Genomic DNA, 72,089 nt, shown 5'->3' on the forward strand with positions numbered 1-72,089 from the left:
TGCGGCATTAATGGAGAGAGCAAAATAACCAAATTATCCTTATTATTTTGAAGCGTATTTTTCGTATAAATTATAAGAAATAGGCTGAACAGTGTTGGATCTCTGACGGAGGGGAGTTAATAAATGCAATAACTTAAAATATTGACATGGTAAAATATAAGTTTTTGAATATTAAATAAAAAAAGTGAAAAAGCAGATATATATAAAAGAAAATTTTTTGTAATTTAGCCTTAAAATAAATAATAAAAGAAATATGAAAATATTGATCCTTGTATGATAAAATGAACGATTTACACCTACTTTTGGATGTATATACACACAGCATTAATTAATGCTTACAAATATAAAGTTGAGGGGTGTGTTTCAGAAGTTCCTCTTGTCGAGGGGTTTCCAAGCATTTTTACGAAAATGGCACTGTTACGCGTGATTACAATGCTTTGCACCCTTGGGAGTTGTGATACACATTTCCGGGCCAACTCGTACCCACGCGAGCGACCTACTGCCATAAAGATATGCATGTGAATTTGACATTCTTTGTCCTCGTTAGAAAAGTTCTGCCCTATGGGCTGTGAAAATTTTTTATATAAAATAGTATAAAAAGATACGAGGAATTGTTCATAATTCTTACATCTAATGTACTTTTTTAATTTTTTAATAAATTTTCATGTATTACTTGCTTATAATGTATTGTAAGCTACATATAATAGAAATACCAAGAAAGACCCCCTATCAGACTTGCATATTATAGATAATTAGTCTATAAAAGAGTATTATTAATAATAATAATTGTCGCTACAATCAGATATATTTTAGAAGATGTTTTATTCTAGCGTCTTCAATATTTGGCATGTGCCGATATTATGATTAAATATCGTCAATAAACATTTTTTTTATCAAATACTGATAAAAATTTTTCGACGCTATATTAAGACGTCGATATATTTATCCCGACATATATATTTTTACAAGTTTTGAGGTTATTCTTGCTGACGCTTTAAAGCGTCACTAGTTATTATTTAAAGTTGTGCAAGATTTATTGTAGTGAATATCAAACAGGATCTACAATTTTTGACATACAATTTTTTTTATTTGTTTATATATATGAATATTTTATTTAGTCTATCTTCTGAATGACTCCAATAATCTATAAATTTGATTGATAAGAAATGTGATCAAATATTTAAAACAAAATATCATATTCGGACTTCAACTCACTTTTTCAAAAGAAGGTAAATCACTTCATAGGTCTCATGGATAGCACAAATTTCGAAGATACAAAAAATCAAACTTCTTAATATCGTATTGGAAAATCTTAATAGAAAATAAGTTATTCTTAAATAACTTATTTCGACGCCCAAACATATTCTGAATGTCTTAGAACGAATTCAACAAATTAAATTTTATTTTAAAATCTCTTTCATAGTATTTTAAAAGTAAGTGCACGACAAGAATTTAAGTGTCGTGACAAGAGATCGTGCCGAAAACTTATCAGGATGGTACAAGCCATGCAGATCACAAAATACATGTGTACCGACCCATGTAAATTTAAATGTCATGTTTATTAAATCTTTTGAATTTTTTTTGAGAAAATTACTTACTAGTTTAAAAAAGAAAAAAATTTAAATACCACCCCTATGGTTTCACGCTGTCTCATTTTAGTACTCTGTGCTTTAAAAGTATTACTTTCGTACCCTGTGTAAATTCGTTAAACCAAAATGTACTAAAATAAATATTCGATAAACGATATGTAGAGCATCTGAAATTTTTTGTATATAATTTAACAGAGGCGTTGATAAAAAGAAAAAAAATAAAATCTTATGGTACTAAAATAATACACTTTAAATTATAGGATATTAAAATAAAAAAGTGCAAAACTACAGGAATGATATTTAAAGTTTATTCTATAAAAAATAGAAGGTTTTAAGATAAGCCATCGATACAGAACTGTCTCGTATCGATATCTTATTGACACGATACGAAATGATAATATGGTCCGCACCGAATTGCTAGTGCCGAATTCGGGCCAGAAATTGACCGATGGGCACTTAAATCCTTGGTACACAAGATATACTTATAAACCCGGTGCAGGGACGGGGCAATAATACATTGCGAATTATTGCCCGAACACGAACAGTATCTCTCTAAAATGGAATTAAAGAGCAGGCGATCTACTGGGAATGCGACTGACAATGAGATGATAGAGAGAGAGAATGGGCGCGAAGGCGAGGTGTTGAATGGGTCGGATTCAGAGCGGATTTTTTTAAATTCAAAGTCAAATCAAAAATTTGAACCTGACGAATTTTGAAAATTCGTATCCAAACCTAACCAAGACAGAACATCCGAAATTCGAATCCGAAATAATTATTTCTTTTCACTATATTCGAAACATATTATATTAGAATCTAAATTTATAAAATATGAGTTCAAATGTAATATAAAATATTTATTTTTATTATAAAATGTAAAATTAATTTGGATTTGGCTTTGAATCGGATAAAGAACAAAATCCATACCCTACTCCAAATCCGTATGGTTTTCGTTTTATACCCAAAATCGTATTAATTTAAGCATCAGATAAACCTGACCCACTCGGATCTGGGTTCAAGTAAAATTTCGGGTATTCGCACCAACTGACATCCCTAGTGCCAACAAGTACACAATCAACTGTATCTAGCGCAGTTGACTAAGCACTTGATAATTGATATTCGAGTTTTCAAGTTCGAAACCTGATTGCTTTATATTTAAAAATAAATTATGAACGAAATAGATGGTTTCCTACTTCTCTCAAAGAAAAAAAAAGAAAAAGAAAAAGAAAAAAAAGCCCTGAACTAGGGTTAGCATTACTCAGCTAAAATAGAAATACTAAATTGAATCGATAGAAATTTGTTGGTTCGATTCAATTTTATTTGGTACCATCCGGTCTTAAAAATTAGAAATTGAAAAAAAAAACTGAATTAATCGAAGTTTTAATAATTTTATGCATATCACTCTTAAATTAGTAAATATATATGTCTTGTATAATAATCAAATACTTAGATACATTAATTATTATTATTATTTTTAATTAATAATTTTTAATATAAAAATAATTATGATTATATTTATATTTTGTAGTTGAAAAAGATTTAAAATTTTAAACGAAACAAACATATTTTATTGAAACCAAATAATCTGAACCAAAATGACCGAATTATTCTAGTTCGATCCGATTCACTTCAATTTAAAAAATTTGCGCAAAATCGAACTGAATTGACCAATTCTCACCATGCTCCAAGTTCTTATATATCCAACAGCAACTCTACAGCAGAAAAGTGGATTTAAATTTTACACCCCTCCGTCAAAAGGCTAATATGTCGCACCAATCTTGTCAATGTTTTTCTAATATTACAGATTCAAAAAAAATGGTTTAAATCCTTGGTTTGAGAGATATTAAATTTACACCTAATTTTGGTTGTACAAATAGCATTTCTCTATATTCAAAGTACGAGTAGTATAAAACAACATTTATATTAGAATTATTTAACATTTTGGCGCTTTGTTAATAGTCGTATGAACTTTATAAGTATTACGTCATTCAAATAGTTAAAATTTTACAACTAGTCATCTAAATTTATATTTTATTAGTTTAAAATTATTAGTATTGACCGCCAAATGAATAAAATTTTTCGATTCCTCGACTAGTGTTAGTTATTTTAATTTGATGGAATATAAACTTAAAGGGATTAATCGCAACGAGCAATACTATCTGCACATTCCTAAACTAGATGTAAGATTAACACTCTGTCCATCCTAACTTCTAAGTCCCATATATATTCTTTTCATTGTCTAGATCGTAGGCGCTGGCTAACTATCTCAAAAGCACATTCTGATAAGAAGAGTACATCCATCGCATGCCAGGCTCAACCACAGCGCTCACTTGTTTCGATCTGACTCAATCATCTAAACGTTAGGATTATTGTCAGGTCTTTTGCCGTTAGGTTTATTGTAAACCGCAGCCCCATTCAACTTATTAAACAATCCAACTTATTAGTCTCATGAATCTATTATCACGGGACAAGAAGTTGCAATTATTCTAACCAGGCCACTAACAAATAGCCAGCATTTTGTCTTATTGACTTTTTTAAAAAAATTAAAACTTAAAAGAAAATTTTAGAATTTCATGATCGAGAGGGTATAAAATTTACACCTTTATAGGGTTGCATATAAAATGTGTGGAGATCCTATCAACTCTAGGCCATTGTTAAATTTGATCATATTATCAATATCACATAAAAAACTTTCAATTTTTAAATAAAAATTATTTAGTTTCAAAAGGTTGGGAGTTAAGAGAGAATCTTAATGAGAGGTTCAAAGTTAAGGGGCAATTTCAAACTGTTCTATAGATGGGGGTTCTCCATACATTTTACCGTCGACAATTTCCTAACACTGATGCTGCCCTTGCTTCTCGTTGATGTGCAAGTAGAGTGATGTTGGCTTGTTGATAGTGCTATGTAAAATCTTATATGTTATTGATATATTGATAATTTGTACTACATTTTAAAATATATGTATAAACTAATTAAAATTTTTCGTACAGTAGATGTTAATATACTAATAAATAATAATATATAAAAATAATATAGGAAATGTTGGTGGAGATATCGCGGGGTGACACATGGAGTGATTCGGTTTGTTCGTCATGAGACGTCCCTCGATGTGTAGGCTGAATATGACTTTGCCGCAGAGCAAATCAGAGTGGAAACGATATGATCGGGTCCAAACCTCGAGAGTTGATCTCGAGGTATCAGCTTCTCAAGTTTTGAGAATAGTTATTCGCGAATTATCAAAAATCCGAATAAAACGGTCCGTATACGATTAATTCTTAAAAAATCGGAATAATACGCGAATTTTTTGGTTATATTTATTTTTCGTGAATAATTCGCGTATGCCAAACTATTCGGCTAAAAAAACGCGCAAATTTTTTTGGATAAAATTCTTTTTTGGATTATTGTCAAAGTATTTCCGAATTATTCGCCAATTATTGAAAAACTTCATAAACTTTCGAAATATGTGGATCATGAAAAAGATGAAGATGAAAACAACAATAAAATTCGCTATTGTTTTTTTTACTTAATCTATTTTATTTTGTAGCTCTCTTTTTTATATGTTTTTAAGAATTTATAACTATACATGCTAGTAGTATAAATCTAGAGAAAAAAATTATAGTTTAATAGTCGAATTTTTGATCCCGAATTATTAATTGGTGAACGTATAATATCCGTATAAATCGCGTATCTGAATAATTGACGAATCCGTTTTTTAAACCGTATTTTTCAACGAATTTAAAAATTAAGGTACGAATTTTATTCGAATCATATCCGTACCGAATTTTTATCGAATACGAATGAACTAACTATGATTTTGATCGCTGATCCCGGCGAAAGTTGAGTCAAACGGGACCGCTCTACAATAGCAGCACTTAAAGCACCGTTCTGCACACGGCGTAGGCATGCAGTATGAAAGGGAATTCATTCGGTGCAGAACGCGGTGGTCCGGCGATGATTAGAGCGGTCTGGACGGACACTGTAATGCTGGGCATTATGTGAGCGTACGAGAAAAGATACATAATGATTTTGATATAACATGCGATCTTTTATTTAGGGGGCAATTATTTATATATTTCTGAAAAAAATTTTCAAACTGTTTGATTTATACCTCTTTGTACGTTAATGTTGAAAATATTTTTCTTACGTTCTAATCTATTTCAAATATAGCTGAAACGACCCAGCCCACTAGCAATAATAACTCGTTGGGCCCAACCACAACCCAAAATGCTTAAGCCCAGTTATTATTACTGGTGTCTAAGTCTCATATAAGGCTCTGATACCAAATGTAACGACCCAGCCCACTAGCAATAATAACTCGTTGGGCCCAACCACAACCCAAAATGCTTAAGCCCAATTATTATTACCAGTGTCTAAGTCTCATATAAACCCAATGACAACCCCATTCCCATCCGATGTGGGACTATTGGGGTGTCACAATAGCCCTAGAGTTAAATTCTAGCAATAACTGTTATCTGTATAAAATTATTATTTTGCCCTTTTAAGTATATTCTTTCGCAATCACCTACTTTTTTTATTTGTCCTTAAGTTAGGAGCACAAAAAGTACTTTTTTTATTTATCCTTTCACAATCGCCAATATTTTTTATTTGCCTTCATGTTAAGGGCAAAAGTGATATTTTGATTTTTTTTTTTTTAACTCAAGTAGATATTTAACTCACGTTTAATCTAAATTAACTTAACGGGTGATAACTGTAGGGATATTTTAAAATAACGGAGAAACATATGAGAGTAATATTGAAAAAAAATGAAATTAATAAGATATTTTTGAAATTTTGAAAGATATACAGGTAAATATCTACTTGAGTTTCGAATAGGTCCATTCCTACATTTCTCCGTTTTTACCAAAGTAGGGGCACCGAAGCTTCCCGTAATCTCTCAAGTTTATGTCCAAGATCAAACTAGATATCAACGCCGCAAAATCCAAATTATTTTTCATATAGATCAATGCTATCTGTACACTCACAGAATATATATAAATATTACATCCCACCCATCTAAACCCCTATATTCAATCACCAGTCTTGTTAATTTATTTAATACTAAAAGTTTTTTTTAAAAAAATGTGAACTAAACCAAAAAATGTACACCTATATATAAATTAAAAAAATGCTTAATTTACGACCAAAAAGATTGTAATCTTCCAAACCCTAATCCAATAGCTATTACAATTTAAGCAACACTTTTTGGTATTTAGAAAAAAATGAAAAGAAAAAGGGAATGATAAGACTATCGGACTAAATTTGGCTAAAATTACTCACGAGTCACAAAAAAAATACTTCTTGTACATCTTAAAAAAGAAAAAAGAAAAAAGAAGAATAGATCTTATAATTTTTATTTTAGAATTAATAAAAAAATTTAAATAATTTTTAATTAAAAAAATAATTAATATGATAAGTAAAATATTAATGATCTTGAGATAAAGCAGGTTTAAAATATATAATTTATTTTGGTCTGTATCTGTAACATTACTCATATAAATAACGTTTTCCTCTCGTACAAATTGCTGACACGTCACTGTTTCGGGAGTTATATCATACTGTGGGGGTGCTGTACGATGAGAAATGTTTTGGGTACCGTACCATTGGCTTAGCCCATTATTTTATTAATATATTAGTACATATATTGGTAGCTTAGAATTTTGGATTTAGGATATAACTAGCAATGTACCCGTGCTTTGTCGGATGCGATTTTTAAGTTCACAAAGTCATTTAAAAGAGTCAAATGAAAATATTAATTTATACATATATATCTTATTCGGAAAGAGAGAAGAGAATATTAAATAAAAACTAAAGTCAGAGAGAGAGAGAGAGAGAGCACTTTCAAACTTTTAAATACGGTATATTTTACTCATAATATAGCAAATTAAAAATTTTAAAAATATATAATTATTAAATTCAAATTTAAAATTATTTTAAATATTCATATTTTTTTGTTTGAAGAAAGAAAAAAAAAGAGCATTAAATTAAAAATTAAACTAAGGGAGAGAGAAAAGCAGCATGCATATTTGTTAGTGAGAGGAAAAGGAAAAAAAAAATGTATGGATATTAAATTAAATAAAAATTAAGTAAGAGAGAAAGTACAATAGGGATTTAAAGTTTAAATTTTTGAAGTTGAAAATTTGGGAATAAATATTTTAAATTTTAAAATTATAAAATTTGAAATTTAGAACTTAAAATTTTGATATCCAAAATTTAAAATTTTATAATATAAAATTTTCAAACTCTCTCTCTTTCTCTATAGGGAGAGAGAGGAGAGAAGGGTGGTTTATGATGCACCAGATACACCGAAAATTGTCAGGGACACGAGGCAGCAAAGTAACATTAGTCCACGAACTTTAGTATATAGTAATTAGTCAACGGACTTTTGTATATAGTAATAGTGATAGTAATAGATGACGAAGATTAGGATTTAACAATGGTGAGTTGATGGCGATTTGATCGTTTGCTCGCTATTTATATAGTAACTCCAAGAGTTTCAGGCACAGTATTTCGGACGCCTGAAAGTTTCCGGACTAAGCTACGTGAATCCGATCTTCTCACCGAACGCTAGCAGGAGTGATTTGGCAGAGTCACGACGGATTCGGATGCTAAAAGTGGTTTCAGGTACACAAAATGTAGCATTTTGGCTAAGTGCGAGGGTGGCCAGCTAGTGGTGTTGTTTGTGATTGAGTAAAATAGTATATATATAGAACTAGGCTAATATACTATTAATAGCACCAAGTTATTGGTGCTACCAACGTTTTGGCCATTGGATTAAGAGATGTGCAGTTAGGATAATGTGGGCCCTCTAGGGTTGAGTGGGTGGTTGGTTGAATAGTATGATCTAACGGGTGAAAATGATCAAAAGGGTATATCTAACGGTGGAAAGCTTGATAGCACCAAGTGCTTCGTGCTATTAATAGCATAGTAGTTGCACTCATATATATATATATATATATATATAGTTGAGCTAGGATACTTTTACATGTATCACCCCCATGGTGCTATTAGGTTTTTAGCCATTGGATCTACTTCTTGATTACTAATAGTCCTTGGATCAAATACTATTCCACCTACCATCACCTACCACCACCTACTAATAGTCCTTGGATCAATAGTCCTTGGATCAAATACTATTCCACCTACCATCACCTACCACCACCTACCATCATCATCTCAACCTCACATCTCTCTATCCAAGGGCTAAAAACACTATAGCACCATGGGGTGATACTGTAAAAGTATTCTTAGCTCGCACTGATATATTAATATATTGTATTAGTATAGTATAGTATAGTATAATATACTATATATATATAAGTGAGCTTAGAAATACTAATCCGATAGCAAAACGGGCTCCGTTTGTCATCCATTCTTGTTTTTCGATGATGGACGCCTTACGAATCGACGATCGCACCGTTGAATATGATCTATACCACTTGAAGTGTTTAGAAATCAAATTTTATACATTTTCGATATTATTCTCTTATCCATCGAGTGGACACAAAAATAAACGGCTGAAAATAAATATTCTTTAAAAAATAAAAATAGGAGTCTTGTAATCAAGATCAAGAGTATAGATCTCGTTTAAATAGTTTAAAGAATTTTCTAACAAAAATTAAATTAATTTGGATATCTTTACGCCGTTAAACGAGAAAATGTCTCATATCGACCTTTAAAATTACAAATTTTAAAACCCTTTGATCATTAGGCAAATGATTTCGAAAAGATTTGAAATTTGATTTCTAAACACTTCAAGTGGTATAGATCATGTTTAACGGTGCCGATCGTCGATTTGGAGGCTATATCATAAAAAACAAATGGGTGGCAATGGAGCCCGTTTGCTATCAATAGTATTCTAGCTCAACTATATATATATATATATATATATATATATATAAGAGTTATATATGAGTTGAGCTAGAATACTATCGGTGACAAACGGGCTCCATTGCCACCCATTTATTTTCGATGATGGAGCCTTCGAATCGACGATCGGCACCGTTGAATATGATCTATACCAATTGAAGTGTTTAGAAATCAAATTTCATACATTTTCGATATTATTCTCTTATCCATCGAGTGGACACAAAAATAAACGGCTGAAAATAAATATTTTTTAAAAAATGATGATAGGAGTTTTGTAGTCAAGATTAAGAGTATAGATCTTGTTTTAAATAGTTTAAAAAATTTTCTAACAAAAATTCAATTGATTTGGATATCTTTACGGCGTTAAACGATAAAACACCTCATATCGACCATTAAAATTACAAATTTTGAAACCTTTTGATCATTAGGCAAATGATGTCGAAAAGATTTGAAATTTGATTTCTAAACGCTTCAAATGGTATAAATCATCTTCAACGGTGCCGATCGTCGATTTGGAGGCTCTATCATCGAAAACAAATGGATGGCAACAGAGCCCGTTTCCTATCGATAGTATTCTACCTCAACTCTATATATATATAGTACGTATTATATATAGTTATATATATATATATAATTTAACATTATATATAATATAATATTTATTGATATATATAAAGGTGGCAATCAACTTGCTCGTGCGCGAGCCAGCTCGTGTTGGCTCGAAATGAGCTCAAATCAACTTGCCCGTTTAGTAAACGGACCGAACACAAGCTGGTAGTCAGATCACTCTGTGTCGGCTCGATAAAAGCAAACATCATATCTTTTATATTTATATATTTATTTAATTTATATTTATATATATAAATAGATAATTATATATAAATGTATATATTTTTATTATTTGATTTTTAGCAAAAAAAAAAAAATCAAACGACGCTTATTATGAAAAAAACTCATTATATATAAAAATTCAACCATTAGATCAAAGTTAATAATATAAGATTTTATAAATTTATTTTTATATATATTCAATCTAATCTACTTAACTTATATTCATGGGCAGCTCCTGAGTCAGCTTGTATTCAGCTCGTTTAATAACGAGGCGAATACGAACTGAATTTTTACTTAGATATTTAATAAGGCTTAGTTCGGTATTGAGATCTATCTAAAGTTAAATTAGATAAAATAGAGTGAGAAAAAAATATTATAGGATATGCCTTCATGGGACCGTAGAAAATATATTGTAACCGACTATCACGATATGCGTAACTAATAAATTACATACGAAAATAAACATTATTTTTTAGCGTCGTTTTCACACGTACGTAACGCAAATTTTTTGCAATCCCAAACGAAGCCTAAGACATATTAAACGAGCCAACAACGCGAACAATCCTAGTGTACATCATATATAATATATATATATATGAGTTGGACTGGCTACTTATTAATAGCAAAATCTCATTGTTGCTACCAGTTTTTTAGCCTTTGGGATCAACTCTTTTCATTATTTCTAAAACCATTGGATTAAATACTATAACCCAGTTGGGACCACTCAACCCAGTAGGCGGACCACTCAACTCTAACCGGACTAATATCCATCCGACCTATAATTTTTCATCCAAAGATTAAAAATTTAATAGCAAAAGAGCATTTTACTATTAATAGTATTCCAGCCTATAATTATATATATATATATATATACACTTGTTTACCAATTAAGATGTCGTTTTGTATATACATGGGTTAGTGACGCAATGTGCCGACCAATCGGAGCAGCGCACGTGTCTTCTTTATGACCTTGAGATTTTTGATACATAGAATGGTTGATGGGATCAAACTGATGCGTGAGTGGGATGGGATACGCGTTGTACGAATCATCAACCGTACGTATGGAGGAGAATGGAGGTGTGGGCCCCCCAATTTGTACGGCTGAGATTGGGCCGTGATGTTATCCTGTGTAAGATAAGATGCCAACAGTGGAGTGTTCGCAATCAGTAGTACATCAACTTCACCCTTTTCCTTTTTTCTTTTCTTTTTTTTTTTAAGAAACAATTTTAAATATCATCTCTGTGATTTCACAATTTCTAACTTTAATGCCCTGTGGTTTAAAGTGTATCACTTTTATATAAATTAATTTTAGAAAGTTGGTGTAAAAAAAGATTTTTTTTTCAGAAAATGAGTGAAAAATAAAAACTTATCTCAACAAGATGGTAATATATAAGCTCCGTGAATAAAAAGTTTACGTTGGTGAGAATTAAATCAAATAGCTCTGGACCGCTCTATTTACTTTTATCAAACTCTCTCTCCATATATACGATATAAAATATATTATATATTACGTTATTTATATATAAATGTAAAAAAATATTATATTATTTTAAAGAAACATATATAAAAAAGATGATTATATATGTTATATAATAGAAGAAAATGGATCAGAAAATTGTTTCTTTATCTCCTAAAAACCAGACAGCATGACATGTCAAAAGTAGTTCTCCAATGAGAACCTTTTTCGAATGAAAATCTTTATTAGTTAATTCGTGAATTATTTACGAATTATTAAAAATTCAAGTTAAACGACCGTTTATGAATTTTTTCTAAAGAAAATAAATTATTCGCGAATTTTTGGATCAGCCGAATAATTCGCGAATTATTCACAAATTATTAAAAATCTGAATAAAAAATTTATAATTTTTATATTTAAATATAGATTATCTTATATTTTATATTTTATATCGAATTATTTTTTAAGTCAAAATTTTCAATAAATTTAAAAATTAGAAAACGAATTTTATTCATATTATACCCGCACTAAATTTTTGCCGAATCCGAATTAACTAACTATGATGAAAACTAATTTCATTTCTTTATGTGGAACCAAATATACTCTTAATTTAAGTGGATATATATTTTTTTAATGAAAAATGCTTTGGGTCCTTCACTATGTATTTTTCTCAAGATTTTATTTTATGTTGACACTATAATAATGAAGAATTGTGATTAAATTATGCACACAGATCGAAATGCCATATAAGTTTTGAGGATCAAAATGGCAACCTAAGAGGGAGGGTGAATTAGCTTTCTAAAATAAAAAGCTAAATAATCAAGCAATTTAAAAATCCGAAACAAATAATAGAGGAGGAGTTTAGAGAAATGCAAATTCAAAGAGAAACACAATCGATTTGTTTCGAGATTTGGCACTTCGCCTACGTCGCCGCCAACTCCTCAACACAAGAGAACGTTGGATCTCCACTAGATGATACTTTTGCGGGCAAGCACCAAGCCTTCACACCAACACCTTCTTTTTTTCAAGCTCCAAAACTTTACTTCTCTGTTTTTACAAGATTTAATCTCACTACAAATTACACTCAAGTTTAGAGAGAGAATGAAGAGCTAAGAATATTAGAAATACTGAAATTTTAAAGCTCAAATCAACTTTCTAAAAATGAGGCTAAGAAAGGTCTCAAAACCATCTATTTATAACCTTTGTCAACTTTAGACCGTTGCACTTTCGGGCGCCTTAAACCTGATTTCGGGCGCCCAGAAGTTGTGCACGCGCACTGCCCTTCCAGCTGCCTGTCAGACATCGTGCATCGCTTTTTTGGATTTGTACAATCGGGCCTTCAGAAATTGTGGGCGCCCAGAACATGTGCGCTGACTTTTCTGACAGACAGACCACGTGCGCCGCTTTTCTTTGAGCGAAATCATTTTGGGCTTCCAGAAGATGTGGGCTCCCAGATTTCCAGCACGCGCGCCACCTGCGCCGTGCCGCGTCAGAACTTTTCGAGCTGGTTTGTCGTACTATCCGGAACACGCAACTTGTCAAGTCAAACAATCCGGTTGCCCTAAACAGACTTCGGGCGCCCAGATCAGGTAAAAAAATTTCTAGACCACCCGAACAGCAAACAGCAGGATCCAAAAAAAAGACACATAAGTTTCGGATCCACTTTAGGGCGCCCAGATCAGAGTTCAGAAACAGTAACTTGACAGAAAACTGATTTTGATCAGATTTTGAATATTTTAAAATTCTATGCACCTTATCACAAAATAGAGATAGATCAAGTGAACTATAAAGTGATAAGAAGAATAGATTAAACTTAACTCAAAAATTCTCACTCTAATGATGTTAATCAAATTAAGAGTAGAGAGAGTGAGTTTGTCTATTTGACAAAGAAAGCAAGCATAACTTCAAGTGGTGAAGCTTGGTGCTAGACGATTGCCCATCTTGAGCCCTTTTGAAGATAGAGAGATCTAAAACACAAACCTTAAGATAAAAGATTAGTCCAATAATCGTAATTATTTGTTATCATCAAAATCTAATAAAAGATTAGGGCCACTAGGCAAACAAGTTTGTCAATACATCAACAACAAATAAGACAACATTTCAAAGTGTCTATAGCAAAACTGTTTTTATAATCAAGAAGTCGTAGACTAAATCATTAGAAAGCGAAAATTAGTTTTAAAGATAAAACTGATCTTTCACTTTTATATTATTTTTGATGATGCGATATCCGACAATCGATAGCGATTGATACTATGGAACATAATCTATGAGCTTTGAACTTTCAAATTTCAAATGTTGTTATTATTTTTGCATCCTTTAATATAGTATTCAAATAGCTTTAAGAATGACAATTTTTAAATATAAATATAAGGTGTACTAAGTAAATGATGACCTAAATTGTGAAATTTGATCACTTCTAAAAAATTCAAATACTATAGATCATGCTAAGAATGTTAATCGTTGATTCTGAATATCCTGTCACTAAAAATAGCATAGAAGTAAAATAAAAAAATAAAAAATAAAAAAAAATTCCAGAGGTATTCTAGCTCTACTCGTATTGACAAATATAGTATGAAAATATAAATACAATTTTGATAAGGAAAAGTTAAATTTAATGAATTTTATCAAATTTGCAGTGAGCAAATTTAGACCACGTTTCAACGCAGAACAAATTATTCACGTGACAAGATTTTTTATTTGTGATTTTAAGTTACTAGTTTGAGTACCTTATAAAATTTTAATATTCATGATTTGGAGTTGAGTTAAAATACTATTAATAGTATTTGCTCTCTTTTGCTATCAAGCTTTTAGTTTATGGATCTTTTTTTTTTATCATTTCTAACTATTGGATTAAATATTATAACCCAGTGAGGACCACTCAACCCTAAGGGATTCAGATCATTCTAATTCTATAATTTCTCATCTAAAAGTTAAAAATTTGATAGCAAAAAAATCCAAATAATATCAATGGTATTTCAGCCCAACTCTTATGATTTGATGGTTTAATGTATTGTCACAATCTACTTCCCGATGGTCACCCCCATTTCCGAGCACACAGCTCGGTTAATTAGGTATTCTAGATTCAATGCCTTGTTGAGCCTAATCTACTGTCTCGAAATGCTATAGTCCAATTATTAAGTAGCGTATCCAACCTTACATATATATCTTTGCACATCCAATGTGGGAGTAAATCTGGGGTGTTAATGTAACGCCCCCAATAGTCCCACATCGGGTGGGATACTGATTCCGATCAGTTTATATGAGGCCTACACGCTAGTAATAATAACTGGGCTTAAGCATTTTGGGCCGGTGGTTTGGACCCAACGAGTTATTGTTGCTGGCGGGTCGGGTCGTTGCAATTGGTATCAGAGCCGAATACCAGCCAAAAGTGTGAGAACTAAGTGCTATGCAGGACAAAGTACCACACCAACGGATTTGGTGGGAGCCACCTCTTGAACTCGTAGGAGCCACCTCTAGAATCTCACATCGCCTAGTAATGGTCCTGGTGGTTTGGTGGGAGCCACCTCTTGAACTCGTAGGAGCCACCTCTAGAATCTCACATCGCCTAGTAATGGTCCTGGTCTGTCTATATGTGATCTGGTTTGAACCCGACGAGGACGTTAGGGTCTAAACAGGGGGACCCAATAGTCCCACATCGGGTGGGATACTGATTCCGATCAGTTTATATGAGGCCTACACGCTAGTAATAATAATTGGGCTTAAGCATTTTGGGCCGGTGGTTTGGACCCAACGAGTTATTGTTGCTGGCGGGTCGGGTCGTTGCAATTGATATCAGAGCCGAATACCAGCCAAAAGTGTGAGAACTAAGTGCTATGCGGGACAAAGTGCCATACCAACGGGTTTGGTGGGAGCCACCTCTTGAACCCGTAGGAGCCACCTCTAGAATCTCACATCGCCTAGTAATGGTCCTGGTCTGTCTGTATGTGATCTGGTTTGAACCCGACGAGGACGTCAGGGTCTAAACAGGGGGACCCCAATAGTCCCACATCGGGTGGGATACTGATTCCGATCAGTTTATATGAGGCCTACACGCTAGTAATAATTACTGGGCTTAAGCATTTTGGGCCGGTGGTTTGGGCTCAACGAGTTATTGTTGTTGGCCGGTCGGGTCGTTGCAGTTAAGACCCCAAGATCCCATGCGATGTGAAACCTTGTCTCAAACTTTCTCCTCTTCTCGAACCTCCGACTAGCCAACCTGCTCTGACACTAAATTGTCACATCCCGCTTTTTAGTAGGCCCCTATTCGTGAGCCCACGACTTGTTTAACTGAATATATTAGACCTGATAACCTGTTGAGCCAAATCCATTGGATCAAGATGCTTAAACCCAATTATCAGTATTAAATCCCATGATCCTTATATCTCTAATCGTGTTCCTTTTTCTAGCCAAAGTTGGACTATTGGGACATTACAAACTCATTCTATTGAAACTTTGACATCTTCGCCAGGTTCATACCCAATCACACATATAAATTAGAATTATCAGGTGATGTGAAATTCTAAAACTAACTCTTGAGGGTTTAAAAGATGGCTTCCACTAAACCCGTAGTATAGTATTTTGTCCCACGAAGTACTAAGTTCTCAAACTTTTGGCTGGATAACCGGCCCCGCTAACCTTACATATCCATGCACATCCGATGTGACACTAAATTTAGAGTGTCAAGAGCGCAAGATTGCCAGACAATATGAGATAAACTTGTTTGATTAATTGGGTATTCTAAACCTAGCAACCTATAAAACCATATCCACCGGTGCAAAATGCTTAAATCCGATTATCAATATTAGAGTCCTGAATTCTTAAATTTTTAATTATATTTTTTTTTCCATCCAATATGGGACTATTGGGACGCTACAATATTTTCACCTAATGTTGATTTAGGATATTTTGGAAAAAATGGCTTGGAGCCTCATCAGACATTCGGGTAGGAGTAAGCAACGTTCAGTTTGGTTTGAATTTAGTGTTTTTTTTAAAAAAAATTTATTTTTTCTGTTTTGGCAAAACCCAACCGAATCAAACAAAACAAATGGATTTAGGAACTAAAGCCAAGAAGAACCAAACTGAAATTAATTTGATTAGTTCGGTTTGATTTATTCTGTATGAATATACTCTTTTAAATTAAAATATATTAGACTACCGAAAAATTCTAATCCGAAGATAGAAATGGTTGAGGTTTCTAATTATTTGGTTACAAAAAATGTATCAAATTAGTAAAATTGGTTAACTCTTTTAAATTTTTTTAGATTTGGGATTTTTTTATCAGAACCAAGCTAAGAATATATAAAAAACCGAACCAAACGGGCCAAAATGTGCCGGCTCAATTTGATAATTTAGTTTATATGCAGAAAACGACTAATTTTATCATACTCCGCATCTACCAAAGATTAGAGCTTTTAAATTTTATATATATATATATATATATATATATATATATATATATATATATATATATATATATATATATATATAGTTCGGCTGGGATATTATCGATAACACCAAGTATTTGGTGCTATCAAGTTTTCCGCCGTTGTCACCCATTTGTTTTCGATGATGGAGCCTCTAAATCGACGATCGGCACCGTTGAATATAATCTATACTACTTGAAGCATCTAAAAACCAAATTTCATGCCTTTCCGATATTTGTTCTCTTGTCCATCAAGTGGACACAAAATAAATGGCTAAATCTTGGTGCTATCAAGTTTTCCGCCATTGCCATCCATTTGTTTTCGATGATGGAGCCTCTAAATTGACAATCGGCACCGTTGAACATAATCTATACTACTTGAAACATCTAGAAATCAAATTTCATGCCTTTTGGATATTGTTCTCTTGTCCATCAAGCGGACACAAAATGAATGGCTAAATATGAATATTCTTTAAAAAGTGATGATAGGAATATTCTAATCAAGATCAAGAGTATAGATCTTGTTCTAAATAAATTTTATGATTTTTCAATATCATTTGCCTAGTGATCGAAGGGGCTCAAAATCAAATAATTTTAATGGCCGTAGTGAGCCGTTTGCAAATTTAACGGTGTAGAAATATCCAAATCACGTGAAATTTTGATAGAAAATTCTTTATACTATATAAAATAAGATCAATATCTTTGATCTAAAATTTTAATGTCATATTATCATATTTTGTAAGATTTTTATTTTTAGCCGTTGATTTTGAGCCCCTTCGTTCATTAGGCAAATGATATCGAAAAATTACAAAATTTATTTTCTAGGTACTTCAAATACTCTAGATCAAGTTTAANACTGCTGTTGCCGCCTGGAGTGTTCGCAGAAATGGCGGCCGCAGGGGCAGCGGGTGTGGAAGGCATGTCGACGGCTGCTGGGAAAGAGGCGGAGTCCACGTCGCGGCTGGGCTCGTCGTTCCGGCGGATGGTCGGTCGGGATTGGTCGTGTAGGCAGTCCGCGCAGCCGGAGGCGGCAGGAGTAGAAGATGCTGAGAGGCAGTAATTATTGCCAGAAATTCCACATGTAAAACTAGTTCTACAGTACATGAATTATTCAAAACATAATCAAGATTTTTGATTGGATAGAAACGAGAATTGCGGCTCTACTATTTTAAAGTATATATGTAGTGTTTGTTGTGTTTTGTAGTGGATATGTAACAAGCAAAATTTACGGTAGTACTACCTCAAAGTGTCTATATATATATATATATATATATATATATACTAGTAAAATATACGTGCAAATGCACGTAACAATTATTATAATTTATTTTAAATCAATATAAATTTGTATATTATATATATCCAAAATTTTACAATAAAAATTATATATATAAATTAATATTTTATAGTTTCTTAGAAAAAATTTACAATATCCTACAGTGTTTTTTTTTTTATATACATCGAACATTTTTATATACTTTTTAATTTTTGATGAAGCAAATTTAAATATATATTTTAAACTAAAAGCATCAAAATTTAATTCACATTTACTTTAAAATTTAAAATTTAATTTTGATCCATTGTAATAAAAAAAATTAATTGTTAATTAATTCAAATTTGATATTAAAAATTAAATTTAATTCATAATTTAAACTCAAATTTTAATTTTAATGTAAAATAGGTGAATAAGAATACTATTTTTTAACAAATTGATCATAACCGTTTGTTTTTATTTGAGATATTTTTTAACAAATTGATTTGTAATCGTTCGTATGATTGAATTTATAGATTGATATGAATGCTATTTTTTAATAGATTGTTCATAACTGTTTTTATTTGAGATATTTTTTTAACAAATTGATCAAAACCATTTGTACGGAATAGATTTTTATATATAGAAGAGATTTAATAGATTAATCATAACCGTTCGTTTTTATTTGAAATATTTTTAACAAATTAATCATAACTATTTGTAGGGAATATTATTTTATTTCTTTTTGGATATAGTAGAGACTTAATAGATTGATCATAACCGTTCATTGTTATTTGAGATATTTTTAACAAATTAATCATGACCATTCGTAGGAAATATTATTTTATTCTTTTCGGATTCTGTCTGTCATTGTCGGAATTCTTATATGCTTTTATATATAGTATAGATATAGATATATATAGAGCTAGGTTGGTATATTATCGGTAGCACGGATACCTTCGTGCTACCAAGTTGTTTTCAATTATGCGGATTCCAAATTGACGATCGGCTCCATTTAACTTGATCTACAGTATTAAAAGTATTTGGAAACTAAATGTCATAATTTTTCGATATCATTTGGCTAGTGATCAAAAGGTATCAAAATTGACAATTTTAATGGTAAATGTGATGCGTTTGTGAATTTAACAGTGTAAAATAATCAAATCTGATGCAAATTTTATAGAAAATTCTTTTCACTATTTAGAGTAAGATCAGTATTTCTGATTTTAAATTTAAGTCTTTTATCATCATTTTTTATGAGATTTTTATTTTCAGCCGTTTATTTTTAGACTACTTGTTTGATAGGTAAATGATACCGAAAAATTATGAAATTTAGTTTTCAAATCAATAGTGTAGATCAAGTCTAACGGAGTCGATCGTCGACTTGAAAATCGTATCATTAAAAACAAATTGGTAGTACGGAGATCTCCGTGCTACCGATAGTATACCAGCCAACTCTATATATATATATACTGAATAAAATATTTATACATACCGGCATGACAAAATTTATTAATACTATTATTCATACTTATTAGAGGAAAATACTATTTTTCCCTTAACAGTTTTTTTTGGTTTGTTCAATTTAATTTAAATTATTTTATTTAATAATTTAAATTTTTATTAACTTGTGAACGTGATTGTATCTCTTCTTTCTTAAACTGGTACGCAACGGTCCTTCCCGCGTCCAGCGATTCAAATTACCCGCCCTTTTCCCATCCACCCATCAAGCCATCCATTTCCATCAAGATTCCATCTCAGCCGTCCATCACTCCCCCTCCTCTTCCTCCCCTTATCAACCCCTACCTCACACCCCCCACATCATCACCTCTACTTCACCAATGAGCTCATCAATGCCCGAAACTCATTCGACCAAATGCCCCAGAGAACAATTTCATCTTTCAACACCCTCGTCGCCTCCCACGGTCGCAGCGGCCGCGTACGCTCGGCGGTGGAGCTCCTCTCCCGGGCGATGTCTCGCGGGCTTCGGCCCAATTCGTTCACCTTCGCGCCCGTCGTATCATCTCTGCTTCTCGATCCCCACTGCGGAAACCAACTCCATTGTTTGATCCTAAAGTCCGGTTTGATCCACTCCGATGCGTACGCGGCCACGGCTTTGTTGGGTTTCTTCGGACGGAGCCGGAGACTCGACGATGCAGTCAAGCTGTTTGATGAAATGCCTGCTAAGACGGTGGTTACTTGGAATGTCGTGATCTCGATGTTTTCCCAAATGGGTTTTGTCACTGATTCGATGCGCTTCTTTAGGGAGCTAATGATGAGTGCGATCGGGTTGTCCGAGTGTTCGGTTCTGAGCATCTTGTCCGCTTTTCGCTCTTTAGATCGCGCACGGTCTGTAGACCAAGTTCGCGGGCTCACGATCAAAACCGCCTTGGATTCGTTCGTAGTCGTCACGAATTCTTTGCTAAATGCATATTGCAACTGCTGCGGAGTCCATTCGGCCGTGAAGTTGTTCGACGAATTGGCGGTGAGAGACGCGGTTTCTTGGAACACCATGATAACGGCTTTTGCTAAGAGCAGTACGCCAGAGAAAGCTGTAGAGCTGTTCTTCGTGATGTCGTCGGAAGGGCTTTCTCTTACGGAAACGACGTTTACTTCTGTGCTAAATGCTTGTAGCGGTTTATGCGTACCCGAGTTTGGTAAGATCATCCATGCAAAAGCCGTCAAGCGCAATCTCCACACAAGCACTTTTGGGGGAAGTTCACTGATAGATTTCTACAGCAAGTGCTCTCTCCGAAACGATGCCCGCAAAGCGTTCGACGAAATTTCCGAGAAGAACATTGTCTCTTGGAATTCTCTACTTAATGTGTATTCCGATGAGGATTCATGTGCCTCCTTGGGTGTTTTAAAGGAGACGTTATGTTTTGGGTTCAAACCGAACGAGATCTCATTTTCTTCAGTGCTTAGGACCGCGTCATGTTTGGTCCTACGGCAGCTGCATTCGTTGGTAATAAGAATGGGTTATGATAACAATGACTATGTTTCGAGCGCAATCATAGCTTCATATGCTTCTAACGGAAACGACTCCGATGCATTGGCTTGTGGATCGGCGTTAGATTCGCAACTCTCTGTTGTCGCTACAAATGCTATAGCCGGTATCTATAATAGAAGCAGCAGGTTTCAAGAGTCAAAGGAGCTTCTCCTCCGTCTGGAAACTCCGGATGTGGTATCGTGGAATGTTCTACTAACTGCTTGCGCTCGTAACGGAGATTATGCTCAGGCATTCGACTTGTTCAACCACATGCGAACTTTAGGGCACTCCGTCGATAAGTACACGGCCACCAGCCTATTGAGTATTTGTTCAAAGATTAACAACCTTAGTATGGGAAAGTCGCTCCACGGGCTATTGGTTAAGACCAATGCGGGATCTTCTGACACATTGGTCCACAATATATTGCTAGATATGTACGTGAAATGTGGTAGCTTGGAGTGCTGTGTGAAGGTGTTTGATGAAATGGACGAAAGGAACCTCATCTCTTGGACGGCCGTGATCTCGGGGTTGGGACTCCACGGGCGACCGCATGAGGCATTGATATGGTTTAAGAGGATGGAGGAAGAAGGATTTGTGCCGGATAATGTTGCTCTCTTAGCGGTGCTGTCGGCCTGTAGACATGGCGGGCTGGTGGAGGAAGGCCTGCGGTTGTTCGAATGCATGAAGGCTAAGTACCGGGTCGAGCCTGAGATGGATCACTATGTTTGTGTGGTGGACTTGCTGTGTAAATATGGGCGGCTTAGGGAAGCCGAACTTGTGATCGACGAAATGCCGTTCCAGCCGAATGCAGTTATATGGCGCATGTTCCTTCAAGGATGTAAGAGATATGGCGTCGAAGCAATTGGAGGATGACCGGCATCTCGAGGAAAACTCGGTTGGATCACTTAAAGCTTATCAGCAGTTTGAATTGTTCGGGCCGAATACTTGAGACCCAAGTTCGGTCTTGAGTTTGAGAGGATCGTCAATGGCGACTTTGGCCTGGCATGAGCTTCTGCAGAAATGCTGTCTTGGATAGAGCTTTTCAAGAAGCACCAGCAGCTTTTGCATTGAAATCGCATTTTCGACAGCGGCTTTAGTAAATGCTTTGGGGACAGGTAAATCTCACACAAATTTTATGATCATAAGATGAATCTAGAAATAATATGATTGAGCTCGCAGAAGATTTTGTAATGAAAAATTCGAAAATAATTGTCCTTTGCACTGGTTGCTCTATTCATCCATCCAAATCAACATTTAGTTCATTCACTTCTACAACATCTCTTTGACATAACTACTGATATTTCAGAATGTTTCACTTGTATCTGCAGGAAAATAGACTCTTCATTCAATTCATGAACAACAACAACAACAACAACAACAACAATAGTGGAATATAGTTGACAATAAAACTAGGAATTACTCTCCCGCGATGTGCAAAATTTCTTGTGCTATTCTACTGCCTCTGCTACTGAATGTTTCTTTCTCGCATCAGTGCTTCTATTTTCTCGACGTCCTCGGGTGTGTCGACGCCATGAGCATCATGATCAACTTTGATTACCTGAAAAAATGTAATAAAGAGGAAAAAACTGACTTCATTCCATTCATCAAGTAGCATAAACTGCAAACAAATTTAGTATCATCCAACGGTACAAGCTTTATGACCAAGTTAATTGCAAGTGTAAGCTACATCATCATCTGTTCTATAGAAACACAAAAGTCACGCACAGAGATGGTTTCTATCCTTAGACCACTAGCTGTCACCACCACTAATTATTTAAAATTAACTCTTCACTGTGACTACCGACCGTGCCTAGTGCAGTTAGCAGAGAACTTGATGATTGATAACTGCGGTCCCAAGTTCAAGCCTAATTTCTTTACATTTCTGGTCGAGTTCAATATCTGAAAAAAATGAATAAAGCGGATAGCTTGCTACCTTTCTCTAAAAAAGAAAAAAGGCATTACCAAGGTCCTTTTTTTTCACATTTGATCTCGTAAAAACCAAAAAAATCAAAGTGTAAATAAATAAGGACTTTGTGAGTATGAGATTTGGGCCCCAAAGTTACACAAGACAATGAGGGAAAGTAGATTCAACAAATTTAACGAAGGTGCTATATACATTTGCCCTGCTATACACAATAGAAGCTATAAACAAATTAAATTCATAAAATAGGACATTTGGACCGACCAAAATAAAATTACTGATAGCAATGGAAAAAATAGATAAGGAAAAGACTTGCTTCTGGCCAATACTTTAATCATATAATGAAGTGTCTAGAATTACCTTCATCTTGTACCCATTCTCAAGAACTTTAAGTTGCTCCAGGTCTTCTTCTAGTTGCAGAGGAGTAGGCGGAAGTTGCGGATATATCTTTAGAAATTTGGTATCATAGCTCTGGACAGATATGACAAGATTTAAGTAGGAGATAATATCACAGCACAAATTTTTGATGCGATATATTAAATAAACATCGGTATCCATGAGTACAAGAGATACCTGAATACCCAAATGAAGAAGGTACGGGAACTTAGGATTAACTTTCCCAGACCTGAAAGATTCCAACTAATGAAATATAACAAAATGAATGGTCAAAAGAACCTCATACATAAGAACGGAAAAGTAAGTAACCATCAGATACTCACTTGTTAAATGGGATTAGCCCCCTTGAGAAGTAAATTGCATACCCACTGTTGTTTATAACACACTTTACTCGATTCGGGTCAAATGCATCTTCAGGTTTCAGTGCAGTGACAGCTGTGCTGAAAACAGCATCAGGAGCTCCCTGCATCCCAAGACTATAACAACATTACGTGCCCCCCATAAAGTGAAAAAAAGAGTCACAACGTGTTGAATATAAATATTAAAAACACCGCTCTTAGGTAGCTTAAACTTTTAGAAAATAACGATTGTTTTATATAATTTAATACGACATGAGATCCTGAGTTCGGGTCCTGTCACACTCCTACTGGTATTTAATTTCCTCCTATATAATTCAAGCCCACATCTTGGGTTTATCAAAAAGTCTCGAGCCCAGACGTAAGGGGTAGTGCTGAATATAAATATTAAAATACCGTTCTCTGGTATTTTAAGTTTTTGAGGAATAACAGTTGTTTCATATAAATTAACATAACGAATAATAAAGGGGAATGCAGGAGACCATAAGACTAAACATAAAAATAGACAACATTCTAATATTCATTTTACTTGACAGAGAATCTTCTTGTACCAAGATTTGGAGAAGTTACTTGTAGAGAATACAAAATTAAGATTTTTCACATAGATACAGGAATTTGGTTCTTGCTTACTTGACAGAGAATCTTCTTGTACCAAGATTTGGAGAAGTTACATGTAGAGTACAAAATTGAGTTTTTTCACATAGATACAGGAATTTGGTTCATGCCCTGGTGATTTCAAATAAACGGAAAGATCAAAAAATATTTGCCAGATTCAGCTAGCTCCAAAAAACCTAAGTGCTTCACCGGCCACAACCAACATCCTGTTGACTTATACCAAGAAAAAAAAAATCTCTATCTATCACATTGAAATAAATAGACAATTGTTGATTAGCTCATGCATAAGTACAACCTGCAATGCTCTGACAATACCATCTATAATCTCTGGTTCAATAAGTGGCTCATCTCCTTGAATATTGACAACAATATCATAAGTTTTGCCAAGTTTTTGCAGTGCTTCATTACAACGTTCAGTTCCTGGAAGTAGCCAAATTTCATCAGTGCATGTAAATATAAGCTCGGATGCTTTTGGACAATTAATCTAAAAAGTGTAGGGCAAGACCATTTCTGCATGATTCTGATGTCATTATCACATCAGCTCCAAATCCTCTACAACATTCTGCAATTTTTTCATTATCCGTCGCCACAACTGAGACAAGAACAGATAACTTAGTGAAACAATAAATATAATAAATAGATATAGTGGGAGGCTCTCTCACCAGGCATTACAACATCTACAATAACAACAAAACACATACAAACAAGATTACTGAATCATAAATTAGGTAAATGATCTTGTTACATGTATAATCTTTTCCAATTGTTCAGAAGGATGTAATACTTTTGGGACAACGAATAATCAGCCTGTAGAATAGCCATGGAATAAAGAAATGATTGACCAAGGGATTGCAAACTATAATTTCAAGTCTCAAAATAATGATCAAAAGTTTCCAATGATTATGCCATCAATGTACAAGAAATATCTAGTTTCCCCATAATACTAATCGGCAAACTAATCAATAGTTATGTTAATTTAAACGAAGAGCTTAATTAGCTCAATATAAAAATTTCAGACTTCATCTCAATTATCATTCATAAACAGATAGCTGTGATAGACAGATAAACAGTCCAACTAACAGTAATTCATAGTATCAAAAATTTAAAAAGCAAAAAAGAGAAAAAGAGACACAAAATCACCTTTCACTTACCAACATGGTCAAGAGTGGAAGCTAACTTGGCTCTCTCCCATGTTCTCTGTCAAATTAAATGAAGAGTAAGTGAAGTAGAGAAACTGCAGCCTATGTAACCAGAGAGCAAATGATATTACTACTACAACAAAAATAACGACATGAATTATAAAGGGGTCCCACTAAAATAAGTAATGCATATTCCACCGCTAACATAGTGCGGCACCAACAAATCATTTCAAAATAAGTACTTCTAATTAGCAAATTGCCACATTATCAACACTCACATGATCAATCGGATCACATTGGACGTAAAAATAAAACAAGGTAAAAATGTACAGGGACCATCTCAACCACAGGCCATATTGAAATAGAGCCCTTAACTAGTTTTCTTTTGATTGACAACTCGTCAACTTTTAAATCGTTTTAATTTATTTTCATCAAAAAATTGGATCTTTTGGTAAATTCAATGGTAACTCGGTTAAATTTAACTATTGTAAGCACATTTTTAACTGATGGAACTACAAACAACTGGATCGAGGATCTCTGACAGAGAAGCTTGATTTCAAAGAAGCTTTCAAGCATCAAAATCTTTCCCACTTCGGGTGATGTATTAACTTCAAGGACATGAATGGCTTAGTCTTTGTTTCATCTTGTTTTGAGCTATCGATCCATTAATTTTAACAAATCCCAATTCCATAAAGAGGAACTACTCAGATCAAAACAATTAGAAACATAAAGTTTACAGGCCTATTTCAAAATGGCCTATAGTTAGAGCTAGGGCTATAGTTAGAGTTAGGGGGTGGAAACAGTTGAATACAGCCGAATTTTTGACAAAACTACAACCCCATCCATCTTATTCTTCGGATGCAAATTCGGATGCAGATATGGGTCGGATGCTAAAATTTCGTTACTATATCCGCTAAAAACGAATTCAGATTCAGATATGAGCCGGATTTGTATTCGGATAAAATATATACTAGTATGTATATATAAATACGATCTAAACTTAGCGCAAATAAGACACATAATGCAGTTAAAGATTCATACTTGTGTTAAAATTTCGTATACCTATATTTTATTTAATAAAATTTAATATTTTAACAAATATAAATGCAATTTTAATATGAAATTTATTGTAGAATAAATGAAGAACACAATAGAAAATCACTTTATCCCCCCACAATGTATATTAACATCTCGTATCACTTAGGGGTGAAGGTCGAATATGGTTGGATTTTTTAAGAAATCATTTTCGCATCCATTTTTTTTTAAAAAAAATTCGGATGCGAGTCCGAATACGAACATGTGTCGAATGCTAAATTTTGACATCCATATTTGCATTCTATCGAATCCGGGGTCAGATTCGATCAGAGTTTATCCTAACCACTTTCACCCCTAGTTAGAGTACATTATTACCATAAGAACAATGCAAATTCCTCAATTCCCACATCAAATAGTAGAAACGCCCTACTCTCAGCCGCGTCCCAGCATCTTAAACCCAGTTCGCAAAAAGACCTAGAAACAAGCTCAGATCTACGAGAATAGGCATGGGATTAGAGGAGGGTGCTACCTGGATCATGGGCTTGCCGAGGATGCGGACGAGGGGCTTGCCCTCGAAGCGCGAGGAGGCGAAGCGGGCCGGGATGATCCCCACCACGCGCCTCCGGAGATTCCGCGACCGCCGGAGATAGAGCGCCGCCGCCGCGGCCGCCGCCGCCGCGCCGGCGAGGACGACCACGCCGTGCACGATCCACGCCCTGCTCGTCTCCGATCCCGTCGAATCCGAGGACGACGAAGCGCAAATCGTCATGGCCACCACGGAGAGCAAGGGGGGGGGGAGAGAGAGAGAGAGAGAGAGAGAGAGAGAGTGAGGAGGAGGAGGAAGAAGAAGAATTTAGAATTTATTTTTTCTTTTTCTTTTTCTTTTTCTTTTTATTTTTCTTTTTTTCCCCAACTGAGTCGGTGCAGGGTCTACAGTATCGTTCCGTTTGGGCCGTTTGGTTCGCCGTTCGCGGAAGCGACGGTAGGAAAATTACAAAAGTACACCCAAAAAAAGGTGGATTTATACTTTACACTCCTCAATATTTTAATATTTTTTTTAATATATATATTTCTAATATAAAAACTAATTTGATAAAATAAACATACAATCTTGACTCTTAGGCCGTTAGACGAAAGGTCATAAATTTAGAAATAATTGTTTATATACCCCTCACAAATTTCAAATTTATCTTTACTTTTTTTTATTTTCAATATATTCCTAATATATTCTTTCGTTATTCAAAAACACCCGCAGTTACTACCCATTAAGTCATCTCGGATTAAACGTAAGTTAAATATTTACCAAAGTTTAAAAACAATTAAATTACCTTAACTTAAGGGCAAATAAAAAAAAATGATGATAGTAGAGGAATATATTTAAAAAGATCAAAAATTAAAATACTTCTCATTCTTATGTTTCTAACTTAAAAGCAAATAAGAAAAAGTTGATAATGATAGAAGGGTATATTTAAAAGGGTAAAATAGTAATTTTACAGAAATAACGGCTATTGCTAACAAAATTTAACTCCAATAATATATTTGAAATAATTTAGAATATAAAAAAATATATATTTTTAATATTAGCCTTCTAAGATGGGCATATCAGACAGTTGAAAATGTTTTAGGGGTATATAAGCAATTGCCCCAATTTAGGCTTTTTTTTTTGTGTCACGGTATTGCTCTTTTGAATATTTTTGGGGGACTATTATGCAAACGAAAGAATTTACAGGAGTATAATGTACTCATACATAAGAAATTCTAATGTTTTCAAAGGATCAATTAAACATCAACTACAGGTAGGTGCGCCGATTAAATTATATAAAAATAAATTTTGCTATACAAACCCACGCAAATTTAATTCTACGAACACGGACAATTCGATTATTCGAAAGGTATAACATTTTTCATAAAAGTATTATAACCAAAAAATAATAATTGTTTAGTACAGTAAACAATTTATTTTACAAGCAGCTGTGGTGGTGACAGCTTATTTTAAAAACGTCTAAAACTTTGTAATTTTGACGTAAAGCAATATTAGCTCCCAGGCCGTTTAAAATACAAAACAAAAAAGAAGAACAAGAATTGAAGGATCACTAAACAGTATAAAAATAAGTTATTTTTAAATAAAGTAACTTTGCATTGAGACAGATCAATTCTAGAGCTTAAAAAAAATATATACTCTAATATTTGAACATAACCATAACAAGCCCCAAAAATACACTTTTAAAGACTATTGTTGGCATATGCTAAACACAAAATTAAACTGAAATCAGTACACAGATTAGCAACTGATGTTAGAAGAAAATGACAAAAATCCATACTCATTGCACTTTTCAAATAGAACAAGCCCTGTAACAATATCAACTTCAAATCCCATTTTTTCGAGGTAAGTTGCATGGGCCATATTCTTGCATCAGTTGTTTCAGGGCACATAGATTGCAATAGAAAAATACATAACACAGAAATGATAAATTGATAGAGAGACAATAGAGCGTAAAAATGCAGCAATTAAAACAGAAAATGGTACAACAGCCAATGCTAAAATTGATGCATTACCTAGTAGCATACTTGAAATGAAATCGAATCACCTTCTTCGAGGGATTAAGGGAAACAGAATTTCAAGATTGCATTTCCTCTTCCATCACCAAAGGAAGAGAACACCATTTTGAGTGCAGTATATATTCTAACTAAATATAAATTAAAAAAATGTCTAAAATACAATGAATATGTCACAGCCTTTACATAATGTTGCTGCGACCACCGGAATACAGTGAGCGACAACTATGTTCACGCAGCAGCATATCAGTTTGATTGACATGGCAAAGACCACCTGCGATGTTCTTCAGCTCTCTCAACTACTGTCATTGCCAAGCCCGCAAGGTGATGCTTCTGCATCATCTTTTAACCATTGTTTGCAGGGCCTACGAGATTATGCGCATAAAAGCAAGAAATTAATCACATAGCATTACTCACCACCGACTACTGTTTGAGTTACGAGGAAGACTTTTCGTTACTCTCTCATAATCTCGAGATCCCTTTCCGTGCTTCTTTATCTTCTTGACCTTGTTCTCTCCAAGGCTACTCTGTGAAATATCCTTTTTCTCTCTTTTACTCGACTTCTGACTCGATTTCGAGGGCCTTCTCTTTCGAGAGGGCAGTACACTGCCATCCTCAGCATGTAGAGTTTCCCTTGGCAGTGGCTCATCGTCTGTCAGCTGCCAATTGTAGATCACGTTGTTTGTGTATGTGAATTGCTGGGCTGTCGGCTCGCCTGCTCCTCGAAGCAGGTTGCTGAAGGTGAGTTCGCCGTTTTTGCCACCCTTACGATTGAGGAGAATAGGGTCTGGTCTAATTATGGTGCCGAGAATGCTCCTATCCCATCCTAGGCTTATAATGCTGCTGGCATCCGTTAGTGCTGCGTAGGCCATTGAAAAGGCTGATTTCACCTGCGCAATCGATTTTGGAGGAGTAACTCTTAACTGAGGTCTCATAAACACATTCACATGCATGCATAGACACACATGTGGGCACTCGCCCATGGAAAGGTACGGACACAGATATATACAAACACGTGCACATGCATGTTAACTTATTTTATTCCACTCGCATGCACCCACACCGAGACGCACACACTAACAGGCACAACAAACATAAATTTATTAGTAACCAGGTAAAAGAAGCTACCTTAAAGTAGTTGTAAGAGTTCTTCCCAATATCATTCTCTGGTGCCTGACTCATTTAGAACATAAATAAAGCAAAATAAATTTCTTATTTTTTGAGGATGCTGGAGTTCAAAGAGAATATATATCAGAAAGGGCAAGAAACTTACCTGCGGATCCTGAATTGAGAGAAGATACGGTCGATCTGAATTCATAAATCTGCAGAAATGAACATATAAGAGATAAAAAAACAAGAGGGGAGAAAAAAAAAGAAAAGAAATATACATAAGAAAGCTCACGTATCTATGGTGTATTTCCATCTGAACTAAGTAGGCTAACAAAACAGATGATGCATCTACTCTTCAGCCTTTGCTTTCAAAGGAAGTGATAGGATAGTTCAATAACTATAACTACTGTCAGTATTGTAGAAAGACAGAATATAGGGATGTAAGTTACCAAAATGTGAATATCATGGGGAAGAGGTCTAGGAGAAACCTATTTCCAAATAAGTTGCTTTGAGTAATCTGGGTATACATCTAAAGGGCAGTTTGGTCTAGGACCACCTATTACTAAATAGATGCTCAACTTACCGCTAGATACACTTTAATGTATTAGCAGATAGTCGAAAAGCTTTAGTAGCCCATACAAAATATTCTTCTAAAAGTTTAAACAATGATGCGATTGCCCAACGTCATCCGCAGCTTTACTGTGACCTAAATAATTCAAAAACTCTATAAAGGTTCAACAATTGTCATTAACAGTAACAAAGTACAAAGCAGCAACATGATAAAAAAGTGTAAGAATTCTCTACGTCCTCTAACACAACCAACAGCAAAGCAAATAGCCGTCCTGAATCTATGAACAGAGCATTCGTATAATACACAAACAAGAAAAGACCATTTATTACCAAAAGCAAGCACTTGGAGAAAACAATGTTATCATACCCTTTGTTACTTTTCAAGAAAAATGTTCTTTTTGAGTTGCAAGAGATGCCAACATCCCAATTGTTTAACTTTCGTCCGTAAAAATCGAAGAAGTGGACCTGTTAAGCAAAGAAAGAAGGATAAACCAAAAGATGACCCCGAACACGCGGACTTTTCCACAACTGATCTAAAAAGCAATGATGAGTAAAGGAGTGAACATGCGAAACAATGTCATTTAAAAATTAATTATCTATATTTTTTTCGAGCCTTGCCATCCTTAGTTGTGATCTACCAACCACATACTGTAAGAAATGCTTCATGATGATCACAATGTAAATGTTAAAAGGATAAACTTTGCATTGCATGTAATATTAAGTCATCCACATGGCACTGCAATATTGTTAACCAATCCAAAATTTTGCGCAACTAAAAGCGTTTAAAGCCCAAGCTTTATGATGCATAGATACAGCAGTTCGTTGAGATTTTCTCAGCTGCACAGGTGTGAACAGCAAGGGCACAAGCCATGAAAATATGGAACAAAAAATCACGTAAATGAGACCATGGTATCTGAGGCCCACTACATAGCAGTTAAAGTATGATCTAAAGAATCATTGCAAGCTTAGATTAAGGAGCACACTAATTGGCATAAAAGCTTTTCTAGTTTACATTCATTGATCTAAATCCCAACTTTTAAAGGAATACGCTTTCCAGCAAAGAATATGTAAATACAACTTGATCATCGCTCCCCCACTTTAAATAGAGAGAATAACTTGCTCTACCGTTTCCCTTTAACTTCCATAGTTGACTTTTCTATAGGAAGAAGAGCACTGATAGATCATTAAATGCAGGTTTAATCAAACAACAAAACCTAAATATATTATACAAGAAAGGAGTTTCATACAAGAAGAATTCCCAAATTCTGCTCCTTGGATTGGTGATGACTATGTAAATCTTGTCCTCCCCATTGCATCTGAAACCAAGAAATTGCCACCATAAGGATGGCTGGAATAAATATATAAAATGATTTCCAAAGCAAAACAGAGAACATAGTCCCATTACAGCTACACGATGAATTTCCAAATTATAGATTCCATTGTCCTACAATACATCCTTTGACTTTAGATGCCAAGAAGCTAGAACAGAGTTGGTTATACTGAACTGACTACTAGGATTCGGTCTCAAATTAAAACAGACCTATCCAAACCCCCGGTATGAGAGAAACCTCATGGCACTGGACTGACCAAATAGCAGCAGCCCATTAGACATAAGAAGCACAGCTACTTTACCTGTAGATGTGCTATTAGCATTGCAAGAAGACCATATGAACCAATGCCACCTGAATAAACCTGCAAATAGAACAAAGCAACATCATAATCTGGCACAGAAATGCTGCAGGATCACCTTAAATCCAGAAAAAAAAAGATTTACATTAAATACTGGGAGAAAAAAACCTCATTAAGTTCTCTTTGCTGAAGAAAAACCTTCAGAATCAAACACAAAGGCCGCAAAGGAGGTAGCTTCTCCACAGCATCCTGGAATAGAAATCACAATGGACTCAGTTAACAAGGCATGCCCCTAATTTTAAGCATCACGACTTCAACATAGATCTTTCAAATATATAATGTTTTTCTGACAGTGTAAACTAATTCACATCCACAATAAGTTCCAATTACTGTGATTGACCATCAGGGTACGTTTTTTTTCTGTAAAAAGGGAAAAAGTTGACAATGGTTTAGATTGTGTACGTACCTTGATGAAATCTGCAGCCTTTGGTCCACCGTCAATATCAAAACTGGAAATTGAAAAAGAAAGCGTTAAACGAGAAAGTTAACTAAAAACTGACAAATCGTTGTAATCATTGTCAAGATAAATTATATGAACTTATACATCAATGGCAGTTCGGCTCTAACAAACATGATAACTCAAATGTTGTTTTATACAAATAGAATGCAATAAATAATGTCAATTAATGAATTGGACTTAGACACCCAAAGCATATTGACAATCATCATTTGAAAAATACTAGCGAAGCACATGGTGGGCCATCCAAAGTGCCAATACATTGAATCCAATATAGTTGGATTATCTCCAAACAGCATATCACAATTCAATTAGTTTAGAAATTTGATAACAGACCCAAGGAAGAACCATAGGTTTTGACAGAAATGAGTTCAGAATGAACTTAAGTTCGTATTTAGAAGAAAATGCATCCACATGGTTAACACACCATCTATACTGGTGAATCTATTTAACCAGTAGGTATTACTTACACTATAGTTGAAATACTTCAATTGATGGAATCTGTTCATATGATGCAATTTGCATTAGATTAGGCCAGTTTACAATTTTTGAGTTTTAAATTTTTAAATATTTAAATTTTGAATTAAACTTTAAATTAGTTTGTTAGGATAACTATGGGCTAATTATTAGGACAAGAATGAGTCATTTTAAAGTTATTTTGTAAATGGTTGTTAAACAATAACTTGTTTGGTAAACAACAAAACTTAATTAAGTACACAACTACATGACATGCCACCACATACAATGATCCAGGAAAGTACTAACACTCCAGCAAAGAAACTTGTAGAACGTACACCATAAGTGAAAATGAACACAATCAGAAGTGTCTAAAGCTGAAAAAAAATTGATAACTAGTTGGTACTTCTAATTCAGAAATGTAAAAAAAAAATTAACCTGATATCAAAAGCGATCCCACTATGTTTTTCCACAAACTTTATTATTGGCACACGAGCCTTTGCTATAACCTAGAGAAAACAAAAAAGCTTTCCAATAATACTCCGAAGGATAAAAGAGCAAAATTCGACTTAATTTGAATTAAATGTCAAATATAGTGGCAAAAGTCACTACCTGTATCTTCTTAGCAATGCTTCTCTGCGATAACGCTCTAGCAAGTGCGTAAAGACCAACTTGTGGAGTCTTAACCTTTGACTCTATAATCACAGCCTATACCAATCATGAGGACAAGTCAAAAATGCTAAAACAATAAGCACATCAAATTGCATTGAAAAAATCATGCATGCTAAGGGATGCTGCTGCTGCTAGAAGTGCTATATCTAACAACATTGCTTAATATATGCAGAAGACAAGTCTTAACTTTGTTGTACATGAAAAAGATTGTACTAATAGAACTGCTGACACAGAAAAAGCTCATATAGATTGAGAAAGTCAAAAATGTTTCACTTTAATTAAGGAATTGGAGCATTTCAAAATGTCATGCAAGCTGACAGTTTTATCTATTATCGGACATGATTTCATGAGACATAAATAATAAGTTGCATTATAGCCGCATAACATAGAAACAAACAGTAACTAAGGAAAGGCCACTTAATGGACTGGTAAATCTAAAAGATCAGATGTACTTGCATCGATATCGCTGGTCGGAAGATACAGGCCTGTCCTAAATGATCCAAAAACTTCGACCTGCACAGCAAAAGTGACAGAAGGAGCTAATAATGAGTGGCAAATTATAAAAATACAAGAAACCGACAGCAAGCAAAAAATTCATCCCACCTTACATTGAGGCCAGATATGTTTGATGACCTCAAAAACGGAATGTACAGCAGCAGCACGTGAAGCTTGTTCTTCAGGAGTTGGTGACACGAAGACACAAAAATCAAGGATCTCTGCAGTAAAGAAATAAAATTTCATGCTCCAACCAATGTCACAATACATGAGTACCTATTCAACCATAAAATAAGCAGTCACTCACTATATTAAGACGTGCACAGGTCAATAACTCATATAGAATGTTCACATGAAATTTTATAACTTCAAATTCAAGTATACAGTTCATGAGCTTAATAATCTAAAATATCATATGTTATCCAAATGGTCTAAAGGACTACATTTACGAAAGCAAATTTTTTGACATAGTAATGATTGCGGCTAATGACGGAATGGAGGACTAGCACTGTGGGATAAAGATTATGAGGCGGCACTATCTCTAATTTTGCTTCAGAGGCATCATGCACACATCATCTAAGAAAAATAACTAGTATTCAGCAGTAATAAGGTCGGTATCATCCTATTGTCCTGGATAGGCAATACAGAGTGATATAGTAGTAGAATGATAGCATTGAAAAGATGTACAGGTTCTTTAAAATTTGGGTACATATCACAATGGCAACACAAATTGATAGATATTCTATAGATGACATCTCATAACCAACGAGTTTAGTAAACAAATTTCTCCGATACAAACAGAGATAGTTTCTATACACCTTTAAAACTACAAAAACGTAGTGCTATAATTACTTCAATAAACTTTGCAAATTCCACTTTTGATTTGATCTAGGATTAATTCAAACTAAAAACTACACCCTTTCCAATTACTTTCGCTCTGGTCCATAGTTCTTGAGGATCAAATAGGATAAGAGGAAACCACAAAACCCTACTACTACTCAATCACTTCCCTAATCACCCACTCTCTCTAGCATTACCTTTGTGGAGCTGGAGCATGGGGCTCTTGAACCGGCACCCGGCGCGGAACCATGCGCGCTCCGACGCCGCCGCCGCCGCCAGAGGGGGCTCCGGAGCCCGCGAGCTCGTCAGCGCCGGAGACGGAGGGATCTCGTCGCGGATCGGGGTGGCGGTGGCGGAGACGTCGAGGGCGAAGAAATCGGCGGCGGGGGCGTCTGCGGCGGGGCCCGCCGCCGCCGTGATCTCGGTGCGGAACACGGCGTAGGAGCCCGCGGGATCGGGGTAGGGATCGCCGGGGGCGGGGTCGTCGGGAGCTAGGGTTAGGGCGGGGAGGGTTTCGTACACGAAGCTCGGGGTCCCCTCGTCCATGGCGTGTGCTCTTCTCCTTTGCAGGGAGCGCACGAGAGAGAGATATAGAGAGAGAGAGAGAGAGAGAGAGAGAGGGGGAGAAGAAGCTACGGATTTAAGCGGTGCGGGGTTGTTGTACTAGGGACTCCCATGGTGCGCGGCAGATAGAGACCGTTGGATTAAACCCTCCAAGTAATCCTGGCCGTTCGATTATGGACGGTTATGATTGCACGTTTTCACGCGGAAACGGACGGTGGATTCGGACTGTTGAATATAATATAAATAATAAATAATAATTTATATTATATTACACTTTCGCTCCTCAAAGTATGAGCACGTGACGCGCTGGTCCTCAAACTTTATTGTGTAATAATATCTAACTCAAACTTTTAAAATTATGGGTAAACTTCAAATACCCCCTGTAGTTTCACACTTTCTCACTTTAATACCTTGTTGTTTAAAGTATATCAAGTTAGCCCCTGTGGTTTCGCACTTTTTCACTTTAGTATGCTGTGGTTTAAAATGTATCAAGTTAGTACCATGTTGTCTCATTTTTCTCTTTTTATTATTCATTTCACTAATTTTTTTCGTTAAATCGGTGAGAAAGTTAAAACTAAAGTGTACTAAAATGAATATTCGATAAAGATATCTGAAGTTTTTTCTATATAATTTAACGAAATATTAACGGGAAAAAAAAATCAGTGACAAAGTTAAAACCAAAGGGTATTAAACTAAATATTCGATAAACCTAGGTAGGGTATTTAAAGTTTTTTGTATATAATTTAACAAAATATTAACAGAGGAATCGACGAAAAGAGAAAAATAAAACCATGGAGTACTAAATTGATGCACTTTAAACTATATGGTACTAAAGTGAGAAAGTGCGAAACCACAGGGTACTATATTGATACACTTTAAACCATAGGGTATTAAAGTGAAAAAGTGTGAAACCATAGGAGTGGTATTTAAAGTTTTTTCTAAAATTATTATAATTAAGTTCTATAATTTAATTTAGTTGATCAAATTTTAATATATTGATAATGTGAAAGTGACGTAATATTTTAATTATTATTGTTTCATTAATTATATACCGTTATATCATTTTTCTATTAATAACACGTCAGCATTTAGCCAATTAAAATTGGTTGTGCAACTTAATTACAACACTTTAAAATTAAAGTTTAAGGATCAAAGTGTCACTCGCCACATAGTATGAGGGCTAAAAGTGTAATTAACTATACTAAGGGGATGTATTGAAAATAAAAAAATTAATATTTACTTTTCAAAATTTCAAAAATATTTAATATATCTCTAATTAATCAAAATTTTCTTATTACTCATAAAAAATTTCTTTGAATATACCTATTTTTAGAATTGGCTATTAAAATTTAGAGTTTAGAAGAATACTTTAGAAAAGGAAGGATAAGTTTAAAATTTTTTGAATAATAGTAAAGAGTACATAAGCAAAGACCCTAAAAAAAAAAAAAAAAGGTGCTTTCGAAGCTTAAGCTTTGATTTTTGTAGGTAAACGCTATTTTTTATAATTTAAAACATATTATTGTAATATATATTTATAAATTAAATATAGGATAATATATCTATTAATAAATAGTATATATATATATAGGGACAATTTCAAACGTGCTCCTCAAAAGTTATAAAATATTATTGATACTCTTTCAAAACTATTGATACTATTTTTATTTTTATAAATTAATAAATTATATCAAAAGCACCCTCCATCACATGCATTAGGGCTTTTTTTTTGCATTTGGCCCCCTATTTTTTTTCACAACTAGCCTCATCAAATTTGTAATTATAAATTTGATTCTATTCCCGCAACACTGGTGCCACCTCAGTGCCACGCTAGATGAGTTGAACACGGTGAAGAATTTACCGTGTTCAAACACAGTGAATGATTCAGCGTGTTCCATATGTTCAAACACGATGAATAATTCACCATGTTCCATATTTATATTTTTCATATTCTTCTTTTTCAATACTTATATTTTTTCACAATACATATATTTGTATTTTTTTCAAACACGGTGAATCATTCACTGTGTTTAGACACGGTGATTGAATTACCGTATGCAACTTATTCCACTTTCCTTACTTACGTGGCGTTTATCTGGCATCCACGTGGCAGGAATAAGGCCAAAATTATAATTATAAATTTGGTTAGATTATTTGTGAAAATAAATTTTTTGAGGAGACGAAATGCCAAAAAAGCCCCCATGCATTAATAATTTTTGACTAATTTATCAGTAGTCATGTGTAATTTATAAATAATTGTGCAGTATCACGTGGGGTCAACAAATTTATTCTTTATCGAAAAATAACTCGATTTTGGATTATGATTCAATTTATGAAACTTAAGTTTTCCTTTTTTTATTAATATCATATGAGTCTCATGTTAACTCATAATAAGTAATTAATTTGAAATTAAAAATATGTTATACCTTTTCGTGAATCTATTTCTTTTTGTCTAAATTAATATATGATTTTTTTTATTTACTATTTGTATTGTATTTGTAATTTTTTCCTATACAAGGTTCGGGCAAGTGTGTACCTACGAGATAATTTATTTTTACAGACAACCAAACAAGTTGAAAACCATTTTTAGCACTGAAAATATTTTTTTTGCGTATTTTTACGACAAACCAAACACAACCTCTTGTTGTCGTAATAGTTTATTTGGTATCGAAGTTAGGCTAACTATCGGAATTAAAAAAGTTGAACAAAAAATATATATAAAAATATGTTCCTTCATTTTTCAATACATAAAAATGAGTTTCAGATGGCGCATTAATGAAATAAAAAGCAAACAAAGCATAAATACTATCTGAATTTTGGCATTACAAAAACTAGTATATAAATATATTCTATGTAACAGAACCAAAACATTGAATTTGCATTTGCCCCCTCAAAAAAAATTATTTTAAAAATAATCTCAACAAATTTATATTTACAAAAATGGCCCTAATCCTGCCACGCAGGCGCCATTAGCGCCACGTCAGCGGGGCGGGGGCCAGTTTGTTAAGTTGAACACGGTGAATCATTCACCATGTCTAAATACGGTGAATGGTTCACCGTGTTGGAAAAATATAGTATATATGTATTGTATTGGGAAAAAATATAAGTATTGAAAAGAGGAATGAGGGGAATATACGTATAGAACACGGTGAACATTCACCGTGTTCAACTTAACACTATACTCCTGATGTGGCGCCTACGTGGTGGGGATAGGGCCAAATTTGTAATTATAAATTTGATGAGGTTATTTGTAGGAAAAAAAAATTTGAGACGGCCAAATGCAAAAAAAATCCTGAATTAGAACTTTTTGATTTTCAGAACAGTAGATTTTTTTTTTTTTTTGCCAAATATTTTATTAGAAATTGTTTATATCGAAAGCAAAAATAGAAGCTACGCCAAACAGACCTTTATATGCAATCCTTGCAAATTTATCCCTCACCAGTAGAGGGTAACACTACATTTTTGTGTACATGGTGCATTACATGTTCTTAACCAATGGCACGTGTGAAATCTTCATAATTTAATTTGTTTTAATAAATAATTTACTGATGTCAACGCCTCAATATGTAGTCTAACAATCACTGGATAGGATAAAAGTCAAAATGTCTTTTTTATGTCAAAACAAATTATCCACTAATAATTTATGTGTTATGATTTTTTATTTTATTTTTTTTTAGTGATTCAAGTTAAGAGTCTTGAAAATTTATCTAATTATGTAAAAAAAGACCTCCAAGGCAAAATATGATATGCTCTCTCCATGTTTGATCATATTTATTATTTTCTAAATTACAAACTTCTTAAGCAAATATAAAAAAAAATTGTGTGGAACAAAATACTGTGCATCCAAATAAGCCCTAAAACTAAAATGCTAAACTATTTGTCGCACTGAATATTTTCTCATGTAGTTGTAATTTTAATTACCCTTCACTTACTCTACTGATAAGTTAAAGAGAATGCGGAGCAACGCATCACGGACTGACATGGGACACGACACGATTCAAACACAGCGACTGGGCAGCTAATTTTTGAAATTAAGATATGAACATGACATAAACAACACTAATAAAATATAATATTATTAATATAATAATATATAATTATTATATAAAATATTAATTTTGGTAAAATATTGTTATATTTTTTATACGAATAAAATGTAGTAAAATTTTTATTGACTGTTCATATATTTTAAGAAAAAATTTTCTACTATACATAATTTATTTATATTGTGCAGAAAAATTTACATCCATTCATCAAAAAATTGAAATACTTATCATCTTACATTATATATACTAAAAAAATAATATATATATATATATATATATATATATATATATATATATATATATATATATATATATATATATATATATATATATATATATATATATATATATNCGACGATCGGCTCCGTTAGAGTTGATCTAGAGTATTTGAAGTACCTAGAAAATAAATTTTGTGATTTTTTGATATCATTTGCCTAGTGATTGAAGGTGTTCAAAATCAATAATTTTAATGGCCATAATGAGCCGTTTGCAAGTTTAACGGTGTAGAAATATTCAAATCACATAAAATTTTGATAGAAAATTCTTTATACCATATAAAACAAGATCAATAACTTTGATCTAAAATTTTAATATCGTATCATCATATTTTATAAGATTTTTATTTTCAACCGTTGATTTTGAGCTACTTCGATCACTAGGCAAATGATATCGAAAAATCGCAAAATTTATTTTCTAGATACTTCAAATACTCTAGATTAAGTCTAACGGAGCCAATTGTCGATTCGAAAGTCCGAACATCGAAAACAACTTGGAAGCACGGAGTGCTCCGTGCTTCCAGAAGCATACCAGACGCACTATATATATATATGCATTGTGAATCAGCATTAAGGCTTCGGTTGGAATTACGGCGAGATTGCGTTATGTGCGGCGAGAAAATACGTTGAAAAAATATCATATTTATTTTCGTACATAATATTACATCCCGTATATCGCGATGAGTCGATTACGATATATTTTCTACGGTCCCACCGAAAAATGTAAAAGCATATTCCTATATACTTTTACTCTATTTTTTATTTAAGAGTGTTAGATAGGTCTCAATACCAAACTAAGCCTAAATATGCGTCCAAGGAGTGTCCACATCGGACACGAGTCCGACACCGACACGTGCGTGTCCGACACAAACACACGAGGCTTATAGAAGCTTACATGATATAAAGGTGAGGGGAATAGCCCTCTACAGCTTAATCTGAGCCCTCCCAACTGGAATTCGAACTCGCGTAATTTATACTTCTCTGGATCCAACTTATTCTGAAGTGGAGATACTTTAAAGACAAGGAGCATGCACTAAAGTTGCCAGCAGTTTCAGTCCTGAATTTTCACATACCACCTCACAGATTCATAGGAGAAGGTTCCTGTTTGGAGTCCCTCAAATTTATTTGTTTGGAAAGATTAGTGGGTGTGAATTGATTTGTGTTCATTTGCCATATTTTAGGATGATTTCAGTAAGCATTAAGCAAATCCAACCGTTTATCTATATCCAACAGAAATCAAATACCCTCTCAAATTACTATACAAGTCGAATGACTTAAACAACATATTAGAAGGGAAAAAAAAAAGAGAAGAAAACCAAACATAAGAATGTAGGCGCAATAGTAAGTTACATGAATTGACAGAAGTATAAAATCAGTCCAATTTTGTCTTAACTTGGAACCGAAAGAAGAGTCAAGAGTATCAGGTTTGGTCATTACCTTTTCACCATAAGAGAAAAGAAGAAGAAGAAAAGAGAAACAAGTTTCGTTTTGGCAGAATAATCCACATTTTTTTGAAGCTTTTAATTTACTTGTTTCATTCTTCCAATTTTGTACAGAGATCTTCTTTCTTGCCCTAGAATGCCACTTACCAAAACAAATTTGAAATAAATCGGCGCACATCGGTTACAACAAAAAAAAAGAACCAGTGGTACAAAATGTCTGATGAGGATCATCACATATTCAAGGTTAAGCTATCCTTTATGTATTATTATTATCAATATAAAAGCAGGCTTTATTAGATATACAAATAACAAATCTCATAGAATACAGTTGTGTCAATCAGATATACCGGATTACTACAACAGAGTTATGAAGCAAATTCATTTCAAAGACATAAGACAGAGATAGTCGCACCTTTGCACAGGGGGAGGAATTGGACTAGAGAAAAATGCCGATGATTTGGAACATTCTGGTTCAAAGCAATTCGGTGGTAGTAGGCATATCTTATGTCGACGAATATACATTACCAACAAACACATTGTGGCGAGAGGTTCTCATGCTCTGCCTTCAATCACTCGCCAAATATAGCGGAAAGAAGCAGGCATTGCGCGAATGCTGCTCTCACAGTCACTTGCTTCCGGTTCTGTTCTCGCTCCTCATTTGTGAGTGATGAGTCGAAACTGCCAACAAGGGAATGGTGACAATTAGGGCTAGGGTTTAGCTCTACCTGAAGCAGTTTTGCAGCTAAAAAAAGAAGAAAAAAAATCATCTTTCTTTTAGGATTTTGCGACTTTGGCTCATTTTTCTCTTTCTCCAATTCTTCACTAGAGGATACTTGAATGACCCAGAATGACCATGACCGGAACTCCAGTGTATGGATTTTCCAATAATGTGGTCCAGGAGCGTTTCAGCTCAGAAGAAGATTTTACAACAACTTAGAAATGAGAAAAATGGACCAAAGTTGCAAAACTGGAAAAGAAAAGATGGAATATTTTTGCGGAAGCCCATTGTCGGATTCTTATCTTCACTTTGCCACAAGAACAACAGGCTCCTGCGTCAACAGTCGTGATTTTAAATTGAAAAAAGAAAATGAGCACAAATCTAATTGCCTCTAGTCTTCAGAAATCTAAGTGCCTCTTTAGTCTTTAGAAATCTAGTTGCTTCTTTAGTATTCTGCAACTATACGTTTCTAGGTTTATTTTTCCTATTAAGGTATGTATCTTGTCCTCAATGACCCAACATGAATACTGATAAGTTCGAGTGCAGCATTAACCTATCATAAAGCTGAAATAAATTGACCTACCTATTACATGACCAGGAAACTATTGCTGTGCATTGTGCTCTGCTACATTGTCTTCTGCAGTTGTCTTAGGAACTTTCTGAAGTTGCTTATTTTAGCTCTACTACTCCATCATAATTGTTACCTAAAAGATCGATCTAGTAGAAAACGGACCAAGAAATATATATTAAGACCTCCAATCACATGTATGATGAATATGAAAGGCACGTGGAATTGCTAGATGAGCTAGAAAATGAGAATTTAACCCATTATATAACTACGGGAATTTAAACCCGTTAAATATCAAAGAAGGGAATTGAATCCACGACCTCACAGAACGAAGGGGTTTAGAATTGGCCCCAATTCCATTCTACAAAAGATCGATAAACAGGCCTAGAAATTTATATTAATAATAATTACTTCCAGAAATACGTTAAAAGTAATCGTATTTGGTGTCTACAGACCAAGAGGCTGTGGTATGACCATCATATTGATGTTTAGGAGGCTTAGGAACTTCCTGAGACTAAAAAGTGAGCAGGTATCCTGTCGAATCAAGTAAATGGAACCAGACACAAAGGTTGCAGAGCAGTGCAGCTCAAGATGAGTGCTTGTAAAGTGGTTCAGAAGTTGTATTTACCACAAGCGTAGCTGTTTGGATAAGATAAATAAAGATTTCCGTTCTAAAATTAGAATTGAGTTTTCACAGCTCAAGATTGAGAGAAACAAGAATAAAGACCTGTATAGACATTGATAAGAGCATTTATGTACAAGAAAGATTTAAGTTTACAGTTCAAATGCACATCTGACCATATTTATATGATCATATACAATATAAACTTCAAATCGCCTTACCCCTCTAATCTTACAACTTTGAGCAAACTTTTATCTCCCAATCAAAATTTACGTGTTTTATGCCAAATGTAAGCTTCTGATCTATCTTTTCAATAATAATATAACTGGCACTTGAACCTAAACATTCTTAGCTTTGCTTTTGGATTGAAACTTCTTCTCCTTGTCATGCGACAGTTATTATAAAAGTCATATTATAACTTAACATAGGATGCGAGAGATCTAAGCGAAAAATAAGAATTTTGACTGTCAATCAATCACCCCCTCCCTAAAATAATCTGTGGCAACAAATATGAACATACAGGACAATTTTTCCAATCATATCCATTGACCCATTCTCTAAAAGGCCATGGTTTGAATTAGAGCTGCCTTGGAATCTATATATAGGGATACTAGACCTCCCACTTTCTTCACATACTCCAGTGAGAGTCTCATCAATTCCGCTCATAACAGAGAGCAGGTAAGAGGAGAAACCAGAAGACCCAAAGTCCAGTTGTGCAGATCTGAATCAAACTTAAGGATTCATTTGAAAAGTATGGTCCACAACTTAGAGAAGAATGCAATGGCGAACTACCTTGATCTTATAAGCTCCCATGACCGTCAAAAAAAGAGGTGCTATCCTAAATTACTAACATGAAGAAAACTGCTACTAGATTCTTGATATATGAACATATATTAAGAAAGAGTCTAGCTAAAATGTATAATCTAAAACCTTCATTTCTTCAGACAAAAATTGTAGAAGTATATAATGAACAGAAACAGAAGTTCTAGGAAGACAGCCAAAACTATCATTCCAAGCATTTACTTTCTTTTCTTAGAGATTTTTGACAAAGGGATTTTTCTCTCATAAATAGATCAGGTAAATCACTGCTTTCTCACAAAATTGATATTTTCTGTCAATAGTGCAACATTAAATGAACATAAGAAAAACAAGAATTCAAAAGATACCTTGACTTCCAAATCTTGAGAGGGGTTTCTTCCTCTATACAAGCATTCTCTCCTGTTGGTATGGGAGATTTTAAAGTTTCTTCTGCTTCTAATGTTGGGAAATTTAAAAGTGAAGAAATAAAAGAATCAGAAGCAGCATTTGTTGACATGCTACTGCTTGATTTATATCCACCACCTCCCAAAAGCAACTGCATATGAGCCTCATTAAGGTCCCTACCCAACAAAGAAATCGCCTGGCTGCTGGGAATGGAAAATCGAGGTAACCTGCGACGTCTCTGTATGTGATCATAAGTTAAAGAAAAAGCAACAACATCTGAATACTTGCACCTTATGATGCTTCCAACCTGATCAGGTGCATCTATCTATAACTAAATATCCCGAAAAACTTTGAAAAGGAAAAGGATATCTTAAAGAGATGCCCATGTTGCAGAGTAATATGATTCAGCATGTCTCTGGTAATCTTAACAGAGCAAATGGGGCAAGCCTGAAATATGTGAGTCATCAGTTAAAGAAGAAAAAGAAAAAGAAAAAGAAAAGAAAATCTGCACCATGAAAGTGAACTGCATCAGATTTGTTACATAAGTCAAAGCAAAACAAGTATCTCCATAGTTGTATTGAAAACCGAGACCTCAAAATATTACAAGTATCTCCATAGTTGTACTGAAGACTGAGACCTCAAAATATCATGTAGTCTCTACAGCGAGTTTTCTTAGAAGCTTGCAGGACCAGCTAGGGATGGCAAGATTTCTTAAATCTGAGAGAGATTTAACAAGAAACTTTCTAAAATCTCTAGTATAACTAATTCTTTGCATCCTTTATAAGCCCAAGTAAAGAGAGTTTCCGCAATTAAGTTCAGACAAAGGTAGATATATCTAACTAACATATCAAGAAAGAAAAGGTATATTATCCTTCTAAAATCGAAGGTGCTATATAGCATTTTCCTTTTATGCATGATTTTCATATTGTCATTGTTTCACCAATCATTTGAATTTAAAGTCATCAATTTAGCTTAAATTATATACCAGAAGGTCAACTGCTATTCACACCATGGGCAAATTAATTTGCTCTGCAATTTGCCCCTCAGTATTTTATTTGCACAGTAACTGAGTTATGTTATTTCACCTGCCATTGATCGAACTTAAGCTAGATAACTGCATCTAGAGATATGTCGTCTTTCATGGATGTCTATCATAGTCCATTTTTCTTATTTCCTGTAAATGGTGCCAGTAGGGCAAGAAAATATAGAGTTTTCATTTTTCTAAATTAATAGCTTTGATTTTGGCTTTTTGATCAATTTAGAGACACAGAATGCCGGAGAGTCAGGACATCTATAATTAGCTAGGATTCAAACACAATCAGAATTAGCTGAATTCATCACGTAAAAAGGTAACTCCCAGATACTAATATGCAAACATTCAAAGTCCAACATACCACTTAAAATGTCCTTGTAGTTTAGTATCTTCATGAATATCATTTCGGTAAACAAGCCAATTTTTTTTTACCACATGAAGGTGGACTTCCCGAATTCTTACCCCATGAAAAGTAACAATAAATGAAATAATTTGGATATATCCACTTGAACGATGCGTCTATGGTTCTCAAGTGCTATCATGAAAACGGGACAAAATGTAGCAAACCAAATGGAAGGACAATGATCGGATTGTAAATACTGTGCTGATTAAGCATTAATAGAAAAGCAAAAAGAAGGTTTTGTTTGTCACTTCCAAGACAGAAGTACTTCTATATACGAAATTTCAAATTAGATATAACCGCCACAAAGAAAATACAAATTGGTACTCATGGTTCCGTCTCACAGTTGCATTACCATTTCCTATAACAGTAACATTCAATAAAATGATCAAAAACCACAAGTTAAAAGCATAAAGAACGACGAGCAAATTGGAAAATCAACCAATCATGGACTACCACTATCCAATCTTCTAGCTTATGTTTCATATCAGTATATTATAATTGGAACTAACCATCAATTCTTTCCTGATAACTGCATTGAATTAAAAAGAGTTAGTCCATGCAAGGAATTCCCCATTCAGGTCATGTAATCTCGAATTGTAAGCTCATCATAGTTATCAACTTTGTGCAGTTTTAAATAAGCATAACAACTGATGTAGTCCTCTACAATCTCCCTCTCATAAAAAACAAGTCCAAATGACTATGAAACATCTGATAAAGTAGTCTATTTTGCTACCTTTTATTGAACCTTTGGACCCTTCTTCCTACTCCTATCCCTCCTGGCCGCTCTTCCCCACTCCCCTCCTCTCCTTATGATCCTTCACCCCTTACCTCACTTGCTTCCCTCAAGCCACCTTGAGACGTAGTGCTCATCTCTCTTCTAAATTCGCCGGCTGTAGAATCTTAGATCGAGCGAACAAAATTAAGCATGTGAAGTACCTATCTGCTCATCTAGTTCTACCTTAGCTGCTTCTTCGCAACCCTCCTCAATGGGCATGACTTAAGATCTACAAGCCCTATGTTGTTGAACCATAGTTTCTAATGTCCCCTGACAATCGAAAATCTCGAGGAGTCGATGATTCTTCTTCCACAAAAGCAGCTTTGTTGATTTAGGTGTTAGTTGCTTCGGAAGAAAATGGGCAACCTTTTTCATTGGTAGCAGAGCTTATTTTTCTTCTGCACTGAGTCCTCTGCCTGTGCTTTTTCCTTCCTTTTTGCTCTTTCGCATATTTATGTTAGGCTATTTTGTGCTTCACCCCCCCCCCCTTTAGGATAGGTTAGTTTGAGTTCACCGCTGACCTTTTATATAGTGGTTGTGCCGGGATAGGAGTTTAAAATTGTGTACTTTTTTTTAAGGAATCACCTTGTGTCTTACATTCAAATAGTAGTCCCTTTTGCAAAAACCCATTAACTGGTCTACAAGCTAATCTTTATTTTGCTAAAACTCGCAAAAATTATCATAACAGATACCGCAACAAAGAAAAAGGTTACAATTTCTAGGGTTTCGACACTCACGGCGACTTTAGACTCAAACGGATGCTCTTCTTCGAGGTGGGCACACAGCGACGCGATGTCGTGATCCTCGCAGCAGTACGGGCACGGGAAGTCCGGCCGAACCTCCTCCTCCTCCGCATCGAACTCGTCGAACCCCATCCGATCCACAAACCCTAAACTCCTCAAATCCACCCCAAAAAAAAAAAAAAAATCTCAGCAAGACCAACAAAAACCCATCCCGATACGATCCACCCCGTCTCATAATCCCAGTTTCGAAGGCCCCCCCAAAAAAAAGGAAAGAAAAGAAAAGGCATCAAACGCGGGAGACGAACCTGATTGGGGGTTTTGGTGGAGCAAATTCGCGATGTGCCGCTTCGCGACGGCGAGGCGGGAGATCCACGGATCCGAATCCATCGATCTCTCTCTTCGCTTTTCTTTTCGGGGATTTTTCGGGGGAATTTATTAGGGTTTTTGCTCGATCGAGAGAGAGAGAGAGAGAGAGAGAGAGAGAGGGAGAAGAGGACGAAGAAGAAGAAGAAGAAGAAGAAGGAGAAGAGGGGTTTTATCGGTTTCTGTCGACACCGGACCGCGTCGGTCCGCGTGCTGACGTGGCGGAGCGGAGGCGGGTGGGCGGTTGCGGCGGGCTCGGCTCCGACCGCGACAGAGATGGCACGGCCCACGGGTGGTGCGCCCGCCATCTACGAGCGGATAAACCTCACGTGACATCCGCGTGAGCAAGTCAAAATGTGTTTGCTCCATAGTGGGGCAATTGTTTGTACATCTCTTAAAAAAAATTGAATTTTTTTATTTATCTCTTTTAAAAGATTAATATTAACGTTTCAAGCTATTTTAAATAGAATTTTTTTATAAATAATTCTAGCTATTTTTAGAACTATAAAAATATTTTTTTAAAAAAATTAATTATAAAAATAGATCTCTAATATGCCAGATTGAATTTTTTTTAAATAAATAAATAATATAGGCGATAGCGGTAAATCATTTATCATTTTTATAACTCCTCCTAAAATCACTAAATTATTTTTAAATGCGATGAATCATTCTCCTTTTTTATTATCTTATCCTAAACCTTTCTTTTATTCTCTCTCATTTTTTCATCGTTCCGTCTCTTCACGTCGCCGTCACTGTCTCTCATTTTTTCAACATTCTCTCGTTCTGTCTCTCTCTTTGCCACAATGTCGTTGTCGATGCACCCACAGTTACAGAGTCATAGAAAAGAATAAAAGAGGAAAGAAAGCGGTGAATGATTTTACCGTTTTTAAAAACGGTGAATTATTCACTGTTTTTACTAAATCGGTAAATGTTTCACCGCATTTCTTTCTCTCTCCGCCATAAAAGGGTTAGTGCACTAAACTCTTCCTTTTAAATATAACCCTAGAGTTAAGGGGAAAAAATAAACTATAGTGCAAGGAGAAGGAGAGAAAGAAGAGAGAGAAAGAATATGGGTATTTTAGTTAGTTTTTAAAAAATTCAAGTACAACCTGCAAAATAAAAAAATACAATATGATTTTACAAACACACAAAAATAATAAATTTTTTAAGCAAAAAGGCTTAAAATATTTTATATTAATCTTTATCCTTACTTCTCATTTAGAGAAAAAATTAGTTTTTTTTCATTCATTTTTTTAAAAAAAATTAAACTAAGTTAGAAATGTGAAGCAACTGAGCTTCAAACTTGAGACCTACTTTAGCCTTTTGCAAAAAAATATATTGATATTGCATTTTTGCAAAACTAGATTTTTTTTTTGGATTTTGCATATCTAATCTAGATTTAAAAATCTAAATAAAATGCTCATATTTCTCTCTCTTTCCTTCCTCTCTCTCTCATCCCTATCATATTCTTCATTATGGAGCCGTAGTTACGGACACCGTCATCACTCTCTTCCTTTCCCTCCTCTTCTTGAATCAGAATACAATTGAAAAAATGAAATAAAGAAATAAAACCATCTAAAATAAGCCTACGAAATGAGATTCAATTGGTAATCTAATAAAGATAAATGTTATTATACTGATGTAGAATGGCAGAAGGACCTTGCAACCAGCTACCACTAGCACAGCGATAGTTCAACTCGTCGCACTGTCATTAGAGGTAATCACACTAATGCATTAATAACTTCTTTAGTATCACTGTGAATGATGGTTTGAGAATAAGGAAGAGAATTGACAATATTTGTTGCAGGTAAAATTGCGCATGTCTTTCTCTTAGCAATAAAACTTATCCAAATAACCTTTACAACATCACCGAGAAAAAACTGTACCTTTCTTTCAAAGGCAATGCTAATGCCATATTTACGTGCATCCCAAGTAGCATCTACCCAGCGTCAAAGATCACAAACTTGATTCTTTGTAGCACAATATTTTGTAAAGTTATATTCTAAAAGATGTATCCTGTATAATAAAAATATTAATTATTCAACATACATGCAATTTTATAAAAATATTGTGACGCAAATAGTACGATATTTATATAAATAGTTTTAATTTGTGCAATATTTTTTATCTTTTTCTTTCTTTCCTCTTCTTTATCTTCTACTTTTTTTTTCCTTATGTTTCTTCATACTTCTTCTATCCCTCGCTACCAACCACGGTTGCCAACCCGTGCGCTCACCTGAGACTGTTTCGGTGTTCATAATTTAAGAAAAAGAAGGAAAAACAATATGTTGCACTATTGCACTCTAATTGCGAGTAGGGCTACTATACTCTTAGGGCGCATTTGGTTCAAGTTATATAATATTACAGAGTATTTCGATATATCCAGGTATTTTGGATTTCTAAAAGAGATTACTCCTTATACTGAATTAGCGCGTTTGGTTTAATACAGTAATATAATGCTGAATTGCAGTGGTTATAGCATTGCTATGTTTGGTTCTATCTATAAAATTCAGTAATCCAGACAATAAAGTATAGTCTATTCCAAAATTGCCCTTAATCATATTTTGTAAACTTTTTTTTTTACTGTTTACAAATAATATTTTTTTGCTAAATTTTATTTTAAATAATTTAATTTTTGAAATTTAAATTTTAAATTTGAACAAAAATATAAATTTAATATTTTAATTTAAAATATAAATATGAAATTTATAAATTTAAAATCCAAAATATAAATATAAATATAAATATAAATATAAAATTAAAAATCTATATTTAAAATTCAGAAATTAAAATACAAATTTGAATTTTAAAATTTAAAATTTAAAATTTAAAATTTAAAATTTGAAATTAAAAATTTAAAATTTAGAATTTGAAATTTAAAATTTAGAATTTAGAATTTGAAATTTAAAATCTAAATTTTTAAACTTCAAATTTAAAATTTTTTAAATTTTAAATTTTAAATTTCAAATTTCAAATTTCAAATTTAAATTTGAAATTTAAAATTTAGAATTTATATTCAAATTTAAAATTTAAATTTTAAATTTGAGGTTTAAAAATTTAAATTTTAAATTTTTTTTTGAGTTAAAAGTTGACAATTCAAATTTTTAAATTAAATTTTTTAAATGACATATTAAAAGGGTTTTGGGAGTTAGAGGGGTAAAATTGTCATTTTACATAATATGTAGTATTACCGGTTTTCAGTAATGCAAAATACACGATCCCCCTCTCGTTAATATTTTCAGTGTAATCCTGCTCGATTTGTAATGCTACATTAACGACTAAATTACATAGTGGATGAAGCAAACACAGTAATTCTGACAGGATTGCCTCTAATCCTGCCAGGATAACTCGAACCAAACGCACCCTTATGAGTATAGATCTCTTTATACTCATAATATTTTCGGCTGTTAGATAAAGGGATGCGTCGGTTAGAATAGTAGTGGTCCCTTAAGGTTGAGTAGATGGTTGGTTGAATAGTATGATCTAATGGGTGGAAATGATTAAAGGGGTAGATCTAACGGTCAAAAAATTATGAATATAAAAAGGTCTATACTCAGAAGAGTATATAGTAGCCGAACTCCTCTAATTGCACTATTTAGACAAATATTATGTTATTTGCACTGCACTATTTGTATAAAATTGCACTTGTGTTACACGATTTGTAATTTTCTTATACAAATACTCTTTCATTTTTACTTATTATTTTTATGTCATATGATAGTACACGACCTTTGAGTAAAAAGTAAAAAGTATATGCAGGCTAGGGTGTCAACGAGCCGAATACGAGCGAGCTGGGGTCGGCTTTTATTCGGAACGAGACGAACGATTTGGTTCGTTAAAGTATCGAGCCGAAAAGTTCAGCTCGTGTTCGACTCGTTTATTAACGAGCTGAACACGAACTGGCTAACGAACACGAACAACAAGTTAAGGACTGTTTGGTTTGCATGTAGTTGCAAGTGCACTGCAATTATAACTGCATGTAAATGCAAATTCGGTGTTTGGTTTGATATACTTAACTCCAACTGCTGTAATAGAAACTGTAGGAGAAGGTCTAACTGCAGTAGTTGGAACTACACCCAAATTCGCCTCAGTTCCAATTGTAGCAGTTGGAGAGAATAACTTTAAGCAAAAAGTAAGTTTACCTTTTTAATTTTTTTAAACAAAAAATATATTTTTTCTATATTGGAGATAATCTTACCATCATATATATAAAATAATAAAATTTTAAATTTTATTTCTCAACTGCGGGCAACCAAACAAATTATTTGTAGTTACAACGCTTACTACATCCAACCAAACAGGATATATGTAGTTACGAGTGCTGCATTTCCAACTGCGTGCAAACTTCAACTATATATTATATTTATAATTATATCTAACCAAACAGTCCCTTAAAAAAATTAGATATGATATATATATATATATATATATATATATATATATATATATATATAGATTGGAATTGAGCTATAATATTTTTAGAAACACCAATTCCTTGGTGCTTCTAGGTTTCTAATATTTGGATCTACTCCTTGATTATTAATAGTTCTTGAATTAAACACTATTTTATCTACCAACACCTACCACCATCATCCTAACCTTACATCTCTCCATCCAAAAGCTAAAAATTCAAAAGCACCACACTTGATATNATATATATATATATATATATATATATATATATATATATATATATATATATATATATATATATATATATATATATATATATATATATTCGAGCTGTTATCGAACCGAACACGAGCGAGCTGACCCATCTCATGTGCGGCTCATTTATTAAACGAACTGAAAATTTAGCTCGTGTTCAACTCATTTATTAAACAAGCGATTCAATCTCGAACTCATTCGAACCGAATACGAGTTGGCTCATGAGCAAGATAGATTGCCACCCTTTATGCAGTTATGCTTGTCCGTTGTGCTTTCTAAAAAATAAAAAAAAAAAGAAGAGAAGAAAAGAGAGAATAAAGATATTGCGACAAACTTTTTTAAATTTAGTGTCAATCTACAAAATTTAAAAAATACGGTCCGATTTTACAACAATTTAAAATCAAGGAAAAACTTCAAATACCACAATTGTGGTTCCGTACTTTCTCACTTTAGTACCTTCGGTTTAAAGTGTATCAATTTAGTGCCATGTAGTTTTATTTGTTATCAATTCTACTAATTATTTTTCTTAAATCAATAACAAAGTTAAAACTAAATGGTACGAAAGTGAATATTCGATAAACTAGGTGCGTATCTAAAGTTTTTTGTATATAATTTAATGAAATATTAACGAAAAAATTGACGAAAAGAGAAAAATAAAACCATATGATACTAAATTGATACACTTTAAAAAATAGGGTACTCAAGGGAAAAAATATGAAACCACGGTGGTGGTATTTGAAGTTTACCCTATAAAATCAATAAAACCAATATTTTTTGGCCTTTTTGCATAAAAAATCCACTAGTTTTGGGCCTTTGCAAAACTGGGTCACTTTTTTCGATTTTGCATATTCGGTCCGAATTTTTAATAAACTGACCAAAATACCCTTATTACTTTTTCTCTCTCCTTTTTTTTTTTCTCTCATTCTTTTTTTTTTCCTTTCTGAATAAGGCGACGGAGGCGGAGGTCGAAACAGCGTGCCTCGCCTCTGCCCCTCACACTCTCGTCCTCGCCCGCGCACCCCCCGCCCTCCTCGCCTTCAACCCTGCCAAGGCCACGCCACGACTTTTATTTTTTTTTCTCCGATCCTCCTCCACCGCCGGCAACGAAGAGGAAGTGCTTCCCGGGGACGAAAAGCACACCGGCGAGTTGGGGGGTGAAAACTCCGGCGAGGGCGGTGGCTGCGATAGAGGGCAAGGAAGAGATCGTGATTGAAAAAATTATAAAGAAAAAATAAAAATAAAAAATATTTTTTTCTCCATAAAAGATCAAAAATCATATAAAAAGGAAGAAGATAATGAAATTGCACTGTTAAAATAATATTGCACTATTTTAAAAAAATTGTACTATTTTAAATAAACATTGCACGCTTTGAGACAGAAATTATAGTCTCTGAAATCAAATTTACACTCTTTAGGATGAATTTGCACTATTTACGTAGAAGTTGCACTCTTTAGATGAAGTTACACTATTTCTTTTTTCTTTTTTTTCCTCTAATTTACACTATTTTTTTTCTTCCTCTTCTTCCTCCTTCTTTCTTCTCCTTCTCCCCGCCCTCATCAAATCCCTCTGCTCCTCCTCTGCCGCTGCCGCCGGCCAACACAACAACAACAACGCCCGTGTGCTATCCATGCTCGTCACCGTTGATGCCGTGCCCACCCTCCTCGACGTCTCCGACTCGGCTGCTGCGAACGTCGTCGGCAGCCTCTGCGGCATCGGCGAGCTATTGGAGCCCACGTCCGCAGCTTCGGGTGGATCCGCGACTGGGCCATCGCCGCCCGCTGCTGTGTCATTACGCCATTTCTAGTTTGGATTTTTAAAAAATTGTATGGTTTAATCATCAATCATTTTTTTAACACGTTTATATAGGTGATAGGAAACTAACATCAATGCCACATTTGTAATATCAGTTTGTGGCAACTTGTATATATGGTATCTATATATTTTCTCTTATTATATTTATATGTGATTTCAGTTAACAGAGGAATCTAAAATGCGACACCTTTGGCAATGTCCTTAATTAGCGTCTTGCTATCGTTTTTGCAGCATGCTAAACAAAAAATTTTATTGTTCCTCATGGTGAACCCTACCGGATTCACGTGTTATCATAATACTAGATTTGTAGATCTTATGGTGTTCGTGTCCACTGATGCAGTAGGAAATGCAGCACCAATTATGGGGCGTACTGGCACATGGATCTTCTCCATCTGTAGAAAATTCTGGCACACAATTCGTTGGGCCGTCTATACGACAGACAGACCCGAAGCTGCGGACGAGGTGAGCGACGATGGCCTAGTTGTGGATCCAAAGCTGCAGACGCGAGCTCCAACAGCTCGTTGACGTCGCCGAGGCTGCCGGCGACGTTCGCAGCGGCCGAGTTGAAGACGTCAAGGAGAGTGGGCACGGCGCCGATGGTGACGAGCATGGATAGCACATGGGCATTGTTGTTGTTGTTGTTGTTGTGTTGGTCGGCGGCGGTGGCAGAGGAGGAGCAGAGGGATTTAATGAGGGCGGTGGAGACACTCAGGGAGGAGAAGGAGAAGAAAGAAGGAGGAAGAAGAGGAAGAAAAAAAAAGTGTAAATTGGAGGAAGAAAAAGAAAAAAGAAATAGCGCAACTTCATCCTAAAGAGTGCAAGTTCATCCTAAAGAGTGTAAATCTCATTTCCAAGACTGTAATTTCTGTCTCAAAGAGTGCAACGTTTATTTAAAATAATGCAAATGTTTTTCAAAATTGTGCAACATTATTTTAACAGTATAATAGTGTAATTTTATTATTTTCTTTCTTCTTATATGATTTTTGATCTTTTATGGAGGAAAAAAAATATTTTTTTATTTTTATTTTTTTCTTTATAATTTTTTTGGTCACGATCTCTTCCTTACCCTCTATCGCAGCCACCGCCCTCATCGGAGTTTTCTCCCCCCTATCGCCTTTGTGCTTTTCGTCCCCGAGAAGCACTTTCTTTTCGTCGCCGGTGGCGGCGACGGCGGGCTGCGAAGGCGGTGGAGGTAGGATTGGAGAAAAAAAAAAAAAGGAGTCACGGCGCGGCTTCGGCAGGGTCGGAGGTGAGGAGAGCTGGGGGTGCTTGGGCGAGGACGAGGGCGTGAGGGGCAGAGGCGAGGCACGCCGTTTCCGCCTTCGCCTCCGCCTTCGCCACCTTCTTCGGAAAGAAAAAAAAAAACGAGAAAAAAAAAGGACAGAGAAAAAATAATAAGGGCATTTTGGTCAGTTTACTAAAAATTCGGACCGAATCTATAAAAGCGAAAAAAAGTGACTCAGTTTTGCAAAATTTCAAAACTAGTGAATTTTTTATGCAAAAAGACCATATTTTTTAGGAAAAACTTCAAAAACCCCCCTTGTGGTTTCAATTTTTTTCACTTTAATACCCAGTGGTTTAAAATGTATCAAGTTAGTACCCCGTGGTTTCTCACTTTATCACTTAAGTACCCTGTGGTTTAAAGTGTATCAAGTTAGTACCTTGTGGTTTTGCACTTTATCACTTTAGTACCCTGTGGTTTTAATTTTGTATCAAGTTAGTACCCTATAGTTTTTTAAATCACAAGATACTAAAGTGATAAAGTGTGAAACCACAGGGTACTAAAGTGATAAAGTGCAAAACCACAGGGTACTAGCTTGATACATTTTAAACCACAGGGTACTAAAGTGATAAAGTGAGAAACCACAGGGTACTAACTTGATACACTTCAAACCACAGGGTACTAAAATGAAAACATGTGAAACCACAGCGGGGGTTTTTGAAGTTTTCCCTATTTTTTAAGCGTGCAAAATTTTAAATTGCCAAATTAATCGCATCCGGATAACGACTACCGCGAGTCACCGTAAACTCGACACGCGCAGAGGTCTCTATTCTGACATGTGGGCCCCGCGTGAATGCCGGGACACGTGTCGTCGTCACAACCGTCGAGGCGTACTATGTCCATCCAACCACCCTAATCACGCGACTCTGCGCCTCCTTTTTTCCCCCACCCTCTTCCTTTCCGTTTCCACACTCTAGGGTTAGGGTTTCGCCCCATACTTCTTCTTCTTCTTCTTCGTCTTCTTCCTCCTCCTCCTTCGAGTTCTAGGGTTACCGTTTCGGCGCGATAATGGCGACGCCTCAGCAGCAGAGCATCGGCGGCGGCGGCGGAGCAACGGCGGCGGCGGCGGCGGCGGCGGCGGCGGCGCCGAAGAGGAAGCCAGTGTTCACGAAGGTGGATCAGCTGAAGCCGGGGACCGGAGGGCACACGCTCACGGTGAAGGTACTCAGCTCCAAGACCGTGCTCCAAAAGGGGCGCCCCTCCGTCGCCGCCGCGGGGCAGATCCGCCCCACCAAGATCGCCGAGTGCCTCGTCGGCGACGAGACCGGCACCATCATCTTCACCGCACGCAACGATCAGGGTTCGATTTCTCCAATATCTCCTCCTCCTCTCCTCTCTCGATTACTTTGTTGTTTCTCGTGAAACCCTAATTGATGATCCATGTTCGTCGTGGAATAGATGACATTTTATTGATCGAAGTGGCGACTATCGATTTTAGCCCTAATCGGTTATTTGATTTTGTTTGCTTTCGACTATTGAACCCGGATTGGGTTTGAATCTCTGAATACCGCTTCAACCGAGATCTTTGTTCGGTGCTGTTTGAATCTATTCGATTGCAATGTGTATTTTGAGTCTAGATGATTCGGAATAGCATTTTAGATCCTAAAGATGTGATATTGGTAAGGTCATTAGAATGTGCTGTGAGACTTTTTAAAAATGTCGCTCTGCCCAATTGAATCTACTTTTGGAGACTTTTCTTAGGATGATTTTGTTTCTTTCACTTCCTCCTTTGTGTTCGGTTTCAGGGAAGCTTTTTTGGTGAACAAATAAAAATATAAAAAGGTTTGAACTTGTATTGATTCGGTATTTTTCTCTTTTCTTATCTGTATGTCGCTTAAACAAAATAAAGAAGATATTTTACTTGAGGCGCCTTTGGCCTTGCTTCTCCGTGCTCTGTAGGGAGTAGTAGTTCCCAAATCGAGGGTTCTCTGCTTCTTGCCACGCCTAGTCACAAGCTTCCGACCACATCATATTTTCTGATTTGGAGATAAACGCCGCGTGGCTTTTATTACATGACACTATTTACATGTTTGGAACGAAAGTCGAGTTCATAGATAAAAGATGATTCTTCTTAATGCAACAGTATAGTAGGCCATTTCAGCTTTTTCATGGAGCTGATGACTTTTTTGGCTGAATAGTTCTTGTGAAATCCTGCAACTGGATAATTATCCTTTGTTCTGCAGAATGCATGTAACGCAAGTGATTTTCCTTCTTTTTGAAACTACTCGATGGGTTTAGAGGATGTTTTACCATTTTGTTTTTCCCCCCTCCAAAAGTTAGGTTTGACATGTTTACCTATAGGTCCTATACTGTAGAATAAAGTATTTCTAGAATAATCATCATGCTGTTGTTAAGTGTTTTAGCTATTTTTTTTCTGGGAAAATTAGTGTATTTTGAGCTGTTGGTGTTTTTATGTGCTTATTGAGAGCTAAACCACCTACTAGAAGATCTGGTCAAATACCACAAGCAGTCTTAATTGTGAATATAACTCTTTAAGAGGCCCATAAAGGACATTGTTGTATTTATCTCATTAAATGTTGTTGTATTTATCTCATTAAATGCAATGAATTATGAATTCTGTAATGACAAATTTACCTTGTTCTCTAGGCTGTGGGGCTTTTTCTAACTTCTCTGTTTTGTACCCTGATTTGCGCACCTTCTATATTATGTCCTTCTATCTTCTCTGTATCTTTATTTGTCACTCGTTCTCTTTTTTTTCTCTTATTTTATCCTTCTCCCAATTTAAATCTTTATTTTGGCTTGAATTTGTTGATAGCTCAATAAATCATGCTTTGTGGAGTTTCCTCTTACTTTTTTCAAAATCTGTCAAATTACTATGGAATCCTGTTCCTTTTATTGTTCTCTGGAGCATATGGGGTAATCTAGCCTAGTCTATCTATGGGTAGTAAAACCTTCTATTCGTCTATGTTCCCTTTTGTCTTTTTACTTTCGTGTAACAGACAAGTGAAAATGGAAAATGATATTATATTCTACAAAAAATAAAAACCAGACTGGAAATTTGGGGGAAAATCTGGATACCAGAATGATGATTCTGTTGGCTAGATGTTGCCTGTAATCAATAATGACCTTGTCTAATTCATTGAGTAAGGTTATTCCACTACTGTCAGCCAGGTTGAGAGAACTTACTAGCAATACAAAAACTTGATCAGCTGAGACTGGAAAGCGCAACGTATGTTTGAGGATCCATTCCAAATTGCTCACTTTTAAGCTGTTTGTAATCATTCTACTGTCAATATTCAACCTTATTTTCTATTGAAGCCAAGTTTATCATTGAACAATATGTACATAATCCAACCTGGGGTATCCATCATCAGATTGTGAAGCATTGTCAAGTAATAGTGGACTTGGACAAGGGAATCTTGCAAGTGATATTTCTGTAATACAGGCGCACTAATGTGATATTAAATTCATTTCTGCTCCACTTTATTTTAAATTTAGGTCCATTTCTATTAACTTATTTGTTGCGATCAGTTGAAGTGGATATCTGGGTGATGATTTTTGTGAATATTCTTACAGATAAGAGATTTAATTTCCATAACTTTGTCCAGGTATACAATAAATATTAGAAAAGCAAGCAGTTGGCTATTACTCAAAGGGAAGTCTCAGTTAAGAATGAACTCTTGCATGATAACTTGCAAACAACTTTCAGGATTCTTCTAGGGACATTCACTTCTGAATGACTCCTTTAGGGTTAATGGAAAAAGGTCGAATCAGAACTATCACAACGAAACTTAATGACTAATAAATATAGTTGTTTCTGAGGCTTTGACGCATTTTTCCACATCCTCGTTTTCTGCTTTCTCTGGTTAATTTTATCTTCTTCCCTTTTTCTGAAGTGTTTAAACTTAAATTTCTGCATTAAAATAATTAGTTATATTATATTTTAAAGGTGATTGAATTGCTATTCCCATCATTTTTCTGCTAATGGACCATTAATGTATAATCTACACTATTTAGATTTGATTCTCTTTCTGCACTTCCTCCTTGTTGTTTGCTTTCTCTGGCTAATCTCATCTTCTTCCCTTTTTTGCCGAAGTATTGAAACTGAACTGAATTTTCTAGCTTAAAATAATTTGTTATATTTTAAATTAAATGTGAGCAAATTGCTATGCTATAATTTTCTGCTAATGAAGCATTAGGTATAACCTGTTCTATTGAGATCTGATCCTCTTTCTGCACTTAGGGACCTAGGATTTTAATACCGAAGGAAATTATAAATGCTTAGAAATAAGTAAATTGTATCGTTCAGCCAAGGCATAAAAATGTTTTTTCCCCCCAGTATTGACATATAATGGCAAAAAAACCTTTAGTTTGAATGTGTGCAACTGATTTATTTGTTTGTTGCTTTGTCTACATCTGAAGCACAACAATATGGAAAATGTTTGGTATTAGTACTGGCTATATGGAAGATTGATATTTCTCTTTTATATTCTTGGAGGTGCTTGTTGTCTTGATTTTTTAATAGAAATCTGTTGATGATGTACTCAATAGCTTCTTCTTTAGTGAAGAATAAAGTCTATTTTGTACCATTTAAAGATATGATTGTTCAATTGAATGCTACTTTGTTGTTTAAGGATTTTTAGGTGGTTCTCATTCGTCAGACTAGGTGATCGGTACATGTTCTGCCAACCCATGCTCTTGTTTGAAACTTTATCCAAGAAACACTTGCATATTCATCTCTTCCAGTAGCCCTTCCCAACCACACCTACCAACCCATGCAATGAAACCCTGCTGCATGTTAATTTGTGGCAAGTTTCTCTCCTTTTCTTGTTGGCTACTGGATGGTTCATATGCTGTGGACCTTTGGAACCTTTCTGTTCTCTCATTGCTGGTATCTCTTCCTTTTTTTCCTTTTGGGTAAACAAAGTAATGGAAGAAAGTTTCATGCTGAACCTTTAGGGTCTACCTGAAGGAAGCAAATCCTGGAGAATAGCTCGCCCACTATATAACGCTGTCAAGACTGTGCTCTTTGCTGCTTTGAATATTTGATTTTACAATGATATACCAAACAGTCCATGAAAATGTAGGTCCACTGGAATTCACCTGTGTTGAAGTTCCTAATCTCATGGCTAACCAATCAATTGGTGAAATCCCCCATAATTTGACACTTTGACTATTGGCATAATCTGCTTGGTTTACGTACGTTATGATTCACCGAATAGTTGCCTAGCTGTATCATCTGATTGGTTTAAATACCTTGTATGATTAACCTTGGCAATAAGAAGCAGGTTGATAATTGCTGTCGCATAGTATCGTCAGTTCAATGCCCACTTTCACAGGAAGGGACTAAAGTCGAAGCTGTGTCATAGTTGTCGCAGATATTCGGTCATAACATGCTAAAAAACTTATTAAATGGTTCTTTTTCTTGGTTCCCAAATTTGTGGTAGTTCTCTGCGATTTTTCTGTTTGAAACTACAGGCCTGTTTGGGTGATATAATAAGGTATTTAAAACCAAGGATATCTCTTGTTTACTCCTGGACCATTTGTTAGTTGGTAGTTGAGAGACGCAAGGTTTCTAGAAGAGAGGATGAAGTAATCCGCTATTCTTTGGATATCATAAATCACCTCGCAAGTCAATTGAACTATAAAGAAAACTCCTAATTATGATGACCTGCGTTGTCAGAAACTTTAGTCTTTTATGTTATAATCACAATAAAAATCTGTAACCAACAAAAGTTTATCCCTATATAACTTGTTGTTTCCATCGAAACAGGCCTTTAATATGCTAGGATCAACTGTTTTATATATTTGTTACTTTCGGCCTTAAATTTTATCAATTTGCCTTTTTTCCCAACCAAACCATACTTTTGCATAGGCAATATGTTTTCTTAATAATGATTTCTTCTTCTTTTTTTTTTTTTGGGTGGTGCAGTCGATTTGATGAAACCGGAAGCTACTGTCATCCTCCGTAACGCGAAGATCGATATGTTCAAGGGTTCCATGAGACTGGCCGTCGACAAGTGGGGCCGCATCGAGGTCACCGATCCCGCCACCTTCGTCGTCAAAGAGGACAACAACATCTCACTTGTTGAGTACGAGCTTGTGAATGTCGTGGAAGAATGAACAAACTAACCTTTTCTAAGGTAACTTTTGGTGTCCTGCGGCCTTTTTTGGGGGATGGTTTCTATTCTTGTAAAAACCTTGGTTTATATTTTATCTGAACTTGAAAGGTTCTTACAGAAACAGTATGAAGTTGTTGGAAAGTGTTTTTTCGCTGAAGCTAAGTGGTGGTCTTATTTTGTGAAGAGTTACCCCTCAGGAATTAGCATAAATGCCGAGCATGTGTTAGTTTCTATAGTAACTATTAAGTTGTTGAGCGCATGTTTATTTAATTTGATGGGCATTAATGTGTTGATCTTAAAAGTGGCAAGAAAAGCCGCGGTTTCTATACAATCTGACTATCTTCATTATCTGCTGCAGCAGTTCCTATTCCAAAAATTTCAACTTAAAGATATGACGAAACACGAAGAAACAATAAGAGCCTCTTGATCCTTCTTTTGTTCGTCTTTTTAGTTATGCACCTATATTTTCATATTGCAATGAGCAATATATTTCTCATTTTGTTAAACAAATTTTGTTTTCTATATTTCTGTCCAGTGATTTAGAGAGATGCCTCGTCGTCGAACCGTGTGAGAAATGATGTATCGTAGTCGGTGTTGTAAAGTATAAGATATGATGTATGGAGCGTCCGGTGCGGTGCGGTGCGGTGCGTGTGAGGTGACAGTTTCTCTTGGGATGTACATTCGGATTTTACGACTGTTTCCAGTTTAAGCTTTTTATTTACTATGTTTAGGCAATTGCTTACTCAAATTTCTAGTGCATATCAATTGATTAGTAAAACAGCATACTCGTGCAGCAGCTTATTCTTCTAACAATCTTGGTAACCCCTCTTTGAGGTCGGAAATTAGATTTTCTTTAAATCGGCTGAAACATTGGGTTTGAGCCTGAGGCTTCTTGAGTTGAAATAACTATAGGGAGGATTGTTTGCGCAAAAGATCTCGTCGTCTCTTTGTTTAGCGGTGAAATGCACCTGAGCCCTGAAAAAACTGCGACATGACGCATAAGAGCGCAACACATTTTGAGTTGATAATCCGTCTTTTGGTTAGTTCATAGAGAGACCTCCGTATTTGAAGTACGTCGAAATAAATTTTATAAATTTTTGATATTATTTACCTACAGATTGGAATGACTCAAAATTTGCTGTTGAAAATAAAAATCTCGGGAGTGACTCAAAATTTGCTGTTGAAAATAAAAATCTCGGGAGTGACGTTGTAACATTAAAATTTTAGATAAGAGATATTAATTCTGTTATATATAAAATTTTTTTATAAAAATTTTATTGATCTGAATATTTCTATACCACTAAACATACAAACGAAAAAATACAACTATTGTTAAAATTATTGATTTTAAATTCGTTTTCTCATTAGATAAATAATACTGACAAACTGTAAAATTTATTTTCAAGATACTTCAAATAAACGGAGCGGATCGTCGACTCGAAAGCTCCATAATCGAAAGTAAAGTGGAAACGCGTACTGGGACCTCGTTCTCCTAACAACAACACAACAGAACACTCTCTCTCTCTCTCTCTCTCTCTCTCTCTCTCTCTTCATAGATAGATAGAAAGTTGGAGAGAGAGAGAAAGATTTCAAGGAGCAAACTCATTCTCCTCTTGACTCACTAGGCTCTTCTTCACACACTCATCCATGGCGTTTGTAGTCCCATACCCTTCATCATCATCATCATTATTATTATTATTGTAATTATCATTACCACCTCCATTACCACCACCAACATACCTCTCCCCATTATTGACACCATAATAGTGGTAGTGGTACCTCGCGCCGTCGCTTGCGCCGTCGCCGTCGTACTTGCTCCTCCTCTCCCTGTTGTACTCCTCTGTGGCAAAAGTGGAGGGAGTAAACTCGGGGTAGTTATAGCGGTTAGCGGCGGCGGTCGACGGCAACGAGGACCCTGTATTGCTCGGACGTTGGGTTTGCCGCGTCATCGCGGTGGGTGTTAAATCTCTTGCATGGGTTTGGTGGGAGAGGGAGAGGGAGAGGAGGAGGAGGAGGAGGAGGATGAAGAGGAGAGGGGGTTGGTGCAAAGAGGAAGTAGCCATAATAAGAGAAATGTGCATGCTATGGTGAGCACTCCCCCATACACACTAACCCTATTTATATGTAGGGTAAAATGCACTTTTGGTCCTCCAACTTTTGAGTTTTATGATGTTTAGATCCTCAAATTTTAATTTATAATTTTTGGCCTAAAATTTTTTGAATTATTGTAATTAAGTCGTACAGTCCAATTCAGTTTGACTAGATACTATTCGATGTCAAGGGCTCTGGTTCTAGGTGGATTTTTCAAAAACTTGAATCTGACCCCGACAACCGAATTCGAAATCTGAACCCCAACTCAGATTGATGTCGAAGATTTATGTTCAAAACTGAACCCGATAAAAAACTTAGAACTAGAACAATCATTTCTCTTTATCCTATTTCAAAGCATATTATATTAAAATGTAAAATTTTAAAATCTAAATTCAAGTATAACATCAAACATTCATTTATATTATGTAATATAAATTTACTCAGGTTCGTGTTAAGTTTCGGCTCAGGTCGGTTACAAACAAAATCATATCTGAACTCGATTCCATCAGGTTTTCGTTTTTATATCCGTATATGAAACCATATCCGTTTAGCATCGAATAAATCTATTCAATTCAAATTCGAGTTCGGATAAAATTTCGGATATTCCTACCCATCGACATCCCTATTAGATTGCCTATGTTTCATCCATATTATAATAATGTTGCATCTAACACTGCCACATAAGTTTTATATTATTATTTAATCAACTAAATTAGATAGTTAGACTTAATTGCCGCGACTTCAAAAATATGAGTTAAAAATTATAGCAAATTAAAGTTTGAGAATCACAATGTCACATGACTCGAAAGTTTGGGGACCAAAAGGGCAATTTTGCCTATTTATGGACGATGATCTTAAGTGGATTATATGAGGGAGAGAGTTTTGTATAGTTTTTTTTAACTAAGAGAGTGTTTAATTTTGGTGTCATGGGAAAAACAGAAGGGTGGGTGTTGGGTGATGATGCGGCGATTGCGGCGATGCAAACGGGACGGATGCGGGGCGGGAGGGTTCCCCACTTACTGCTTTATTTTTTATCGGATCGGAGCAGATTCGCAACGAGTTAATTTTTTATTTTATTTTTGACCCTCATTTACTGCTCTATTTAAGACGGATCGGAATGAGAGTAGATTTTCGGTAGGCCCAGATGGATCAACGGTAGAAAGTGGTCTTTCGCCTCATGCTCCATTTCTTTAACAGATCAGGACGAATTCGGAACAGATTATATATTTTTCATATATTTTATTCCGACTTAGCATCCCATTCAGAACGGACTTGCCGAAATAATAAATGTAGTAAGAGATTATACCTTAATATAAGAATGTTATCCATTATTGTAAGTTAAAAAATTAGTTGGTTATTATTGTTATTTTTTTATTTTTTTTAAATAATTAATTTATATAATTTGATGTGTTGAAGGTTTTTTTTTTTTTTGTTTTTATGGTTAAGTTATAATGCAGTCGATGATGATGGCTCACGACCAATTTAAAAAATTTTGAAAATAAAGAAAAAGCTCTTAGTTGTTTTTTGGTTATTATTGCCAAATTAATATTTTGAATGAAGAAAAGTACAAGTAATTCACTCACCGTCCACTTCAATAATTTTTTATACACAAAATTCTATTGTAAAAATTAAAAAAAAAATATGGTACCAAGCGGGGCCTTAATATCTTTTTTTTTTTTTTATAAAAATATTACAATCGTGACTTATTAAGAATAGCGTAGTTTACCAAATAAATAATTTATCTTATTTAGAAAAAATAAATTAATTGAGTGGATAAAGTGCCTCTTTCTTTGACATTTGTACTTACTCGTCATCAATCAAATACTATAAATTATTTAAATAAGCAAAAAAAGATGCATTAAAAAGGAGATATTCTTTACCTATGTTGACAAATGGTGCTATGTTGTTCCCTCCCTCTGACAAAAACCTGCTCTAAGTTTAATCTATTATTATTATTATTATTATTATTTTGATAAATGCAGCGTGACATGCGGAGATTAGTTTGGTGTTGAAAAAGTTTCAGCTATTAACCTTGGGCAATGCTACATGCCCATGAGTTGAGCACCTATGTTCTAAGCATTTGTGCTTGTAACTCTGTAACCATCCCGATCACCTCTGGATCTATGCAGTATTATTAACGATGTATATATGACTCTTGGGGTATATTTGGTTCGCACTATGAAAGATTACTAGAAGTAAAAAGATATCCGAAAATCTTATTCCTATTCATCCTATTACTAAGAATGTGTCATATTATTTAGTCATGTTATTTAAGATTACGAAAAATATACAATCAATTAATTAATTAATTTAATTAATTTTAAATAATACTATAAAAAAAATTTCAACATCTTTTTAGAAAAAAGAGAGAGAGAATATAGGTTAGAAAGAGAGAGCATAATTAAAGAAATAGAAAAAGAAATAGAGTCGAGGTTAGAGAGAATGAGAGGGTTGAGATTTTAGAAAAAGATAGGGAGAAATAGCTTAATTTAGAAAGAGAAAAAGAGTTGAAGTTTAGAAAAAAAAAAGATAAGTTTAAAGAGAGATATGAGGTTAGAGTGTAAAAAAAAATAATAGTAACTATCCGGCGGATAGGAAGAAAGAAAAAGATTAGATATATTATGATTATCCCAATCCATTAATATGAAGATACCACACTCTCTCAAGAGAATGAGATTAGTAATTTGGGATGAATCTCATTCCCAAGTAAATCTAATATTACTAACTAGATTACTTAGTGCACTTAGCAAAACACCGTCATATTTTGTTATTCCTGTTAGATTACTAGAAATCTTAAAAAGATAATGCGAATCAAACGCACCCTTACGGTTAAAAAGGAGAAGGAAAAAAAAAAAAAAAAAGCTTCTGCATACAATTGCCTAATTAGCTTGGTAAGGTGGTCCTGCTTATTCACTGGTCGCACGAGTTTTGGTACGACAGGTCGTTCATATTATTCTGCACCATGGTGCCCAGAGAATAAAATGTTTTTCAATTGTTTGGGATAAAGGAAAAAGAAAACAATTCGGTACAAATTAATATACCATGTAAAAGAATAAAAAACTATGACGTACACTCTCCTACCACATAACATGTTCTTCACCTTTCTCTCTCACTCGTGTTTTTTTTTTCTTTTGCCTTTTTTAATCCCCTTATTNATATATATATATATATATATATGTTTTGTACTTAAAAAATATAAGAACAAAAAAGAAAAAAAAAATTACGGGTAACCCGCATACCCACCTGCCCACCCGCGGGCGGGTATGGGTAAAGATGTTGGCTACCAAAAAATTTACGGGTAAATTTTACCCATGCCCAAATAACCCACGGGTATAATGATCCGCCCGCGGGTTATCCAACCCATCCGTTTGCCAGGTCTAATTCTGATGGCTAAAAAATTACAAACGCATTGTGCATCTATGATATTTGTGTGCGCCTTATATTTTAGGTTTTCTATTAAAAGATTTTTGGCATAATTTTTTTTAATAATAAATATAGGCCTTCCAAACTTTTGTTTACGAAATAAGACCCACTTGTGCTAAATCGGTGGAAAGCGATAAACCGTTTGACCGGTGAATTATTTATTATATTATAGAAATAGTAAATGGTTCATCGTATTCACGTAAAGTATAAATTTACTAAGTCTGATTTTTAGCAGATGCATATAGTTTTTATCACATTCTAACAGCAGTGAACGATTTGCTGGGCAGTAATTTGTTCACCCCTTTTGTTTTATTTCTTACTGACATGACATGATTTAGACCTAATTTTGTGAATAATTTTTTCGAATGATTATTTTTACAATTATACTATTTTGTTAGTCTACTTATTAAAAAAAATACTTTCTACCGTCTAGATTTACTCACTTTGTTCGACCAGTTTTCTTATTTTAACTAAAATAGAATTTTCTTTTTTGAAATCATTGGATACAATGGTGTAAGATTTACATTCCTATATAGGGCGTATATATAAAATTTTAAAATAACCTTTTCTGTACACATAAAAAGTGGATGAAATTCTTACACTTCTTTATCCAAGAATTAACATTTCACACTTGTCATACAACTTTTTTTAAAAATATTAAAAAATTTAAGAGAGTTATTCAAACTCTTTAATTGAGGGATTTAAGATATGTACACATGTTTTTTAAGATGGACATGTAGAATTTCTCTACTTGGATTGCATGCAATGCAGTGTAGACACAGACATGGATATATTGTCTAGAGTAAGAACTTAAATTGAAGGTAAAAAAACCATATTACTTAACAATCACTAATTTTGAATTAGCTATCTAACGTTTTAAAATTTTAATTTCATTTTTTTTTTTTTTTGGGAGAATGATAGCGCTCCATTCCTTTTTTTTTTTAATAAATTTATCAAGAAAAAAATTGAAGTAATAAACTTTAAACTTGAGACCTCAATCATCATTTTCTTTGCCACTTACATTAGAACAATCGGTTTTAATTTTGCCATTAACATTTTACTTTATTTAATTTGAACTAATTAATGACTCTAACTTCAAAATTTGAATCTCTCATCTATCTTTATAAATTTAATTAGCTTATTTTATATAACTTACAAAACTATAAATTTATTAAAATAAACAAGTAAATTAAATTTTATACCGGAAGAGCCCTCGAATGACTTAAATCTAATAAATTATAAGAATAGATACTAAAATTAAAAGTTTACATGATTGGATAGTGGATTCAATATGATTTATACAGTTCACGTAAATTTTATGTATAGTTAATATAATTTTTGTACTTTTATTTTTACCGTTGAGAAAGTCAACAGAATAGTACTTCTTGCATCACAAATGATACATCATAATCCAAGCACTGAACGGCTCCGGTGAAAGACGTTTGACAAACTATTTCAGAAGGACTCCGACGAGAAAAAATTTATTGGCGAAAGATGCATGGATAGGACGGTCTCTTCATAGCATAGTTTATAAGTGGGCTCTTCAACTAAACTGAACTCATTGATTCATGAAAAAAAAAACCATGCCGAAGGGGAAGCATCCCTACACCTAAAGATTCGTCAAAGAGATAGAATTTTTGAGCATTAAATTCGACATTAAAGTTACCTACAAGGGTCGCCGCAAAGCAGAAGCAAAGGATCGAAGCAGTACTGGGTCGATCAGCAAAAGAACTGCACCACTCAATACATTTGAGTTTACTGTAACTCATGGCGCATTTACCACGAGCAGCTGACCCAACACAATAGTAGATATTTGATAAGTTTCAAGGCTAGCATATTCCCTGTGATTCGTGGAAAAAAGAAAATAAAAACAAGGTTAGAGACCACGATTATTTACAAGTTCTGCTGCAGCATGTTATCTCACTCAGATGCCATAGCAGGTTTTCAAAAGGAGATAGTTCAACCGAGATATGTTTTATGCAGTTTTACCTTTACGAAAAGTTCCATTAATTGGTTGGTTTATGCCGCCGCCGGTCCACGGAGTGGCCACTGTCGGCGCCGCGCGACCTGCTGCTGCAGAAATGAAACATGGCAAGAAAGCTTCAGAATTTGAGCTTTTCCTCACTTCACTGCAATACGCGTAATGTATAAGCACTTTGAGACCTAGCATGCATAGACTAATTCTTATTTGTGCCTATGTAATAGAATATAGCGCAAACATACTTAACCCAAAAGTCATTCGGCAAATTTTCTAAATATTTACAGTTAAATTACATGACATTTAGAAACCATTTTCAAACTAACACTGACTGTCAAATGCGGACACAACCCGAAGACGTTGCACTAATAACAGAAAGAAACATCATATCCAGCGAAAATAGAAACTTTAGGTAAACAATGTATAGGGTTTCTCACCTGCGCAAGTAGGTTAGGTATCCCGAAGCAGCGGCAAACTGCGCCCAACATAACGGACTCGGGTGTGTTTTCTCAGAACTTACCAACAAGTTGTTTTAAGCACAAGGCATATTGAAATTATATTAACAGAGAGAAAATAAGCTTTAGAATATACGGATTAACTTTGTAAATAACCTTGTATAGTTTCGAAAGATAAAGATACATAAAAAAGGCCTGAATCAGAAGGCTGACACGAATTTACATCCTATGCACCTATACTTGGTTGGAACACCATTTCTGCTACTTTTCAGAGTTTGACTACCAACAAAAAGTCCGCAATTAACGCACGGCGTCTCCAGAGTTCTTCTGATGGGTCTAACATATTTCGGTGCCAACAAACTGCTTCATTTAAAATTGCGGAACCGACTTTTCGATGTATAAATTAACACTCAACTGGATATCAGCCTATTGACAATGCAGAAGAGGGCAAAGAAGAGTATACGCTAGATTAGAAATCTCCCAACTAATCATCACTGTATTCGGAAGAATACGACGAAGGCGCTTCATCCTCGTCGGCGTTCTCCTCCCCATCCCCAACCTCATCCCCATCATCTCCAATCTCCTCATCCTCGTCCATATCGACATCCATACCATCATTCCTCCCGCGGTCAATGTCATCATCCTCGCCATCGTCATCCCCCTCATCCGCTTCGCCATCGTCCTCCTCTTCGCTTTCATCGTCCATCATTCCCATCGGTTTGGCCCTATCGTAACCTCTACCATAATCTACTACCTGGTCATCATACTCATCACCCGAAGCTTGGCCATTTTCCTCCTCAGATTGGGAGCAAACGCTGTTCTCATCATCGTCGTCGACATCAACATCAACATCAACATCAACATCATCTGCAAATGGCCTTCTAGCCTCTAAGCCCCACTCCTCTCCACCGGAGCTTCTAGGAGACTCCACAACAATATCCTGCTTAATAGTGCTAACATCATTGAAACTGCCCAACAAATTCCCCCTTTGGATTGTTCCAGCCCTACTTTCCGACCTCTGCCGAGGTCGGGCGGTGCGGCGGCCCCGCCTGCGACCTCCCCTGCCGCGAGTGCGGCCCCTTCTTGTGTACTTGCGTGCGGCCTTCTCAAAAGCAGTACAAGTATCATCCCTCAACTCAGGCCTAGAAGAGCTGCTGGCCCCTCTCAACCCCCTCCCACCACGGCCGCGACTGCGTCCTCCTCCCCTACCACCACGAGTGCCTCGCCCCCGCCCCCTACGCCCAGTGCCAGGGTCAAGCCACTTTCCAGACATTTGATAATCATACAGGTTGGGAGATTCTAAAATCGGTTCAAACTCCGGAATGTTCTTGACGGTTGTGTACCTATATGGAAGCTTCTGCAAAATATAAGAACAGTCATATCTCCTGGTAAATTATTGGATGTAGGACATGAACAAAAATTTTATCAAAAAAAAAGTTTAGCATCTGATTAAAATATAAAAATGAACTGTCCATAAAACAAAGGCTAGTCCATCAACAGCGTCGAAATCAGATAACTGGACAACCGCATAAAACGAAAACACAAAAGCTCCCCTTCAAAATTGTCAGTTTCTAGTTTATACCCAAGGTGATAAAGGCACATGGCTCTCATGTAGTGCTTGATAAATAGTGCAAAGAGCAAGGAGAGAAGTGACAGGAAACAACTTAGTAAACAAATGTATGGGATACATCGCTCAAAGGAAAGCTCCATGTATTATACTAAATAAACTAGATGTACTTCTGTAGTAAAAAGTGTATTGGTTAGAAAAGGCTACATGGCTGCAAGAAGCAAATAAAAATCATTAGGCCAGAAGTGAATATGAAATCATTAGGCTA

General features: G+C 34.9%; 6 protein-coding genes across 14 annotated transcripts in view; 2 read left to right on the forward strand and 4 right to left on the reverse strand.

Moving 5' to 3' along the window:
* On the forward strand, positions 20,089-22,674 carry LOC109722374 (pentatricopeptide repeat-containing protein At3g58590). The gene has a single exon (XM_020250422.1). The coding sequence runs from the start codon at positions 20,290-20,292 to the stop codon at positions 22,273-22,275; it is 1,986 nt and encodes a 661-aa protein (XP_020106011.1). The 5' UTR covers positions 20,089-20,289; the 3' UTR covers positions 22,276-22,674.
* LOC109722375 (3-deoxy-manno-octulosonate cytidylyltransferase, mitochondrial) lies at positions 22,601-27,702 on the reverse strand. 2 transcript variants are annotated; one of them, XR_002219458.1, is made up of 8 exons: positions 27,394-27,702; positions 25,842-25,887; positions 25,196-25,282; positions 24,986-25,110; positions 24,043-24,182; positions 23,897-23,962; positions 23,684-23,794; positions 22,601-22,960 (listed from the first exon to the last, which is right to left on the reverse strand). XR_002219458.1 is itself a non-coding variant. In XM_020250423.1 (8 exons), exons 1-8 carry the CDS (start codon positions 27,631-27,633, stop codon positions 22,868-22,870), a joined length of 894 nt encoding a protein of 297 aa, XP_020106012.1. In that variant the 5' UTR covers positions 27,634-27,693; the 3' UTR covers positions 22,601-22,867. The 2 variants fall into 2 exon arrangements, 1 of the variants encoding a protein (XP_020106012.1); XM_020250423.1 differs by having other exon boundaries at positions 23,897-23,948; positions 27,394-27,693.
* On the reverse strand, positions 29,319-36,332 carry LOC109722362 (non-canonical poly(A) RNA polymerase PAPD5). Of its 3 annotated transcripts, none has more exons than XM_020250399.1 (13): positions 35,907-36,328; positions 34,978-35,090; positions 34,831-34,887; positions 34,315-34,410; positions 34,141-34,211; positions 33,196-33,238; positions 32,898-32,978; positions 32,733-32,792; positions 32,348-32,416; positions 31,468-31,565; positions 30,694-30,742; positions 30,549-30,593; positions 29,319-30,310 (listed from the first exon to the last, which is right to left on the reverse strand). In XM_020250399.1, exons 1-13 carry the CDS (start codon positions 36,253-36,255, stop codon positions 29,834-29,836), a joined length of 1,608 nt encoding a protein of 535 aa, XP_020105988.1. In that variant the 5' UTR covers positions 36,256-36,328; the 3' UTR covers positions 29,319-29,833. The 3 variants fall into 3 exon arrangements, with proteins under 3 accessions (XP_020105988.1, XP_020105989.1, XP_020105990.1); XM_020250400.1 differs by having other exon boundaries at positions 34,978-35,145; positions 35,907-36,033; XM_020250401.1 differs by lacking the exon at positions 31,468-31,565 and having other exon boundaries at positions 30,169-30,310; positions 35,907-36,332.
* LOC109722357 (protein DEHYDRATION-INDUCED 19-like) lies at positions 42,269-48,768 on the reverse strand. 2 transcript variants are annotated; one of them, XR_002219456.1, is made up of 6 exons: positions 48,404-48,768; positions 48,093-48,244; positions 45,514-45,591; positions 45,108-45,388; positions 43,335-43,468; positions 42,269-42,711 (listed from the first exon to the last, which is right to left on the reverse strand). XR_002219456.1 is itself a non-coding variant. In XM_020250392.1 (5 exons), exons 1-5 carry the CDS (start codon positions 48,483-48,485, stop codon positions 42,603-42,605), a joined length of 702 nt encoding a protein of 233 aa, XP_020105981.1. In that variant the 5' UTR covers positions 48,486-48,759; the 3' UTR covers positions 42,269-42,602. The 2 variants fall into 2 exon arrangements, 1 of the variants encoding a protein (XP_020105981.1); XM_020250392.1 differs by lacking the exon at positions 43,335-43,468 and having other exon boundaries at positions 48,404-48,759.
* On the forward strand, positions 57,093-63,117 carry LOC109722336 (uncharacterized protein At4g28440-like). Of its 5 annotated transcripts, none has more exons than XR_002219455.1 (4): positions 57,093-57,524; positions 62,118-62,328; positions 62,666-62,744; positions 62,843-63,117. XR_002219455.1 is itself a non-coding variant. In XM_020250360.1 (3 exons), the coding sequence occupies exons 1-2, from the start codon at positions 57,233-57,235 to the stop codon at positions 62,306-62,308; spliced, it is 483 nt and encodes a 160-aa protein (XP_020105949.1). In that variant the 5' UTR covers positions 57,093-57,232; the 3' UTR covers positions 62,309-62,328; positions 62,843-63,087. The 5 variants fall into 5 exon arrangements, 3 of the variants coding, with proteins under 3 accessions (XP_020105949.1, XP_020105951.1, XP_020105950.1); XR_002219454.1 differs by having other exon boundaries at positions 62,669-62,744; XM_020250360.1 differs by lacking the exon at positions 62,666-62,744 and having other exon boundaries at positions 62,843-63,087.
* LOC109721889 (homeobox-DDT domain protein RLT2-like) overlaps positions 70,330-72,089 on the reverse strand; it is a gene marked incomplete at its 5' end in the record, with an annotated part of 10,962 nt that continues 9,202 nt past the window's right edge. The window contains 1 exon segment of the mRNA XM_020249698.1: positions 70,330-71,611. Coding sequence (XP_020105287.1) covers positions 70,739-71,611 — 873 coding nt within the window.

This window comes from Ananas comosus, linkage group 16 (genome assembly GCF_001540865.1).
Source record: "Ananas comosus cultivar F153 linkage group 16, ASM154086v1, whole genome shotgun sequence".
Taxonomy (NCBI): Eukaryota; Viridiplantae; Streptophyta; class Magnoliopsida; order Poales; family Bromeliaceae; genus Ananas; species Ananas comosus.

Excerpts from the sequence above, each read along its gene's own strand:
- LOC109722357 (XM_020250392.1), bottom strand. The coding sequence starts at position 48,485 with ATGGATTCGGATCCGTGGATCTCCCGCCTCGCCGTCGCGAAGCGGCAC. Across the intron at positions 48,245-48,403 it reads CCACCAAAACCCCCAATCAG|GGTTTGTGGATCGGATGGGG; the intron begins GTTCGTCTCCCG and ends TGAGGAGTTTAG. Across the intron at positions 45,389-45,513 it reads AACATGGGCATCTCTTTAAG|ATACAGAGACGTCGCAGGTT; the intron begins ATATCCTTTTCC and ends ACTTATGATCAC.
- LOC109722375 (XM_020250423.1), bottom strand. The coding sequence starts at position 27,633 with ATGACGATTTGCGCTTCGTCGTCCTCGGATTCGACGGGATCGGAGACG. Across the intron at positions 25,283-25,841 it reads TTCCACTCTTGACCATGTTG|TTGTGGCGACGGATAATGAA; the intron begins GTAAGTGAAAGG and ends TTCTTGTCTCAG. Across the intron at positions 25,111-25,195 it reads ATCAGAATCATGCAGAAATG|GAACTGAACGTTGTAATGAA; the intron begins GTCTTGCCCTAC and ends GGCTACTTCCAG.
- LOC109722362 (XM_020250399.1), bottom strand. The coding sequence starts at position 36,255 with ATGGACGAGGGGACCCCGAGCTTCGTGTACGAAACCCTCCCCGCCCTA. Across the intron at positions 31,566-32,347 it reads AGAATTTGGGAATTCTTCTT|GTCCACTTCTTCGATTTTTA; the intron begins GTATGAAACTCC and ends TTTGCTTAACAG. Across the intron at positions 30,594-30,693 it reads TCTCAATTCAGGATCCGCAG|GCACCAGAGAATGATATTGG; the intron begins GTAAGTTTCTTG and ends TAAATGAGTCAG.
- LOC109722374 (XM_020250422.1), top strand. The coding sequence starts at position 20,290 with ATGCCCCAGAGAACAATTTCATCTTTCAACACCCTCGTCGCCTCCCAC.
- LOC109722336 (XM_020250360.1), top strand. The coding sequence starts at position 57,233 with ATGGCGACGCCTCAGCAGCAGAGCATCGGCGGCGGCGGCGGAGCAACG. Across the intron at positions 57,525-62,117 it reads CACCGCACGCAACGATCAGG|TCGATTTGATGAAACCGGAA; the intron begins GTTCGATTTCTC and ends TGGGTGGTGCAG.